Source organism: Lepisma saccharinum, chromosome 29 (genome assembly GCF_977018435.1).
Source record: "Lepisma saccharinum chromosome 29, izLepSacc3.1, whole genome shotgun sequence".
Taxonomy (NCBI): domain Eukaryota; kingdom Metazoa; phylum Arthropoda; class Insecta; order Zygentoma; family Lepismatidae; genus Lepisma; species Lepisma saccharinum.
In genome coordinates, this window is record NC_139257.1 from 2,283,101 (window position 1) to 2,355,189 (window position 72,089).

At 37.0% G+C, this 72,089-nt stretch overlaps 1 protein-coding gene across 1 annotated transcript; it reads left to right on the plus strand.

Moving 5' to 3' along the window:
- The first annotated feature begins 1,390 nt into the window (after positions 1 to 1,390).
- LOC145981247 (uncharacterized) lies at positions 1,391 to 44,878 on the plus strand. The gene is made up of 3 exons (XM_083114398.1): positions 1,391 to 1,406; positions 25,344 to 25,783; positions 43,230 to 44,878. Exons 2-3 carry the CDS (start codon positions 25,374 to 25,376, stop codon positions 44,581 to 44,583), a joined length of 1,764 nt encoding a protein of 587 aa, XP_082970524.1. The 5' UTR covers positions 1,391 to 1,406; positions 25,344 to 25,373; the 3' UTR covers positions 44,584 to 44,878.
- Positions 44,879 to 72,089: the final 27,211 nt, after the last annotated feature.

Genomic DNA, 72,089 nt, shown 5'->3' on the forward strand with positions numbered 1-72,089 from the left:
AGATTCCACGATGGAAGAAAATACCTCCACGAAATTTCAGAATGCTATAGAAACTCATTTCCGTTAAGTAGTTTCTTATGAAAAAATGAAGAAATCCGTTCGGCGGAGATCGCACTGTTACCATGAATTTATTTAAGTGAAGACTATCGTAACTTGGAAATATTCTACCTGCCTGGAAAATAATTGCCAGCAGTTTATGGTACAGGGAAAATATTACTGAACTATCCAGAAAGAGTCACAGAGTATATTCCTTTACTTCTCTGGATTATCCCTTATTTGGCAAGCCTACATTCTACATACAGAGGTAAGACCACTGTCTTTCCATAAAATTGTTCGGTAACAGTAGTATAAGCCGGAGACGGATTTCTTAAAATTTACAGGAGAAAAGATGAGAAAGTACTTACGGAATTGCATTCTTGAGGACTTTCTGAAGCCGGAGAAATTGTTTTTTAGAATCGTGCAACGTATTTTGCTTGTAAATAAGGAATTTTTCGTCAATCATGCATCTCCGTTGTACGATAGCTCGTGCCGCCATTACCGTCGACTACGTGAATCAAATGTTCCGTGCGTTCGGTTATGTAACCCCCTCACAGTGTAGCAACCACGCGGAAGTTTGACAAGATGACGTGTGAGCGGTTGTTTTTTTTCCCACTGTAAGGTAAGACTCTAGTTTACGTCCTTTTCCTAAGGAATACGTGTCATATATCGTTGGAAAGCTTATTTTATAAGGAATTCAACAACGTAAATCCCAAAGCGAGCAAAAATTTCCTGAAGGAGTAAATCGAGAAAACCGATGTTGTCCGGATATGCGCAATTGAACGTACTGAGGAATTTTTTAGATGATGAAGCACATATTTAGGGGTGAAATGAGTGCTAATGGAACTTAACCTAACAGGCCTAACCTAACCTCGTAGGCATACCTCGACCCCGTGAATGGATAGTGGGGCTATCGTGAACAGAAAGTGTAAAAAGAAAAAGGTACTTACCCGAATAGATGCCGGGTGCAGCACCACGATCGCGCACCGCGAACGCAAAGAAGCAATCACCATGCAGATAAGGACGTAAAGTAGAGTCTAGCCTCAATTTTTGCTTAAAAACCTTTTGTGAATAGTTTATGCGGCATTTATCGGTTCATAAGTTTTGAAACACTGCACATCAGCTGACGATAGACAACGTGAGTCAAAATTTGCCCGCCGAATTAGCAACGACGAATAAATGATTATAATGTTAAAAATAACGCTTTTTTCATGGAAAAATAAGTGATTTCCAGCTTGAAAAATCTTCCGCTATGCATATGAGGTAAGTAGCAATGATTTTTATTTGAAAACAAACGAGTTTAATGTGTCTCCGGCTTATACTACTGTTACCAATATTTTCTTGGAACGTCTATTTGTAGTCCAATTCAGGTACGTATGTACGAACTTGCCTTCTTTCACATCTCCATAATGTTCGGTAATTTTCCCTGCTTTTCTGAAGTTGCCTTCATATTAAGTTACCAACTTTCGTATCCCCAAAACGTATTTCTTCAATTTTACAGGAGAAAGTACTTACCAAAATGGCTTTATTTATACTTTAGGAAGGTCTTGGAAGTTTGTTTTCACCTCGTTGAAATTTTTTGCCGGTAAATCATGTAATTTTCGACATTAATGTCACTCCGATGAAAGCTCTTTCCCTTGATGTACGTCTACTACAGGGCTCAAGGAATATAGAAGTATTTTAGGAAGAGCATTCCGAGACACGGAGCTCTCCCATTGGCCAGAAGCCGCAACGAGCTCTGACGGGACCAAGGGGATCTGTCAAGGGGCGAGGCTCGCGTAGCAATGGAAGCTTACGGGAAATATTTTCATTTTTAATTGTCCATATCTTGGTTCTATTAACCATTTGCAGCAGAATAATAAGCAAAACGCAAGGAATACGACCTAGGCAATAATATGAAGAAGTTTACAGCACGCAATTACAATAAATGGCGTTATACAAATCAAACAAAAAGTAATCACGACTATCCTCTTATATCGCCCCTACATTGAAATCTGAAGTTGCGTATGGGTAAATAAATACCATTTTAAATTTAAATATTTCGCTACCACACCAATACTTATTATCCTTCATACCTTCAAATTTTCACAGATGTTTGTTATTAATAAATTGTTCATTATAATTTATATATCTAGTATACATAGGATGTCGCTGTCGCTGTTGTTATATGACGTCGCTTTTCTACGTATTTAGGGTAACCGCAACAATAACAATGAATGATGAAATGATAAATTTGATGGGCTAGATGAGTGTGGCAAGCACTGGTGTACGCAAAGGGGGCTTAAGGGGCTAAAGTCCGCCGAAATTTTTAGAAAATAAAAAAAATCAAATGAAGACAGTAATGAAGTAAAAAAAAAAACTTTAAAATGACCCCCAATAACTATTTTTGTGTTTGAATAACTTTTAAAACGAAGGATTAAAATGGTAATTGGAGCTCGTATCTAATGAAAATAGAACAGCGACAACGGGATATCAGCGAAATTGATTTTCGGCGATACATTCTATGAACCAATCTCATTCTGTTCAGTAAAGGTTAGATTCATGGCACTGAACCCGCGTACAATTTGAATTGAATTAACATAATCCTTGAGTGAGATGGAAATGGGTTTTGGATATTTTTTTTTGTAGATGTGAAAATCTTTAACTAGTGATGCAAACATGCTTTCGCTTACATTAAAGTTTACACTATGGTAAAATTGCAGAAATATTCTACCTAAACTGATTTGTGTTTAAAAAACCGTAACATTAAGATATGTTTTTTTTAGAAATTAATAAATAAATAATAAATGGATAAAATGCAATGTCGTGGGAAAGCGTAATCCCTTAATAAATTCAAGGAAACTCGTGCCAGCTCGATGGCGAATCTGGTCAACCGCGTGTTCGACTTTGAATCCCATCACTGAAGTTCCCGACTTGGAGTCACGTCGTGGGCATTGATGTTCTTTGTGCCTGCCCTTTCATCAATTTTATGTGATCAACACTCATCGCCGCGATTAACCAAAAGTGGTAAAAAAGCGACGTCAAATAACAAATACATGAACAATAGGCCTGGCCTCTGTCTTGGTTTAGCAATGTGATTTGTTAATCACTATACTGTGGAGGCCGAGGCGGAAATAAATATCAGTAAGAATAAAAATTCATTACAACTTACCCTTCCTGGAGACTTATGATTTTGAAGACGATGCTACCCACTGTCGTCTTTTTCTCGCTGCACTTGCTTCCATGGACTTGAGTTTCATTAGTTTATTCAAATGTCGAATTCTAATAAAAGTTCTTGTTCTGACATACAGGGAAATAATATTTTCGTTAACTTCAAGAAATTTTGACTGAAGTACTGTCTTTAGAGTGTCCATAACTTTATGTTGCTTGGAAACAGTTGACCCATGGAAGGATGCAAACACAATTTCAAATTGAATAACGTTTTCCATATCCGAACCACTACGTGCCTCCACCGGGTACCGAACCGGAATCCCTCGATTATAAGACGATGACGCCACCACTACGCCATCGGGGAGGCCCTCAAAATAGAAATAGATTTGGTGCCAGATTCCTTAAAGCCCCAATTGGTACACTCTGCAACAGCACAAGAATGTTTACCTTTGGCACGCTTATTCATGGTACAGACACCGAATACACGTAATACGACCTAAAATTACTCGCTTTAATATTCAAGACAAACAGCACAAGCACTTCTGTAAAGGAATACCTGATCGCTACTACTGGACGACATCTGGGAGAAATCTGTGCCTCGCAGTTGGCTTATACCGAACAATGAAAGCGGAAACTGGAAGCAATTACTTTCCATTTGAATGTTCCCAACTGCAGGTATGAACCCCCTCGGTGTACGTCAAATCGTCTATCGTATATCCCTTACCTGGAGGAATCGCTAGCGTAACGCTCTATGAACTCAGAAGCGAACCTTGGTTGAGGCATGGGTGTGTATCATTGTGTGTCTTATCTATTTCATCTTTCATTTTCATTTCATTGCCCTAGTTTGCTCTATTTGTCAAAAAGCGACGTCAAATAATAAAACAGATTGATTGAATTGGCGTTTTAAGTCCAGTTTATGTACATTGAGGCTAATTGTACCTACAGTTTAAAGTGGGATCCGAACCACTACGTGCCTCCACCGGGTACCGAACCCGGGATCCCTCGATTATAAGGCGATGACGCCACCACTACGCCATCCGGGAGACCCTCAAAATAGAAATAGATGAGAACGTTAATTGGTTCAGTAACGATCTCGCTACCCAGCGAAGGTTTAAGGCTCGAGTCCCGCCTGAACATTGTGTCCCTTTGCGGGTGTCCATCTATTTCATCTATTCATTACTCATCCTCGCCTTCTAATTAGGTAAAAGTTACAGGAAAGCAACCCAAAAATAAGAAAAAAATATTTGCCTCGTAATGACGCAATTTGACAAGGACGACCGCAAGATTTTTTCACAGGCGAGGCAGCAGTGCTCAAAGAGGGAAAGGTTTTGGAATGCTATCTCTCTAGTTAAGAATATCCTCTTAAAGAAAATTCCCCCACTAGGATAAATTGCATAGACATCCTCCACCCACTGCATTTTGTCTATGATTTTGCAATATACTCGTACTTATTATGTTATTAGTTTAGTTTAGTTTAGTTTAGTTTATTGCGTCCAAGGACTACCGGTGTGTACAAATTACAGTACATGGTAATATAGGACATGTCAATACTTACATTACAATACAATATTACATTAATAGATTTTACAAATATAAAATATATAGCCAAAAATTGTAAAAAAAAAAAAAATTGGGTCTTACTCTGGTATATCAAAATCACAAAAAAATATAACATGAGAAGATATAGAACATTGCAGCCTACTTCTAGGTGATACTAATTATCCACTTTCATTTGACATTTAATTTTACAAGAATAATATGTGATTATACTACATTATGTACATTTGTCTTATGTAAAAGTCGCTTCCATGTATTCAGCTATAGAATAAAAAATATTCTTCAGAAGCATTGATTTTATCTTGTGCTTGAATATCATCAATTTTGGTTCTTTCCTCACATCTTGTGGTAGTTTATTGTAGAGATCTATGGAATAGTTTAAGGGACCTTTCTTACATAAGTTAAGGCGGCAGTGTTTTATGTGAAGTTTGTCTTTATTTTTTGTGTTTAGGCCATGTATTTCCTCATTTGTGGCAAAGTTGGAAATATTTTGCTTAACATAAATTAAGCTTTCATAAATGTATATGCAGGGGAGAGTTAACACATTAAGTTTACGGAAAAGAGTTCTACATGAATAAGTTTTCTTTACTCCAGCTATGATTCTTATAGCTCTTTTTTGAAGCATAAAAAGGACATTGGAGTGGCCCTTGTTACCCCAAACCATAATACCGTATCTTAGTAAAGCATCAAAGTTTGCCATATAAAGGCACTTTACAGTTTGGGTGCTTGAGATGTCTACCATTTCTCGAAGGGCATAGCACACACTACTTAATTTTGATTGTAGCGTGTTTATGTGTTCTGTATAGCTAAGGTGTTCATCCAGAATGATACCCAGAAATTTTGAATTTTTTTTAGGCTCTAGTTGTGTATTTCCAGATATTAGATTGAGGCTTATTTGGTTTCTGGTTTGGATTGTAGAAAATGTAATGTAATTTGTTTTTTGCTGTTGAGGAGTAGATTATTATTTAAAAACCAGTCATCTAATTTGTTTAATACTTTATTAGTCTTAGATTGTAGAGCATCTTTGGAAGTGTCTGTTACTATAATATTTGTATCATCGGCATATAATATTGCATTTGCCTCGGGTATAACATTTGGTAAATCATTTATGTACATAAGAAACAAAAGAGGGAGAAAATACTTCCCTGAGGCACCACACATGTTACACTTTTCATGGTGGAGTGTTGATGTGTTACATATCCTTTTGCTGTGGTGTGAGCGATTTCTACAATTTGCTTTCTATTGGTAAGGTAAGATTGAAACCACTTTTGTGGTAGTCCACGAATACCAAGTTTTTGAAGCTTCCACAGCAATATCTCGTGATTTACAGAATCGAAAGCTTTTGATAGGTCACAAAAGACTCCTACCGTGTGATTACACTTATTCAGCGATTGTGTGACACATTCTACTAAGTCTGCTAATGCTGTTTTTGTGCTTCGTTCAGACCTAAAACCATGCTGCGACAATAAGATTGAGTGTTTACTACAGAAATTTTCTACTCTCATCATTATTGCATGTTCAATAATTTTTGAGAAGACTGAGAGTTGCGAAATGGGCCTGTAATTTTATAAATCCTTTGGGTCATTTTTCTTCAGTAATGGTTTAACAACAGCTATCTTTAGCCTGTCTGGAAAAATACCCTGTTCAATGGAATTGTTTATTATATGTAGTAATGGTTGACATACGGAACTATAACATTTCTTAATTAGGAAGTCTGGTATTTCATCAATGCCGAAAGATCGTTTGTTTTTTATACGCCTGCAGCACTAACTTCAATTATTTTTTGTCAACAATAAGTCGCCCCTGCAAAGAAGTTGCTGAAATTCTACTGCTGGAAATTTTTAAAATACAACACTAACTGAATATATGTACAATATATTGACATAATTTGATGCATGTTTCTTCCGTACCAAAAAAACACTACGTGTTAAATAAAAATTAAATAAGAAGGATACTGTTATAGACATTCGTATTATTGAAACTGATGGCAATATTTGCATTCATACGGCTTAGACGTTTATTATTGCGTAACTGTAACTTCATAATAATAATAGTTTTATTAACACGCACACAACACCGAAATTTTGGAACTTCCCGTGGATGCAACTCGACAGGACTCATACCACTGCATTTTACATACTAGTGACTAGCGAGGCTCTGGTGTCTGGACTCGTGACCATCATAATCCTTGGTGGGGCTCGTATTGTGTTGTCCTTACATGTTTATGATTGTCCCTTCATCCGCCTCATCTTATCACGATTCATCCTCATCTTCGCGATTAGCCAGAAGTAGCAGAAAAACGAAATAATAATAAATCAATATGTATGTATGTGTCGTTCATTTAAAGACGAATTTCTACTGGGTTGATCGCTACTATGAGGATGAATGATGAACTAATGAGTGGAGAATGAGACAAGCATTGCTATATGCCTTACTATTGTTCAAACTGGGGCCTCTGGCTTCCTAAAGCGTTATGCTGTCATGGAGACCCGTTATATACATGTAGATGGACTTACTTAATCCTTTCCGTTCAATCTTACTCTCTCGATCCTGTTGCAGTTATGTCCATGTTATAATTAATTAAGTTAGTAAACCATTTGCATGAAAATATGCGCACGAGACTCTACTCCCACCCCCTCCAGCACACACAGGCATTTCAAATTGTTTCACTTTACGATTTTTCGGGTGTTCTATCTATTGTGCTCGTCTCAAGATGAGACTCTCATCTAATAATCATTTAACTTGATTGCTGTGTCTCGTAATCAAGGGATCCCGTAATCAAGGGTCGATACCCGGTGAAGGTACATGGTGGTTCGGATTCCACTTTAACCTGTAGGTCCAGTCCCGATTAGCCTTACTGTGCATAAAGTGGACTTAAAACACCAAATCAACCAATCAACCAACCAACCAACTTTATTTTTTGCGTGTAGAAGTGTAGACAAATAGTGTTAAAGAACCAAAGACATTGATTCCCTTTTTGCTGAATTGAGCAAGAATTTGTTCGTTTGCCAACCTCAGTTAACTTGAGAAGGTACGGGAAAGCAGCGAAGAAGAACTACATGTTATAAACATTGCTTCCCAAGAGTTATAATCGCCTCTATGAGGCGATAAACTTGTATGATTTTACATGTTATTAAGCGGTCCGCAGCTGAGGGATCCCCTTTTTGACGTCACTCTAGCAGAAGACATTCACGTGCCGCCGTAGCGCGGGAAGCCGGAATAGCACCCCCTGTACAGGGCTGTTTCAGTCTTATCCTTATGGGAGATTGGTTGACCTGTTTTTCTACTGTTCCTCGCGAACCGGCTGAAGTCAAATTTGTGTCCATATTCACGAACCTTATCTTCTACTAAATTTTATTGCGAGAATGAGAGTAGAATACGTGTAATATTTACATATAGTACCAGCAATGTACGTATTCTACAACTCTTTCATTTACACAATATTTCGTTTTATTAAAATTTCGGTAACCACCAAACGTCTCTAATTCCCTTATTTTCGTATTTTTCACATTGATACTTACATATTCTGCATTCGTAAGGATTCTTCTATTTCGCGTTTCGTTTTTTGCACGCAAATAATCTCAATTTTCGAAATATGGAGTATTTTTATTTTCTTCGCTTTTGCTTGCGTTACACGCGATATGGCGGAGAAATCTTGACTAGCGTAGTCCATGATCAGTGGTTATGCAGTGTTGCGACCTTCTTCATAGCAAAATATCTAGGTACTAGTATGGAGAATACGTAAGTATGAATGTGGAAAATACGAAAATAAGGGAATTAGAGACGTTTGGTGGTTACTGAAATTTTAATGATATGGATAACAACATAGGCCTTTAGCCTAAAAATAAACTTCAGTCTGCTGACGTCAGAACGCAAGGTAGCAAGAGTGTTGTGCGATAAGTGATTGAAATAAAACAAAGCAACTGAAACCATTGGCGCGTGGATAGGTTAGTAGGGCCACGCAAAGGTTTCAATAGTGAAAAAGATAGCCCCACGAACCATTGGCGCTAGCCCCACGAACCATTGGCGCGTGGATAGGTTAGTAGGGCCACGCAAAGGTTTCAATAGTGAAAAAGATAGCCCCACGAACCATTGGCGCTAGCCCCACGAACCATTGGCGCGTGGATAGGTTAGTAGGGCCACGCAAAGGTTTCAATAGTGAAAAATATAGCCCCACGAACCATTGGCGCTAGCCCCACGAACCATTGGCGCTAGCCCCACAAACCACTGGCGCGTGGATAGGTTAGTAGGGCCACGCAAAGGTTTCAATAGTGAAAAAGATAGCCCCACGAACCATTGGCGCTAGCCCCACAAACCATTGGCGCGTGGATAGGTTAGTAGGGCCACGCAAAGGTTTCAATAGTTAAAAATTGGTTTCGAAAAAAATATTCGTAGCCCCACACACCATTCTCGGATAGCCCCACGAACCATTGGCGCTAGCCCCACGAACGATTCACGGATAGCCCCACGAACCATTCACGGATAGCCCCACGAACCATTCACGGATAGCCCCACGAACCATTCATAAATAGCCCCACAAACCATTCACGGATAGCCCCACGAACCATTCATGGATAGCCCCACGAACCATTCACGGATAGCCCCATGAACCATTCACAGATAGCCCCACGAACCATACATAAATAGCCCACGAACCATTCATAAATAGCCTTAGAGATACTGGGCGAAAGGGGGGGTTATAGCCCCCATCAACCTCACATTGAGCACGCCACTGATCCTGTGCACGTCATGTTGTCGCAAGTTCGTAATCAGAAATGATGAACAGTAACTCACGTTTATTTACGTTGTAGAACTGTTACACAGTTACAAAACCGCGCATTTGGAAACACTGACCGGTTGTTACGTCATGAAACGCTCGCAAATATTTGGTTCACGTAGTAGACGGACATCAAGGGAACAGCTTTCATGCATCGGAGCAACATTAATGTCGAAAATTACATGATTTATCGGCAAAAAAATTTCAACGAGTTGAAAGCAAACTTCCAAGACCTTCCTAAAGTATAAATAAACCCATTTCGGTAAGTACTTTCTCCTGTAAAATTGAAGAAATACGTTTTGGGGATACGAAAATTTTACCTTAGTTTTTAATTTGGATAAGTAGCTTCATCCGGCCGACCAGTCTGATTCTTGTCATTAGAATATTATTTTGGGGATTCCGTAAGTGTTGCCTAATGTAGTTAATGAAATCGTAAATTTAACATTGTATGAAATCACTGCGTAATACGTATCAAAGCTTTTTTCAAAAAGTGATAAAGAAGTATCGCCAAACACGAAGCAAATTCCGTTCATTTCATCTCTGTAGTACAGGTTTGCATTCAGTATCGAAATCGAACTTTCTGATTGTAATTGTGTATCATTTCTTGTTTAAAATAAAAACTCAGAAATTTTAATGAAATGGTAATAATATTATATACTGGGAACGAGTTTACAATACCGGACCACTCTCCAATTTCTATGAAATTTCGCCTAGTCACTAACTGCGAACTCCTAATCACGAATCTGCATGTAATAATTGGCGGTCAAGTATGGAAATCGAGAAAAAAAAACGAAATAAACTATGTTTTCTTAACGTAACGTAACCCTACCATAAGAACAATAGCTCCACGGAACATGCCATTTTCCCAACGAAGAAATCAACAAGGTATAGTTCTCTTAGCTAAAATATTAATTTTTCTTTGTATTTATGCTAATGGAACCTAACCTAACAGGCCTAATCTAACCTTGTAGGCATTCCTCGTCTGAAGTCAGCAAGATTGTTGTGCGTAAAGGAAGACCATTAACAAATTGCGAAAGAAAGATGGTTCCGAATTGCTGTGTATGGACAATCACCCTGGTAAATCGCAAGCTTATTTTACAAGTTCTACACGTAAATGTACAATTCTAACAAGTGACCGCCAAATATGAACTACAGATACGTCATCAGGATACCGAAATTAGTAAGTAGGCGAAAATTTATAGAAATTGGAGAGTGGTCCGGTTTTGTAAACTCATGCCTTTTTTAATTCCTCTCGTATTTGCTTGCTTGAATGTTTTAGGTGGACCAGGTTTGGTTCTCTTACTTTTATAATTATACACACGCGCGGAAATAATCAGATAATTAAACATAATGATCCTAACCTACTTAAGTTATGATTCTGGTAATTATTATGCTAGTGAAAATAGCCGTACATACTATTCTCACCACCTGGTGAAAATAGTCGTAGCCTTTTTTATTTGTATGTAGCTAATGCTTAAGGATCATTTGAGGTAAATGCAACTTTGTATTGAAAACAGCATATTTTCAGTTACTATTTTCACCAAGTGGTCAACCTCGTTTTTGTGCAATTTTCACCTAAACTCAGGATTCCTCACAATGTGGGAATTATTTTATAAAACATTCATGTTCTCTTGTAAGATTTTGTTTTGCATTCCTTGTTAGGTTCTATGTCTCAAAAAATAATCATCTATACCATCTCTCTAAAAAGTGGTAATAATAATCAATAATCATCATTTTTAATTTGTGTTAAGCTCTGTGGTTAGTTGAGTGATTTAACTTGCAAAAATAATGTGTGAAATATAATAGCATCTGTACTTAATAATAAAGATACCAGTTTAATAGATCCGAGACACATTAAAATCAGATATTTTGTGTTTTGCATGGTTCGTACTTACCAATTGTCTTACCAATTGTGTATTGTGGAACATAGTTCAAGGTGCCAATATGTTTTTTACAAGAAAACAAACACTTTTTCTACTAATTTATCTAAGTGCTACTGAACGCACGTAACGGTGCTATATCGCTTACTTTGTGAATGATATTGCTTCTTTTGTTTTCGAATATCAGTGTTTTCCAATCTTCTTCACCGAAAAATACCTACTATTGTGTTCATCACATGTGCAAATTGTACATTATGCACTGGTAGCTGACGGACAGCCCCACGAACCATTCCGATAAGGTTAGGTTTGGTTAGGTTAGGCAAGCATAGTTAAAAAAAGGGGGGTTGGAAACACTGACATGATTTCCCGGTCAAATAGATACCACGATGAAAGAAAATACCTCTACTAACGTTGGTAACCTTAGAGAAACTCATTTCTGTAAGTAGTTTCTTCTGTAAAAATGAAGCGTACAACGAGATGTCCCAAGAAAATATGTAACTGTCAGTCACTAATTGTAAGTGATATTATTAAATGTTAAGTATCCCCGAAACATCTGAAATTCCTTTATTTTCTTCTTTTTCACATTGGTACTTACGTATTTTGCATTCCTAAGGATTCTTGAAGGTGCCATTTTGTTTTTTCACGGAAATAATTATATTTTCGACGTATGAAGTAAGTTTTGTTCGTTTCTTTTTCCCTTCAGTAACACGCTAAATGGCGGTCACAGTTTCACTACCATAATCGGCATGCAGTGTTTCCACCCCACTCCACCCAAAAATACCTACGTAGCCCCACAAACAATTTCCAGTAACGTTAGGTTAGGTACGGTCACAATATAGGTTACAATAGTTAAAAATTGGTTTTGAAAAAATATGGGTAACACTTTACTATACCGGAGACGGATTTCTTCAAATTTACAGGAGAAAATACTTACGCAAATCATTTTCTGTAGCGTTGTTGATGTTCGGGAATGTAAGTTACGTTCCATTTTAATGCGAATGCATCTGGTTTTCTACGAAAATCTATTTCCGACTCGCTATTGCTGTTGCAGCAATTTGCTTTCTGCACGAGAGCACAATACACTCTCGTATTGTCCGTATGTGCTAAATTGAACGAAAGGAGTGCTAATGGAACCTAACCTAACCTAGTAGGCATACCTCGTCACCGTGATGGTTCGTGGGGCTATCGTGAATTTTTGGGCTAATGTCAATGGTTTTTGGGGCTACCCTTGGATGGTTTGTGGGAAATAAGGAACAACAGTAAGCACTCGTTAATGTAAGAAATAGACATTATTTCCGTTAGAAATTCATTATTTCACCTAAAGAAATATTCGCAATGCAGAATAGTACATTAGCAATGTAAAAATTGCGAAATAAATGATTGATAAGTGTCTCCGGTATAGTAAAGTAGTACCAAAATATGCGTAGCCCCACACACCATTCTCGCATAGCCCCACAAACCATTTGCGGAAACATACCTTCTTCAGTTACAAAAACATGTGTTTGGAAACACTGACCGGGATTACGTCATCACACACAGGCTACATCCACCTGTAAGTAAATGGATGCAAGAGCTTTCGTGCATCGGTCACACATTTATATTGAAAAATAGATGATTTACTGGCAAATTTGGATGAACGATGGGAGAAAACACTTCCCCGAACCATCTATGCCCAAACTTCCACAATTCTAAAGAAACTGCATTTGGCAAGTAATTTCTCCTGTAAATTTGAAGAAATGCATTTCGGGGATACTTGAATTTTACCGGTCGTTGCTAATTCGCTTTTGTTACACACAATATGGCGGGCAAATCTTGACTCACGTTGTCTATGGTCAGCTGATGTGCAGTGTTTCCAAACTTATGAACCGAAAAATGCTGCACAAACTATTCACAAAAGCTAAAATTGATAAACCATTCATGGAAGGTTAGGTTATGTTCAGTTAGGTTAGGCAAACAAAGAAAATTAAATTGGGAAAGAAAAAACTGCTCACATGGCATCTTGTAAAACTACCGCGTGGTTGCTACACTAACACTTATTAACCAAAAAATGATGGTTTTTAGGCTAAAATTGATTTACAAACCATTCACAGAAGGTTATGTTAGGTTCAGTTAGGTTAGGCAAACAGAAAATTAAATTGAAAAAAAAAAAAACACTAACACGTCATCTTGTAAAACTCCCGTGTGGTTGCTACACTGACAGGGGGTTACATAATCAAACGCACGGAACATTTGATTCACGTAGTCGACAGTAATAGTGGCACGAGCTATCGTGCAAGGGAGATACATTAATGTAGAAAATGACATTATTTACCGGCCAAATAAGTTCCATGAATGAAAAAAACACTATTCCCAGCTTCCAAAAGTCCAGAGGAAGTCAATTCCGTTAGTACTTTCCCGTCTTTTCTCCTGTAAGTTTGAAGAAATGTGTTTTCACTATATCTAACTGTTACCAAAGAAAATACCTCGCCGAACGTTGGATACCTTATAGAAACTCATTTCCGTAAGTAGTTTCTTCTGTAAAAATGAAGAAATGTGTTTCCCATGTATGAAACTGCCAAAATGTATATCCCCTGAGAGTACGTACATTCTGCTTCCATTTTCCGGTGTTATTTTTCTGATTACTATTATAATTTTCCACATAAAAAAGTTTTTCCTGTTACTAAAAGCAATGCATTTCTCCATTCGTTCACATCCATATTGTTTACGCACAGTTTCTTTCATTTTTCAGACGAGGAATGCCTACAAGGTGAGGTTAGGCTGGTTAGGTTAGGTTCCAATAGCATAAATGGTAAGATTTTACAATAACTGACCCATCTGTAATTTCTATCCTACTTCTTATACTCATGAAATACATGAAGTATCTGAGGTTAACATGTAGGGATGATGTGTTGAAATTGTTAATTGATGTGTAGAAGTTGTAAAATAAGCTTTTCAATTACCAAGATCGTTCTCCATATACAAGCATGGAAACCATGTTTGTTCAACGTAGCGTTCACTTGTTCAGTCATGTGCATGGTTTGAGGAAGATGTGGACTTTGAAGGTAGGAAATAAAGTTCTTTTTTCGAAAGTTTTTTTTTTAGTAACTTTTAGTTTGGTACGTATTAACAATACAGGGCATTCTTTCATATTTATCATAGTCAATAATTTGTACACTTGATCATGATTGTTTAGATAAAATTTGTCGCTCAAGTGCTACGAAACTGACATTTTTTTTACGGTGTCCCACAAACCATTCACGCATAGCCCCACAAAGCATTCATGGTAAGGTTACATTAGGTTAGGCAAACATAGTTAAAATTTCATTCTAAAACGTAAAATATTGAAATAACCATCGTGGATAAATCCAGGGTTTCTGTTCTGATCGCAGACCACTCAATTTTGAAAAAATAAATATGCTTACCAAGGCAGTAATTTATTTTATTAAAAAACATAAACTAAACGTAACGTTTCAACCTTCTAGAAGACCTTGCTAGAAGGTTGAAACGTTACATTTAGTTTATGTTTTTAATAACATAAATTACTGCCTTCGTCAGCATATTTATTTTTTCATAATCATGGAAACAAGACATAATGGTGTTACACTCAATTTTGCTTATTTTACAATTTCTACATGTGACCCCTACATTCTAACATAAAATTCGTGATTAGGAGGCTTCAGTTAGTGACTATGCGAAATATTACAAAAATCGGGGATGGGTCTGGTATTGTAAATTCGCTCCGCATAAATACAATGAGAAATTATTATTTAGGTTAACAGAACTAAACCTAGCTATCTAACAACATATGCATTTTTTGCTTTCAGTAGATCTGTGCAGGAATGTGTGGCACCATGTCACTTTGCTACGATTTCAAGAGCACCTAACATGATTGCGTATTTCTCATTTTTTTTACTTTATTTTTTTTATTTTTTTTAGAAAATGACACATTTCCGCACCTTGATAGTTTACTTTTCCCGATTACTAACTTCAAACCATTACCATAAAATTAGGAACCGCGTTCCTCCTAAGCAGCCAATATTCTGCAGTCTTACCATATGTTGGATGTAAGCTTGCCAAATTAATTTAGAAACCAAGGAAGTAAAGGAATATAGCTACATCCCATGAGTGAGTATGTCTGAATACTTGAACAATATTTTTCCTGCACCATATATATATATATATAATAATAATAATAACCCTTTGCGCAACAGCCCTGAAGGGCCTTGGCTGACCTACCTATATATATATATACTGCTGGTAAATATTTTCCAGTCAGGTAGAACATTTCCAACTTATAGTAGATTTCTCTTAAATAAATTAATTTCATCAAGATTTTGGATTCTCTGTTACAGTGTAACTTCTAACTGATGTTCTTGAATGATTATAATCAGCTGATTAAAATGGATATATACATATATATTATTTGTGTGGTGCGAGCCTCGTGTGTTGACAGTTCAGAACCACCGTTATTTTATTTCTTGTCATTACTGATTTCAAGATGGCTGACATTTTTTTATCATTTTTTTCCATTTGTATGAGCGGTAACTTTTTTTATCTCAACTCTAGTAAGTCCTAGGACAATGAAACAAAATCTGTGATGTTAAGCATGTGTTAAGAGTTCATTATATCGGAGACACATTTCTTCATTTTTACAGAAGAAACTACTTACAGAAATGAGTTTCTCCAAGCTTTCCAACGTTCGTGGAGGTATTTTCTTTCATCGTGGAATCTATTTGACAGGAAAATAATATATTTTTCAAGAGAAATATCCCACCGACGCACAATTGACATGCTTCCCGTACGTGAACTGCATGCTCCACACGTTCAATGATGTACGTAACCCACTGTCAGTGTTTCAAACTCCTTTTTTTTTTTATACTATGCATGCCTAATCCAACTAAACCTAACCTAACCTTATGGAAATTGTTTGTGGGGCTATCTGTGAATGGTTCGTGGGGCTATCCATCAGCTACCGTGAATAATGGTTCGTGGAGCTATCCGACAATGGTTCGTGGTGCTATCCATCAATGGTTCGTAGGGCTATTCATCAGCTACCCGGGCTATCATCACCTGTGCATAGTGTATAATTTCCACCAGTGACGAACATGATAGTAGGTATTTTTCAGTGAAAAAGGTTAAAACACTGCATACCCACAACATGAGTCAAGATGTGCCTGCCATATTGTGTTCCGGAACTAAAGAAAGGAATAAAAAAAATCATTCTGTATATGAAAAATTGTGTTTATTTTCATGTAAAAAGCATAATGGCACCTTGAACTATGTTCCGCAATACACAATTGGTAAGTACAAACCATGCGAAACACAATATATCCGATTTAAATGTGTCTCCGATATAACGAACTGTTACCAAGCATGTTATAGGCTACAATTATATTTGTGTGTAATATCCTAAAAAATATTCCTTCATAATAAATTCTAAGGTCAAAATCACTCAAAATGTAATTATTTGGGGGGAAAGCAGTTTGTTTAACACTTCATTATTTTTTGTTTTAACTGTGCACCAATAGTGTATGTCATAATTATTTGAAGCTTGAGATATGAGTAGTTTTTTCTCTACAGGATCATAAATACCCACTTTTTGTTAAAAAGTTCAAAATTCAGTGTTAAATATCTCTGGTGTCAACCATCTTGAAATCAGTGATGAAAAAAAAAAAATAACGTTGGTTCTAAACTGTCAACATATGGGGCTCACACCACAAAATATATGTATTTTTAAAAATGGAATGCTCAAACAACTAATATTTTTTTCTCTACCATTTGATATGGATTGACCCTAAGGTTATTCCTCTAAACTAACACACACACACACACACACACACTCTCTCTCTCTCTCTCTCTCTCTCTCACTCACTCACTCACTCACTCACTCACTCACTCACTCACTCACTCACACACACACACATATGTATACACACATTTTAAATAGAAAAATTGAAAAGTACTCAATAAATGTTATATTAATGATTCCTCTTAACTTGGAATTGATAATTATTGGTAGTAGAAAGTGAAAAATCTTCTGCAGACAGCAAAGTGAATGTATGTTGTTTTTTTCTATTGCCTTTCTATGAAGCTGAAATAGCATGACACTTCATGGCATGGCAAAAATGCATTATCGAGTATGTTACACAGGTTTGCTTAGAATGCCATCGGGTATTTTTTTTAATCAATTCAATTCAGTTTTTTTCTTCATAGTAGCAGGAGCACAAATGGTTCATGACATTTGTCTTCCAGAGCAAAGCTATATAGAAATTCCCGGAATTTTATTCTTTAATTAAAATGTAAAAAGAGGGTTAGAAAGGGTACATCTTATCTGTGTAGCTCAATAAAATCAGTGAGAATAAAATCTACTGGACAATTGAAGTTGACAAAACATGACTAGTTCAGTTCTCACAATTTATTCAAAATGAAATAAAAATGTTCAAATTTAATAAAATTAGGTTAATTTTTAAACATATTATTATTATTTACTTGGTACATGCTGGGTATTTTTACCCAGCATGCATCTTAACAATAACATTAAAGCAAATTGCAAAAAGAACAAATATGTCAATCAAAATTTCATCAAAATATGAGTGAATGCAGTTGACCACCACTTTGACCAACTATTGTAACACAGGCTAGTATTCATTATGCAATGTGAATATAATTGTCTGCATGCTAAAGATATGTGCGTAAACTTAAGCGGGACGTTATGCATATAAAATTCTGGTATCTGTGGCATGCCTCGCCGTCTGCAGTCATGTGCTGTCTCGACCCAGATCCAAACTGGACACACTGTTTAACGCTACCTTTTACCTTTATTGGGCACAACCTCATGCACATGTCTAGCCTCTCCCAATGGGAACATTTCAAGTGTGCAGTTTTCAAACATGCTGCAATGTACAAAAATAATGTAGCTCGGGAACTAATATTTGTAGAGATATTAAATATATATTTTTTTATCCCCAGAATGACAGTGTTTTAGGTAGAGGTGAAATTTGTACATTGTACATCCCAAGAATGAAAGAAAGTTAAAGGCAAAAGAAGAAGGATGTCCCCCATCAATATTCATTGTGAGATTGCAACACTATATTGCACATGAGTGCTTTTGTAGGTGAACGTTCTTTCTTCGTCTTTGTTCTTAGCACAGGTGCACAGTTCTGCTGCCCTTCTAAACCACGCAATATTACAATGCTAACATTAGTTGAGTGTTTGGTGTACAGTTGTCTCCCATGTGCCTAAGTATGTAAGAAGAAAAATATCAATGCATCGATAGACACTGCCAACACTGCAGATTCTGATCTTATGCGGAAGTGGGTTAGTGAGAGAAGGGAGGACACGTAACTATGTATTAGTTCTAAAAGTAAACATGCACTGCTTTGGTTAGTAGGAGCCATGTGGCACCAAGCATGCAACTGTTGTTAAGTTTATAACATTTCGTCATTTTGAAAGAGCAGCAGAAAACTGCATCATAGAAAAATTACGAAAAAATAACATGTGGCACACATGATCAGTAGAGACTGGATTTTAAAGGGAAAAATTTTGCTCTAAAAAGGACCAAAAAGGAAAGGAAAATTACTGCAAAAATAAAAAAGGACTACAGTTTATTTTTTGCAACACTAAAAATAGGTATTATTTGAAATGAAAGCACAATGCACATCATTCATATGTAAGAAGGGATACATTAAATTTCATATGAAGTAAAGTAAAAATGCAAGAAATTTCTGGTATCCCTTTAATGCTTCCATTTACAATAATATTTTTAGTGGAGTGCAAGAGTAAACTATAGTCATTTTTCATTTCCTTTTTTTAGGCAAATAATCTTACCATCTGTTTCAATGAAATCTTCCTTGCAACAGCTCACCACATCCCACAGCTTGCTGTCACTTGTACCTCCCTTCACCATTTCACTGACTCTCAATGCTATTGTCACTGTCCCACAGTAAAGTTAAAACTATTGTAAGAAACTTCACACTAAAAGTCCAAACCTAGCACATAAGTACGCTTTCAACTCAACAGCTGTGCCACTTATGATGTGTTTGTTACTGCTGATCACATTGTTGCAATAATCGCTGCAGCATTCTCCCAACAAGGTAAGATACAAGGCGCTTGTTCTTTCCAAATAGACAATTGTTGAATGTGTCCTTTAGGGATAAAACAGTTGTACAAAATATTTGATATCTTGTGAATAAAGGGACCAAGGAAGGTGCTTTTTAAAAAGGGGAATATAGGCGGAAAAACTAGTCAATTGAGGGACCAAAAAGAAAAATGTTTTTATAATAGTTAATGCGGGCTGGTTAAGGGGAAGGGAAGTCAAAACCATGTATTTTTGTTGGTGAAAGATAATGATCAACAATGTTGTTATGCCGCAATAGACCAAAGTGAATGAAAAGAATGTAGTAGTTAGAAGTATTTCATTCCCACAACCATGCAAAGTTTCATTGAAAATTGGCTCACACTGCATGGGGGAAATGAGCAGCAGTGTTGCTAGCTTACAAGAAAAGATTCCAAAATTTCACTTTTGGCATCGGCCCTATGAAATCTGGATGGACCAAATTTGCAGGAAAGCATGACAAGAACACTATTTGAGGATATGTAATGTCCAGCTCCAATTTTGAAAAAAAAAATGGGAAATCCTGCAACATTTTTAAGTCGTGGTGTTCTAGTCAGTGGGATGCGTGACTGCCACATAGGAGACCCTGATTCGATTCCTGGTGAGATTGATCTATGGTCAGAATTTTCCTAGCCATGTCCCAGAATAAAGTGGCTCTGGGGCTTGCTCAGTCTCAAGTCAATGGGTACCGGGGGTGGGGCATGGTTCTGATCACTTCAGCTCTAACATTGTCGAGATCGAGAATGTGTGGGACCCTACCCCCACATCCTCTAAATGTGCCATCATGGCATGGTGCTCTACATTTTACTGTACACAAACTCAACTTGATAACATTAACATAATCTTAGAAACTACATCCACTTTAGAAGGATGTGAATTTTTTTTTGGGAATAGATATTACATCATCCATATTATTTCTAAATTACAATACAAAGCATTTACAATGATCCAGGCCAGGGGTTGACAGATACCTGGAAATTTTCACCTGACACTTGAATTTCCAAGTACAGTTCATTTTTTTGAATAACTCAATTTCACTCTGGAAAGTTTCTTTACCTTTTTATAAAAAAAAAATATCAAGTGCAGCATATGCTTTGTCATGTTTTTGTGTTTTCTGTATCACGTGTATCATTAAATCAAAATAATAAACATGCCATTATATTTTTTTGTACTGTTGGTAGCCAAATTTTAAAAGCTGCATTGATGTGGTAGAATCACCACATATTATAATGTGCTGCATAGTTACTCATACTGTTACCGGTAGAGCCATCTCTAGGAAATCCACTCTGGCACAAGAATTGATTATTGTTATACCAGTTTTGTATTAAGTGATAAAAAGTAAGGAAAGTGCTTCCCTGTGCCCTGAAGGCATGTAGTTGTGTGGAGTTAGGCCCCCACACATTCTTGATTATGGCCAAAGGTGAAGGTGATGTGATCAGCACCACCCTTTACTCCCCAGAGTTTCCTCCAAGTACCCACTTTAGAAGATGCTGGGTGGGCGCCGGAGCTGCTTGAATAGGTAAAAACTTGCAGTTCTTCCCTGCAACCTGGGTCTTTTGCATGGTAGACAGATGCCCTAACGACTGAAAAATGTAATATTCTCCTTAAGTTCTTTCTAAGCCTAAATCTGGCCATGTATGCTATACTTTTGTTTTATGATTTTCTTCCATCATTTTGAAGTGAGTTGGCAAAATATGCACCTGTAACTTTACTATCTATTGGCAGGTAATCATTATTACCTAAAAGGCTAATACACTGACACTAGGGCAATTCTCTGAAAAGTTAAACCAGAATATCAAATATAACGAAGTTGGAACGTTAATTTCATATTCATGGTATTTATGTAGAGTACAAACCAAACCATCATCAAAAATAAAAAAACAGGTAAATCATTTGAAAATTTTAAAAAATAAACATTTTTAGTTGAAGGTCAATTTACAAGTGAAAAATTCTAAAACTTTACCTCAGGTACGGATATATTTTTATAGATATATATAATTAACATATTTGAATTATTTTTATTTATCAAATAAAGGGTTACTTAGCTGCATGTTGAATATGGAAATAAACGAATTAGTCTTTTAATCCGCTGCAAAACTGGCATTTTTAAAGTACTCCGTGGCCTTGGCCCGTGCATCATGCAAATATTAAATATTTCTTGTGGAGAAAGAATTTTTTGTAGAAAAACATTTTGAAACTAAAATATACTTTCAATACACAGCATGAAGTACTGAAAATGCAATTATTACAATGTCATTCAAGCCACTGAGACACCAGTGAAAATAGTTTTTGTGTCCCATGAATCACACTGGAAAGCATAACGTCTTGAAACTTGTACTGTCCTAATGAATTAACTATGAGAGGAGGCCTTTTTTTGCTTGGTTGGGTACAGTAACTTATTAGTCTTCAAAGGCCACTTCCAGTAGTCGGTTTGATTTAATTTGGTTTGGTTTATTTTATTTCGTTTTTCTGTCACTTTTGGCTAATTGCGAAGATAGGGATCGGTGATGATATCATGAAATTTATGAATGGACACTCACAAACACCCATGCCCAAGATGGGATTGGAACGTGGGACCCCTGGTGTGGTAGCGTGATGTGCTAACCACTTTGCCACACGAGACGGCCAAGTGGTTAGTATCACCAGCCTTCACCATTATGGATATATCAAAATAACTTTAGTTTTGGGCATGAGATTTCTAATTACTTCTGAAAAATCTGAAGTAGTCTGTACAGTTGGTGCAGATTTTATTTTTGCTCATTACATGAGTACGAATAAGTGATTTTGCTTGTCCGCTGATTCCATCTACTGCTCCCTTCCCATGTGAAGTTGCAAAATTCTTCCCCATTAATGTTTTTTGCATTTTCAACCAAGTTCTTGCAAAAACAAGTCCTTTTACTTTTGAATTCTGAAGATGTTCGTTCATTCGATCATATAACTTCATCAATATTGGTGATGGTCTCTGATTTAGGATCAATTGCTTCATACAAAGTACCAACAAAGCATGTAACAGTATTTTTTTTTATCTTAAAGCATAAGCTAATCGGGACTGGACCTACAGTTTAAAGTGGGATCCAAACCATATACCTGCACCGGATATCGAACCCGGAGCCCCTTGATTAGGCGACGATGCTACCACTGCGCTATTGGAAAGGCCCTTAGGATACAGGAGTATTGTCCTACACTGTTATCTGCCAATCTGCAATACCATTATGAAGAATTAAATAACATATAGTTGAATATATTTATGAGGTAATTTTTCTTAAAGGCTTAATATACCAAATCTTTTGTCCTTGAGATACTTTAAAAATAGTGTTGCCACCTTTTGAGAGAGTTTATGAAGACAGACATCACCTGCAGTGGAGTGACAACATAAAGGAGAGAAATGTCCCGTGCATCACATATTAAATGTCCCGTGTGTTATACAAGGAAAGAAAATATTAAAAATATGTTTTTTTAAATATAAAAATTTTGTTTATCGCATATTGTAGTACAAAGTCTTTAGCAAACGGTGTCTAAATATGGTACCCTGAAACTTCTTCAAATCACAGAAATAATCAATCGAAAACAGCTATGTGCTTCTCACATGTTTTTACTGAGTCCCGTGCATCACACAGCTTTTTTATTTAATTTTGCATTGTTAATTTGAGAAAGGATTTTATTTCTTGGCATATGGTAAGCAACCACCCAGTATTAAAAACAGTGAATATGAAAGATAAGTGCAATATCAATTAACCAGCATACCAGACTCATTTAACCATGTGCGAATGTCCCATTCGTCATATAGAGAATCGCCCACTAGAACATTTCCTTTTGCTGTTTGGACACTTTCCTCCCTGGGTAGAGAGTCATGTCGTCACCATGATTTGGCTACCTTTTACTTTCAGTTTCAATATTCAGCCAGCTTTCTATGTGTGTACTTAGATGAAAGTAAAATTCTTTCAATAATTTTTGGACAGAGTTAGCAGATCTTGTGATTTCAGTTTTCTGGAAAACTCACTAATCTGGGACTTTATCTGGAATTTTATTTCTGTATATGGAAATAATCATGAATGATTCCACTGAACACACACTAATTTTCACCCTTTCTTGGGCAATTGATGCACAGGTATTCTGTGATCTTCCACGATAAAGACTCCATCTTTCTATTGTCTGTTATCAATGACTGAAAGAAAGATGGTCTAGTGGCAGCGTCATGATTGAACCCAGGTTCAGTACCCAGTGGAGGCACCTAGTGTTTCGGATCCCACTTTAAACTGTAGGTCCAGTCCATTTTTGCCTTACGGTGCATAAGGTGGACTTAAAACACCAACACAATCATTCAGTCAATGACTGAAGGAATGACCTGGAATGTGCTCCGACTTAGCCAGGATTTTGATCACATCTGAAATATCTTATGCCTGAACTTTACGATGGCATAGGATGTGTCTTTATGCTTATACATAACAAGCATCTCCTTGCAAATTTATTTTGGAGAATTCCCCTTCAAGAACAACTCTGACTTTATCTTTCTCCATCATACTGCTTCCATGTACATTCACCTATCTAACAGAAAATATAGATCCACAGGGCTTCAATTTCCATATATAGTACACAGATATGCATCACCCTTCATCACATCACATATCACAAAATATATCATGTCTTTGAAATGTGTGAAATGGGTTGAGGCTAATCTTTATTGAATAACCAACATACTAACCCAAATTGATGTGTAATTTTTAGAATAGCTATTTGCAGGGCAGACGTTCAGAACATAATCCTGAATTGAACCCAAATCTAAAAGATTGCAAGCATTACTTCCTTCTATTCATTTTTGTATTCTTTAAATTTTGATTGGAATATTAAAAATGGTGTCTCAGATAGTTTTATTTTCCATTCTTCTGTGAAATCAGAAAGTAAAATTAATATTGAAGTAGATGGTACAGACTTAGCAATCCATGAATGTGGTGCATAATTCTAAAATCCTTGGTTCGATCGCCAGTACACATCTTCTGTTTCAAAAGCATGTGTGTGTGTGTGTGCTGTATTGTATTTTGTCTTTAATTATAACATCAAGGTGGAAAAAAATGATTTTTATTTTAGAAAAAATACTTTATATATTTTTTTAATTAAACCATTTTTTTTTTCATTTTTGAAATATACATGCATAAAATTGCATGGTTTTTTGCATCATACATATAGATATATGTTTTTTTATATAGAGAGGCTTTTTCTAGTAATTATTACAACAGTTTGATTAAAGCAAATAAATTACATGTAAATATACATTTTTCTGTTTCTGATACTGCACATATGAGCTTACTATGGAAATGTTTGTTGAGTGTGTTAATGAACATATAATAATTTCAGTAACTTTTCTTACAGTGAAAATAAAATATTCTGGATGTGCTCTATAATTGTAACTTAAAATATTTGTATAGTCTTTGTTGCTAAATTTGCATTTTTAAATGATATAGTTTGAAAGATATTAGCTGATAGATATTTACAGTTTAATGATGGCACTATTTACAGTTTTACATGATTAGTATTTTGTAAATTTTCTACACAAAATGTTTGCTATTTTTGTCTGTAATAATTATTGAATTTTAAATCAAGATAAATTTAAGTATGTTTACAGTTTACATATTACATTTCCTTTTGTATGAGTTTCACCCCATTAGTACATATATTTTTTTTGTTTCTTTTCTTAGAGCCTAAAAAACACCATTAAATGGTTATGAGATTAGTGTACTTTCACCAAAAGTGAATCTGGTATCTACAAAATCCTTCTATAAATTATTTCTTTCTTTAAAGCAATTTAAATCAAACCAAACACCATCTAAAGTTTGTGTGTAAAATGTATTTTCAGATTTCAAGTGCCTCACGCTCATCATCACAAATGGAGTCTGTCCCTTTGACCCCACTACTGAAATTAGATCCTGACCTCATGAGTTGTTCAATAAAGAGTGAGACCCAAGATAGTCCTCTTCCTGAAGAGTCAATTGAAGACACGTGGCATTCAGCATCATTATCATCAGTTAATAAATCTGAACCAAAGGAGGAACAAAAGAAAGTCGAAGAGCCAGGTAATGTTGCTGGTAGCTACTTTCACGTATATTTGCACTCTGGTGCTGAGATGAGTGATTTTTTGCCAGAGGATAGTGAAGATTTGGATACGAGTGAAGACTTTGCTCGATTTGGTGCTGTTGCATGCAAAAGGGATGAGGGATACAATGTTAATGTGAAGTCTGAAGATGTGAAGAGTGAATTCACAGTTGAAGATGAATATCCAGCTGCAGAGACACAAAGGTGAGTGCATGAATTATTTTGAAGTGAGTACCACAATACTTTAATTGGTAAAGGTATTTTTTTTTCAATATTTCGAGTTCCCTTACGGAAATTTCCATTACTTTTTTTTTTAAATGACTAGTACAGTAAGTGTTATTTTTATATTTATGTCTTCCTTGTATCACATATAAAATTAAACCAGAATCATGAACATGCCATTATAAATGTTTACTGTTGCTCGAATGTAGAGTCAGTCATATATTAGATTGTATGGTTTAGTTATTCTTGCTGTTACCTGTAGAACCTTCTTTAGGAAGAACAATCTGGCAAAAAAATTATTACTTTCAATCCAATGTATTAATTAATAAAATGTTTTAGATCATATTTAAAAATGTATAGCTTTATCTTAGTAGGATTCATGGCTTTCTTAAACTGCATTTGAAAGAAAAAATCAGCTCCTGAGAAAAGGGGGCTAGCAACTGAATTGCTTATGGTTTTTCTACCCCTGACTTTCATCATTCTCCCTGAAGAATTTGTTCACCTTGAATATTTAGGTGTATTCAAAATTGCTGCTTATGTATGGGAAGAGGCATCGTGTTTCCTGCAAACAGCTATTAAACAATCAAATATGGATTCCAAGTCCCCCTTTGAAAACAAAATATGGAAGCCTTTGGAAATAGTAGTATGATTGTGGTGACCATCCATACCTTTGCAAGAAACTGTAAAATTTTCTTTTGAACAATGTATTATTTTTTACATTATACATTATAAGACAGTGAATGGTATTATTTGGTAATATTTGTCATGTCATGACATCTTTTGGCAACTCCATGTGGTATGTTATGCATGTCGTGAATTATTTATTATATGTTGTAATTTAGATTGTTGTTCTCGGATCAGTGACCTTACTATGGTATGAGCCAGCCTCCATGGTGGAGTGGTTACCACATCACGTTAAAACGTCAGGGACCTGGGTTCGAATCCCAGCCTGGGCATGGATGTTTGTGAGTGTCCATTCATCAATTTCATCACATCATCACTCATCCCCCCTATCTTTGCAAATTAGCCAAAAGTGGAAAAAGAAACGAAGTAAAGAAAAGCAAATCAATCAATCAATCAATCTTACAGTGGTACGAATTTCATGCATCAAAGTGTCTGCATTGCTGATAGTAATTTTATGTGTGTTAAAAGTTTTAGCTTCAATACTCTTAAAATTTCCTCTTTTTTTCTTGTGTGCACATGCCAGGATATTTTGTTTAAAAGAAATGTGAAAGTTCTCTAGGATACAATGAATTGGGCAAGGGCTTGTTACATAAATACTGACACATGTTGATGGAATTCCTTCAACATATCACTGAAAAATACCCTGATCACTGGAGAACGGATTTATATGTAGTAAAAATGTGCTAAATATGTAAATACACATTTAGTTATTTTCACCAAAATATAGACATAAAATTGTAACAAATGCCTCTTTAACTGGTAGCATCATTGCCTTGTAATCAAGCAGTCCCGGGTTTCAATACCCGGTGCAGATCATAGTGGTTCGGATCCCACTTTAAACTGTAAATCCAGTCCTGATTAGCCTTACTGTGCATAAAGTGGACCTAAAACACCAACTCAATCAATCAATAACTCTTTAACAATATATGACACTCTGTATGTAACTCTCCAGTTTTAAACAATTGATTATGCTTCTATCGACATTGTAACTCTTATTGTAACTGTCTTGAAGAAAGAGCAGATGCAAATCCCGTACGTGTGCCACAAAATCATTGCTTCTGGTGCTGCTGTCAGTCACTCAACTATAGTGAGGGTGGGGTTAGCAAAGGGCTGCTCGACTTGGGACTATCTTCCATTGTTGCCAAAATAATGTTTGTAACAACCAGGAGCGAATGCTTAAGCCCTCATTGCCTATTGTTTAAAAAACAGGAATTTCAATTTGTTTTTGTTCAGGTGACAAAAAACTGAACAGTGACATCATCAGAACGTAGCCCCAAAACTTTGCTTCCATATTTATTCTAGCAGAACAAACTTTTATTTTCTTTTTGGGCAATGTCTGAATCAAAATAATTTCACTATTAAGTTAGGGAGTGCCATCTATAGATTGTATTGTGACTTGCATGATTCTCTTTGTTCAACTCACACACGTATTTTCCTAATTAATATTATGTGAGGCTCAAAATGTAGGACATTTATGATATTTTTGAAATTCCTCCTAGACGATGGACATAGGACTAAAATGTAGGACATGTCCAGGAAAAATTGGACGTCTGGTGACCCTATGTAAAGGTGAAGCAGGTGACAAGCAGTAGTAAGCCATCTAATGAGATAATTTTCCGGGCTTCTTGTTTCCTAAACGTGTGTCGCACTTGCCACTGATTACACCTTGACATATTTGCAGAAGGTACTGCTGATCTGAGCTCAAATCTTGTATATCTAAGACTGGCATTTCGGCAGGTATAGCCTCGGAAGTTCGTAACTGGCCTGTCCTCACAATTATGGAGCATTTTTCCTACAGGGAACGAAAATGTATAAGGTCCTGTTGTGTGTCCAGCAATTGTCTTCAGCACGTGTAAAAGTGGTAATTCATTGAAATCCAGGAGGCAAATTAACCACTACAAAGGTCTTTGAACGTGGTTCTCGAGAAATTTTATGAGTCCCCCCCCCACTCTGATGTTAATATTAGTTTCACAGCAACCAACTGCCCTCAGATCTATCAAGTCCACATTATTATCTTTCAGCTTCTGAATTATCGAACTTCCAATGTTATTAACAGTGGATGATCCTGACACCGATGCATGGCCAAGGTATCGACTGTTTGGTTCTTCAGCTAACACATAGTGTTCCTCATTTGCAATTTTTTGATGGTTTTGATCGCCAATCTTCTGTAACATAACTGTATCATCCTTTTTACCATCAAAATATAAACTTTGAGGTTTAATGCCCTCATTAAGTTCTCTTTTTTGCACAAAACTATGGTTTTTTTCAACCTCTCTTTATTTTCTTAGCTTTTTCACATTTGCACGAACTGAAATCTGCACATTTGCAACTAGCAATATCAAAAAGTTTTGGGAATCTTCTTTAATTTCTCTAGTTTTTCTGATTGCTTATTTTTTCAAATTTTTCAAAATAGCCCTGACACTTTTGTGATATTCATCTATCATACTAGTAATCCTATAAAAGGAAACTGGGGGATCTTAGAGGATCGCAACCACACTTCTCCCAACTTTCTTGCCATTTCTTCACAAATGGAACGAATTGCTTGTTCTTCACTCCTCTCCCCTTTCAATTCTAGACGAGTAAGTCCAATAGCATCTTATCACATCACTGTATGAAGGTCACATCCTGGAATTGAAAGTACAAGGAGTTCCGAATAGAGATTCATAACTCGTACTTATGTGCTTCTTGTACGAGCAGATGATTTAGTGGTAGCCATGCTCACCACACACACACACATCCAAATCTGTTCTAATGAATTCTGAAACTTCGGTGTCGAAACTACAATGCAGGGCTGAAATTACATGTGCGTGAAAACTTTTAGCACAACCGCGTGAATCACTTTGGCAGCAACTCTTTGCCCATGCAGTAGCATATGGTGACGATGGTCTCTGGCTTCTGCTCCACCTTCCTCTTCCCATTCCCAACCCTATAGACCCAAAATTTTCTATTCTCGCTGGTTCATTGTACTGTGTAGATAAACACAAAGCTATTTTAATCTCCTTTTCTCGTGAATTTAATTACACAATACATTGTAATTCCACCAAGTGCAATCTTAATGATATCACTGAATAACTAAAGGTTCAAGTCCAAAGAGGTGAAGCTAGAAATCTTTCAATGTGGATATATATTTTTTGTGTGATATATTGGGACAATAATGCAACTTTTGCGCACTGTATTTTTTAATTTCGAAAAAAAAGTTATTTTGATACACCCTAGTGTATCGTGCTTGTCAGCTCTATTCCTTTATATGATTGTTTATGTTCTCTGCGTGGACTCAAGTGTTTCTCTTTGCACTACTGGAAATTATATCAAACAGTTTTCCTTGACTGATGTGTTAACGTCAAAGTAAGTTTGTATACCCATGATTCACGAACATCCAAAACTTCACAAGAAGGCAACATGTAAGTACCCGAATTTCCTTATGTCATCCTCATTTCAACTTGCTTCTACCTAGTCTTACCATAAATACTGTCCCAAAGTTGTAAGTAAATAGACACAAAATGGTGAGAGATATTGTAATATCAGAATAACATGAGATGCATGGATGCATTATGAACCAAAATCACAAATAATTATTCGAAATGGCCACCTTTAGCACTGACACACTTCTGAAGTCTTCGTGGCCACTCATCAATGGAATTATGCAACACATCAAGTGGAAACTCCGCAGCTGCCTTCTGAAGAGACCGCTTTAAACTGTCAATATTGGGATGTCTCTTCTTGCAAGCCATCTCCTGAAGCTTGGACCACAATTTGTAGTCCGAAGGGTTTAAGTCTGGACTGGCAGAGGGCCAATCTGACGTGGAAATGAAGTCAGGAACATTTGCCTCCAACCACTGCTGGGTAGTGCGTGCTTTGTGTGCTGGGGCTGAGTCCTGCTGGAAGCTCCAGTTCTCTCCATGGAAGATGGTGTCGGTAAGCTTCTTGCATAGTTTCTCAAGCACTGTCTGCTGGTACACTTTGGCTGATGTTTTTACCCCTTTTTCGTAAGAAATGGAGCGTGCCCTCATAGCAAATGTTCCAGACTTCATTTCCACTTCAGATTGGCCTTCTGCAAGTCCGGACCTATACCCTTTGGACTACAAATTGTGGTCCAAGCTTCAGGAGATGGCTTGGAAGAAGAGTCATCCCAATATTGAAAGTTTAAAGCAGTCGGTCTCTTCTGAAGGCAGTTGCTTATTTTCCAGTCGATGTGTTGCGTAATTCAATTGATGCGTGGCCACGAAGACTTCAGAAGTGTGTCAGTGCTAAAGGTGGCCATTTCGAATAATTATTTGTGATTTTGGTTCATAATGCATCCATGCACCTCATGTTATTCTGATATTACAATATCTCTCACCATTTTGTGTCTATTTACTTATAACTTTGGGACAGTATTTATGGTAAGACTAGGTACATTCATATTTGAAACAATACTAAAATACGCTAGGATTATGGAAGGTAAGGTTTGATTTCCCTCAAGTTCACAACAAATGGTCTTTACTTTTTACCCTGATGTCGTCTCCACCACATGAAAATCCTACAAGTACTGGTTTCCTGCCTCCCAGTCATCACCCCCCCCCCCCCCAAGGCCACCCTTCCTAACCTTCGCTCAGGCAAACGTTAAGTCCTTTCCTTCGCCAAAATTAGATGAGCTGCATGAGTTGGCTTTTGATATCTTCCTGGCCACCAAAAGCTGATCTTACCATGAAGCCTTTGCCTCGACCTTCTCCATACCAGGTTACGCAGCAATAAAGAAAGGTAGAAGCACAATGGGTGGGGAGGGCCTAATTCCATATCACTGTAAAGATCTAAATGTCAAGATCATCCCCTCTTGCAACAATCAGGAAAATGACGGATGAAGTCGAAATTATTAGTGTATCAGTGAAGCTCGAACCTCTGAGAATAATTGGTGTGTTCAAAGCTCCTAATATATCGTATACAAAATTATCGTGCCTAGAAACCACAATCTCGGAAGTTTTCCTGCTCGTTCACAAATTACTTATTCTAGGAGATGTAAACACAGATTTCCTTTCTGTCCATAAACCAGAAACAGTATATTTCCAATCAATACTTGACTCTTTCAGCTTAGTCCAGATCATTAACCGACAGACCAGAATAACGGCAACCACTCAAAATCACTCCTGGATCTAGTAATAACGAATGACCAAGATCTTGTACCCTCATTTAACGTAACCTCACCCATCGGAACGTCTGACCACTGTCTAGTATAGGCGACATTTGCCATTGAAAGACCAAAATTAGTTAAACAGTTTATCACATATCGAAATTTCTCTATCTTCGATAAAGATATATTCGATAGGGATGCTGCAGCAATTGAATGGAGCATATAGATAGCTTCGACAACATTGATAATAATGTGCACTTCGTTACTAAAAATGTAATAATCTCTTTGACAAACATGCGCCCCTTGAAAGTAAACTAATACAACCAACAAACTCTCCCTTGATATCAGAAAATACAAAACTACTTATGAAACCATGACAATGCCTTAATAAAATATAAATGCACAAAAACCCAGGTAAACTGTGACTATTACAAAGAACTGAGAAACTTGACTACCTCAGTTCAGTGGCAGGAAAGGAAACTCTATTTTAATCACCACCTCTGCTGGAACAATATCAGCAAAGAGTTGTGAAAAATGAAAACGTGGGGTGTATATAGTAAGAATATCAACAATGAGATACCTCCCAACTTGAGAAACATGGATTCAATTTTAACGAAAGTGCTCAAACTTTCCACCTGCAAGAGATAAGCGAAACCAAAATAATGAAAGTGATAATTGAAATATCATCCAATGCCTGTGGTAATGATGGAATATCCATAAAAATGGTTGAACTATTACTACCACACATCTTACGTCCCCTGAAGCACATCGTAAATTTCTCATTCCAAACTGGACAATATCCAGCCATCCTGGAAAAAGCACGTGTTGTTCAAACAACAAAGTAATAATGTGCCTGAATGACCTTCAACCAATAAGTCTCTTACCTATATTTTCCAAAATCACTGAAAAAATTGTTTACAAGAAATCTGTAAGCATGTTAATGACCTGGATCTTCTACTGAAATGCCAATCTGGTTTCCGTCCTTCACACGGCATGGCAACGGCTTTTCTTAAAATCACTGACGACTTACTCCGATCAATAGACAAGAGAATGGCATTAGCGTTAGTATTACTGGATCTCACTAAATCCTTTGACATAATGTATGGACCAAATCTATCCGTTCGAAACAAACCAAAATTCAGAAAGTCCAAAAATCATGTTTCAGTTTCGTGTACCATATAAGAAAATATGATCATATCCTCCCAACATTAAACGCAAACAAAATGTTGAACATGGCCCAACACCAAAAATTACATCTGTGTTGCTTTATTCATAATCCTTTAAAAACAAAAATTCCTGGAAAAACTGTTCCATCAATTAAAATTCAGAAGAAAATAGATTTGGTGTTTTAAGTCCACTGTATGCACATTAAGGCTAATCGGGACTGGACCTGCAGTTTAAAGTGGAATCCGAACCACTATGTGCCTTCACCGGGAATCGAACCCAGGACCCCTTGATTACAAGGCTACGATGCTACCACTATGCCATAGGGGAGGCCTTAAAATTCAGAAGGAAAATACATGATTATAGAACAAGGAGAGAATCAAAACTTGAGCTTCCAAAGCACACACTAGTGTTTTTCCAATCTGCTTTTACACATTCAGCTGCAAGAGCATGGAATGTGCTTCTTCCTTCCATAATGTCCCGTCACTAATTGCAATGCTACAACTTCAAAGACAAACTCAAAAATCTATTGTTAATTGAACATTATCTGTGTTCCAGCACTCACGAATAGTAGCTCTCACTTCTGAACCAACTTCCTAAAAAAAAAAACTAAGTATTTTCATTTTTCATTTTGCTATTACTTTCTACCTTGCACATTGCCAACCCTTGATTATATTTTGTTTTTTTGTGGGGCAATAAATATAATATATAATTTGTATTTGACTTGCATATATGACATCAAGCACAATCATGTTGATTAATGTGTGTATCCTTCGTGTATTTTTTTTTGTGTGTAAGGGAGCCTTTATTCTCACTTTTGTATTTGTTCTTTTTGTGTGTCTTCCTTTTTCTTCTCTTCTTTTCTTGTTAATTGTATTTAGTATGTAGTGTATGTATCCACTCGCCCTTTAATAAAGGAAAATTGAAATTGAAATGGAAGTACATGAAGAACATACATAATGGAGGGCTTACTCTTCATGTTACATTTGTAATTTGATATTTCATGTCACGTTTGTGCTACTTCTGACTTATTGCTATGATATAGATAAGAAAGACATGATTGAATGAAATTTATGATGGGACCCTCGCAGAGAACAATGATGCACATGATGGTATTCGAACCCCATGGCAATATTGAAGGATATCACTCAATGCACTCTGCCACTGAGCTGGCCATTTTCATTTATCTTGAGCACCTAGTTTTTTTTACTGAATAAATCATAATAAACATTATTATAAAACTCAGTTACATTTCTTCTTTGTCTCCCTGATGTCATAGTGGTTACGTCATCACCTTGTAATCAAGGGGTCCTGGGTTCGGTATCCAGTGGAGGCACATGGTGGTTTAGATCCCACTCTAAACTGTAGGTCCAGCCCCAATTAGCCTATCTGTGCATAAAAGTGGACTTTAATCAAAAACTCAAACTCAATTTCTTGTTTGTTTTTGCGACTAGTATCTGCTATATGTTTAGCAAAAAAACGAATGACGTCTATTTACACACTGGATTAGACATTTTAACATGCACATTGAAACTTATTGAAATTCAAAATAGCAAAAACTGACTGATTGCTCCTGGACCGTACACTAAGTTAAAGATAGAAACATTTACCTTAATATACGTGGACACAATTTGAGAGAGAGAGAGAACAGAGTGGTAACACTGTTAGATACTGATGAAAGTCATAACACACTACCCCACTTTTAAAAGCCAGAACCCCTTCCCCATTGGAAATAGGATAGAGGATACAGAAGGGGACTGTGAAGTAGGAGTGTGACCTTGACATGGTCAGTCATGGAGCCTTCCACTTGCAAAATTGTATCCAAAAATCCATGTAGCCAGCTGGTATCCTCAACTGTGCAGTGAGGCTTCACTAGGCGACACTTCTCTCAGGGTAGAAAGCACCGCCAAAGCATAACCCCCTCGGAGCCAAACATAACTTTTTTTTTCAATTGTCATCAAATCATGTTTCTAGAATTTAAGATCTTACAAAGTTTATTTTGTATTGTTTGTTCTTGAATATTCAGTTATTGAAAAACATCATGCATCATGTGGGACACTGGGTCTCAGACTCCTTAAAATCCCCCATAAAACATGAATACATTTAAATTCCTTTGGAACACACCGAAGTATTTAATTATTAAACATTATTGATGTCGACAATAAATTGTGAAATATGCATAAACATCGAGACTGTAATGTTGACATCACACATGATGCCATTCGTAATGATACCACAATTGGTTTCGGAGATAAAAATGGAATAAAAACATAAACAATATTTTAGGGAACAATAAAATGTAACTACAAAGAATTTGTACTACTAAGAAATTTTATGTTATGTATGCATTATGTTATAGCTATTCCATGTGAATTGCACTTTGCCATGATGGCACAAATATTTTTTGGAGCTAGGGCTTGACACATTTTCAATATTAGCCAATGCCCATAGTTAAAATCATGAAGTCAGCAACATCCTTCAGTTGCCTTTATCACTCCCTCCTCATTGCTCCTAGATATTCATTGGTGAGAGTCTGAATGCAGTGTGTAACGTTCTACTCGCTTTAGTTCACTGGATATTTACAAGCTACCATAAAATTAAATAAATGGGAGAGGCCGTAGATTAAGTAAGCGTTTGTCAGTAGAACGTACAAATTACTGGGTGGGAGGCTTTTGCCACGTTTTTCGCGACGCCTCAAATAATACTGGAAGTTGATCGGTACTGGGCCAAAAATCGTCACAATAAAGTTTACTGTATGAATAGTTACTTCACATCTAATATAATTTCAGAAAGAAACACCTTTCCCAAAATGCGTCACACAATAACAAATCCATTCTTACAATCTGCTCCCCTCTACCATCACTAAATACGTACTACCTGCAGAAATACTAGACACTTTTTTGAATGTTATAATCAATTTCAAGTTTTTGGCAAATGTCAATAAATATTCATAGTTGCATTTTATTTTTTGATAACATATCTTTTATTGTGCGTATACTTGTCTACAATTGTATCAAACGATAACGCAAACAATTATAAATTTGCGATGCTACGCAAGTCGGCAATTCAACAAATCGCCCTGTATATATGTATATCCCACTCAACAATTCAAAATTTAAATATTCGTAAATTTATACGTTAACAATTTATTTGGTTTATGGTATCTTACATACATGTATAAATATCACAGAAAGTATGAGATACCAATGTATCTAAAGAACATTTCTTTGGTTGTTTTTTTTTATTATTCAACAGACTCGTTCATACCATCACTAACACGTCAATTAAGCTGACGTGTAACTAATTCTTCACTTGACTACAATGTACAATCCAAAGTTACTTCTTTCGTTTTGACCAGCAAAAGTACTACAATCTTGTACTACATCAATTATACTTATTGTGACAATTACGATTTTAACAACTTCGTGTAATTTTCAATGTTCGTAATCAACCGGTGCATGGCTTCAAATTTAGATTTACAATGATAATATTTTATAAGTTGCTCGTAAAAAGGGGAAGCAAATTGATAAGCTAGGTAAAGATTGGGAGTCTCACTACAAGACTGTCGCGATTTTCCAGATTTACATTTTTATAACCAATAACGTGTTTTTGCATTCATATCAAAAGCATGAGATGCATGTCATTGATTTAACACGTGCCGTTTCTAATCATAAAGTACATATCCTAATACCCAGCGGTCACTCGTAATCTCCTTACGTAACACAATGCAAAAATTATCGGCAAATTACAAACCATCAAATTGTTCCGATTAATTTTTTTTGTCACGTAATCTAACACTCAAAAGTACGGCTGCAAACCAAGTTACGCTTACTTGTACTATTTCGGCATTCGACGCAATTTCAAAGGGTAAAAATGGGTACTTGTCAAAACCACGCACGTTGCACTATAAAGTTCACTACTCATACCTGTATAGTAATGTAACGTGTCCGAGGCACGAGACTTCCAATTTTCCATGTATCGGCAAACACGGTCCCAAATTATGTCTTCCCATCGTAATTTATCCTGGCTTCTATCCGGAGGAGCTCTTCCCAATTCTCCTTTGCTTTCTTCACCTAGCGTCATCTAAGTGCTTTCTTCACCAAGCACCACCTCCATGCTTTCTTCTCCAAGCATCGTCTACTTTGGGCAGGCGAAGAAACCATTCCTGTTGATGCAGGCAACCTTCGCAGTTTTCGTGGGGGTATAGAAGAAACATAGCACTTCACTGCGTGTACTCCTGTAATCAAAGTCTGCAGGGGAAGTACATTCCGCAATGTTCCCAGTCTCGTAGTGCACATGTTGACTCGTTGCGTGATGGAAGGGCGAGTGAGATTACGAGCTGCCGTAACCCACTGGGAAATCGTCCATCAGGTGACGCTGTTACGTCATACCTACTCTAAGTAGCCCTAGCAATCGGGCGACAAGCGCCAGCGACAAACTTGTAACGTAATTTACGTAATAATAAATGCGGAAATACGTTACAAGTGAACCGAGAATTTTGGGTGAATTCTGCTTGAATTTTTCTCTCTAGACGTGAAAAATTGCAACTTTTATTAATCCAGATCCCATTCAATTTATTCATATTTTTTTAATGCCCTGAGGAAAGTGTTTCACAATTTAGCTCTCAATCCGTTTGGTTTGTTAGTGTCCTTTGCAGAACAATCAATCTGGCATATGGAAGATTACTGCAAGTTACACTGTCTTGAAGTTGAATAGGTATATTTGAAATTTTTATGCAATTAACAATTTTATATACATTAATATATCCCGTAACATTTGTGACTTTTCTTTGTAGATACATTTCTTGTCTGTGCATGTGAAATGGCAAAAGTATCCTCTGTACCTTGTACCGTTTAATTGAATTGAATTAGCATTTTTGGATACATTGGAATCACACTGACCTGTTATAGTTTTAATATAGTTGTGTGTGTTTGTGTTTGTGTGTGTGTGTGTGTAGGTGTAATTGGCTGGTGATAGGCGGTAATACATAAGGTTGAAATAGAGAAAACTGCTTGTATCCTTCAAATTTTTGAAAGTTCGCCTTGTAAACAGGGAACTCTTCTTGAATTTTATCATGGTCCTAGAGTGGCCACCCTGAGTGCCAAAGACAATTTTTCTGGGGGAAAAGGGATCTGCTCAAGGGACAATCATATTGCTTAAAACCCTGAAATACTAAAAGTGAAGTACATTGAATTATTGACTGATTCTTTTTTTTTGGGGGGGGGGGCAGGAGATGGAATATGGTCATTCTGGTTTACTGATGATGCATCACCCCACTGTGGCATCCTCTGTGGGATAGTTCCACAACCACTTTGATCAGCATCATTGTTGGTAAGATTAGTACATCGGATCAGATATCATCCTATGGATGACCATTCTGAATCTCCTGTTCAATTTTTAATTATTTATTTTTAAGTGTAAACTTCTCTGAAATTGTTACATTTTTATTCTAGAAATGCAAAAACAATCACTTGGAGAAAATAGTATGTATAATTCGAGATTTTCACAGTGTCTGGAAATTTCAAACATTTCCCGACCCAAATGTTTGGATTAAAAATATTTTCCATGCCAATCTCATACTGACAAAAAATCTCTGTACCACACACCCCTAGCTGCCTGAAGGAAGCATGAGACCCATTGTGTCGTATGGGATATGTGAATGTAAACAATGGAAATTTGCAAACCATTAATAATATCATTGAATTTTTGAATCACTTACACTAATGTCTAGGTCTTCCTAATACAGATAATAATAGGTATGTGGGAAAAACTTAAATTACTAGAGCAATTATCATATTTTCTAGGACCTTATCATCACTTATCATGACCGAAGTGCACAAGTATTTGAAGGAATCACACAGAACAAATCTTTTGCACTACTCCTTTTAGTCTCAGATGACATTCTGATGTGTTGTCAATTTCAGCAGATCTAAACCAAGAAGCAATGCATGTTTTGTGTGTCTTATAGAACACACGAGGACCTAGGTGGATAAAAACTCAACTTTCAAAATAGAAACCTTACACCCTTTGACTTGAAAATGCAATTCTATATCATTGTTTTTATGTTTAGCTATAGCTCTAAAATGTACCTATCAGAAATATTTGATTTGTATCATGTGTTTATTATTGGATAACAATTAATATTATTTATAATTTATGAAAATCATTAGACCAGTGCAAAAATAGAAGGGCCAGGTTGAAAGATCCTATATGGCAGGGATACAGAAAGTATGAACAGTTTTCAGTCAGCAACGTTCATGTATTCTACTAACGGATTAAAAACTATAGATACTCGAGTTTACACTGCAATTAAAAATTAACCAGTAGACCTACGAAAAAATGAGTTATGAGAACAAAAAGGGCTGTTTTTTTGGAGTTCTTTAAACTATCACTTTCCGAAATTCTATAAATCAAAAACGGGTTGTCAAATCGTGATGAAATTTTAGTATGGCGCAGGCACAAAAGTTTTAAACACAAATCTTGATCTTCAAATTTTTATAATTTTTTTTTTAAAAAGTTATCAATTTTGCGAAAGAACTTTTTCTTCGTTTTGGGTAGTCCCACAAATACAATATTGGTCTTGTTTTGAAGCTCTTAGCATCTGTTATTAATATCCATTATTGTTGTCAATTCACATTGACAAACCGATTTTATACAGATTTTTATTCAGCAGAGTAAAGCTGTGCATGGAACGTGGCACACAGCAATGTCCGTTGATCTGTGGAAACTGCGGGCTGAGACTAGCGAGTCTGTGCTTGCGGTGCAGCCACATTTTACGTACATCTTTACTCCGCTGAATAATAATCTCTATAAAATCGATTTTGCAATGTGAATTCACAAAAATAATGAATTTTAATAACAGTTTCAAAGAGAAAAACTTCAAAAAACAGCCCCTTTTTGTTCTCACGACAATAAAAATATATAACACACCCAAAAAAAATGGTTATCATAGATTAAAGCAGAATTAAATAAGATAAATTTTGATGTCTCGTTTTTATGTAGGTCTACTGCTTAATTTTGAACTGGTGTCCAAACTCTTTTTCGTCTTCTTCTTCTTTACCATCCCCTTCTGCTATTAAGCATCTGGTTCCATCCCCTTCTGCTATTAAGCATCTGGTTCCATCATCCACTTCCTGACTTCCTGTACACTTTTCGGTCCAAGACTAGTTTTCGGACTTCCGGCATTGTTTTCCCTTTCTTCTTTCCTATCTTTTCCACATACTCTTCCCATTATACTATTGGTCGTCCTCTTCCCCTCTTGCCTTCTGGTCTGGCCTCCAGCACCTGTCTAGGCTTGCTATCCTTCTCCATTGTTGTAACATGTCCAATCCATTGCAGTTCCTTTATCTCTATTGTTTCCAATAAAGTTTTTTGCTGTAACTGGTCTCTAATGGCGGTATTTCTAATCCTATCTCTTCTAGTCTTTCCTACTACTTTTTGTAGGTATCTCATCTCCGCTGCTTGAAATCTGCTATTCTGTTTTGGTAATAATGTCAAGCTCTCTGTTCCATACAGCAATGTGGGAATGTTGATTGTATTGTAAATCATTATCTTTGTTTGTTCACGTATTTCATTTTTACCAATTAATGTGTTGTTGAGTTGATAGTTCACTTGGTTTGCCTTTTGTACCCTATTTTTCACTCCTTCATCCATTCTTCCATCTGATGTTATGACTGTTCCGAGGTATGTGTATCTGTTTACTTGTTCCAGCTGGTTCTATTTCCACTGTATATTTAGGGGTACAGTTTCTCTTTCTTTTGTCACCACCATCACTTTACTCTTACCCACATTCATGCTCATTCCTTTGTCTTATTTTGTACTTGCCCATTCAATTACCACCTTCTGTAACTCCTCTCTATTCCTAGCCACCAGGGCAATGCCATCAGCATATACCTAGATACAAATGCCTGTACTTGTACTGGTCTAATCTTTCGGTTTCCTACTTTGTATCTCTCAGTTCTTGGTTTACATTGTTTTATGATCTGGTTCATGAGGATAATAAAGAGAAGGGGACTCAGGCTGTCTCCCTGTTTTACTCCTATTTTTATCTTAAATTCATGTGAGCATTTCCCTGCTAATCTGACTGTTCCTTTCACTCTCTTGTATACAATTTGCATTCTCTGTACAAGTGCACAATTTTCACCACTGCATCCTATAGTTGTTCTCTTGGTACCATATCAAAAGCTACTTTCGGATCTAGGAAGGCCACACACGCTTCTCTTTCCTTATTTAATGCCTTCTCAATGACTTTCCGCAGTGTAAATATATTATCTTGTGTCTGATGATTCTTTCTAAATGCAGATTGCTTTTCTTCTAGTCTGTTTTCCACTTCATTTCGTAATTCCATTTCCAGAATTCTTGTGTTGACCTTGAAATCTTGACCTTGAAATCTTGACCTTGAAATCTTGACCTTGAAATCTTGACCTTGAAATCTTGACCTTGAAATCTTGACCTTCATAAGCTACTGAGGACAGGCATGTGGTTCTGTAATTCTTGCACTTGATTGTACTACCCTTCTTGTAAATTGGTATTATTATATTTTTCTCGCAGTCTTTTGGTACATTGATGTTCTCCATGCTTCTTTACATATTCTTCACATCCACCTTATAACCTCCTTTCCTCCATATTTTATAAGCTCTGGGGATATTTCATCTGCACCTGCTGATTTTCCAAGCTTTATCTTTTCTATTGCCAGCTCTATTTCAAAGAATTCTATTCCATTTCTATCTTGTTGCTCACCCTGTACTCTTGCTAAAGCAATTCCTCTCTCTTCCATTTCTTGATTCTGTTTGAACATTTCTCCATAGTATTCACTCCATACTTTTAGTACTTCCTCTTTTTCTGTTTTGATGATCCATTCTCTATCTTCCATATTCCTTATTGTCTTTCCATATTTCCCTTTAAGGTTTTTAACTGTTTGCCAGAATTGTTTAACATTTCTTTGATAGTTCTCTTCAGTTTCTCTTCCAAAATCCCCAAGCTTCCAACTTTGCTTGTTTTACTGCCTGCTTGGCACTATTTCTCTTTTGTACATATTCATTCCAGTTATCTTCTGATTTATTTCTGGTATACTTTTCCCAACCTTCTTTCTTCTTTTTAACTTCCTCTGTAAGAGCATGGCTCCACCATTTTGTTCTTTTCTATTGTGGTAAGTCCGCACACCTCTTCTGCTTTTTTAAGCAGAGTTGTTCTTAACACATTCCATCTCTTTTGCAACATATCTTCCCCATTAATTTCTTCTTCTCTTATGCTCAATTCTTCAGTCACTCTTCTTTCAAATTCTGATCTTTTCTCTGGGATTCGTAGTTGGGCTACTTTTATTTTTGTGTATCTTTCTGTTTTCTTCTTTCTTGGTTCTTTAAATCCTGTCTTCATGATGAGTAGTCTATGTTCAGTGATTACCCTAACATCCTATACTGCATATCTCATTGTCCTAGCATATGTAAACTTATCTATTGTATTTCTTGCTCCTCTATTTCCAGCTTCAAAAGTTATTTTATGAATCTTCTTGCGGGGGGAAAATGTGTTACCTATGAGCAAGTTGTTATCTATACAAAAGTTTATTATTCACTCTCCATTTGTATTTACTGTTCTTTCAACTCCATGTCTTCCCATACTCCCATGTCCTCTTTCTTGTTCATTTCCTATCCTACCATTACAATCTCCCATTATCACAATATGCCTTGTAATATCTCTGGCTTTATCCACTGTCTCTTGGAAATTTGTGTAAAACTGGTCTTTTTCAAATTCTTCTGCATCTTGGGTTGGGGCATATACTTGTATAAGTGCTACTTCTTCTTCTAGATCTAAATTTACTCTTATTATTCTGGAGCTCACTGACCCTGGCAACGGGTCCTTACAAGGTACTACCATCCAGAGTCAGATGGACCAAGGTTTTATAAAGAGGTATTACTCTAGGTTCCTCCGCCTCCTCAGTCGTTGAGATGACCATCCATCTTCCTCTGCCTTTGAAGCTGCTGACCGTTAGGTTGCTTCTTAGTCTGGCTCTTTATCTGCTAGCCTGCCCAGCATGGGAGACTCTGCCAGTAGCTATGCTACCACCGGTATAGCCTAGAGGATCATCAGAGCTCGTAAGACCCACCACCAACTACTAGGTTCTGCAACCACTAGGTGGGGTGTCCAAACTCGAGTGTCTATATTTTTTTATCTGACAGTAGTGTAATGCATCTAGCTGAAATTCCAAATATCACACAAGAATACAAAAACATATGAAGATATAGGTAAAAAATATTTATAAAATACTCATCTTGTCGCCTACTGAAGGAGCACCTTTTCTTTTGTGATATCGTGGTGTGTTACTACTATAGGTTACAAGTACACATTATGAGAAGTTACTTTTATTGTTTCACAAGAAGTATTATTACTTGGAATTCATGTTTTATTCTTCAGTATTGTAGCATATCGTGAAATATTCCTGTGTAAGATTTCTTAAACATGTCTATCTTCTTCCAGGTTATCATTGAAATACACATCTATTAGAAGTGAATTTATACAGGAAGAAAAGGATAGTGAAAAAGATTCATGTCTTAGGGAGACTGACTTTGTTGCAAATAAGAACTCTGGATCCCAATCACTACCAATGAAATCTCCTATCTGCAGCTCAGCACTGCTGACAACACTCTGCTCTGGGACAAGCAATAGTGAAACTAATTTAGAATCTACAAGGGATGCAGAATATACAAAATCTTCAAACTCAAAGGGTTGTACTATTTGCAACGATGGCAGCAATTTGTTTGATCACAAATGTGAACATGTGATTCACATGCAAAATCATAGTAGTGAAAAATGTTTTGTGTGTTCAACGTGTAACAAATCATTTTCACAGAAACAACACCTTAGAAAACATTCAATTATTCATACTGGAAATAAACCCCATGTGTGTTCAACTTGTAATAAATCACTTTCATCGAAAAGAATTCTTAGACGACATTCATTAATTCACACTGGAGATAAGCCCTATGTGTGTTCAACGTGTAACAAATCATTTTCACAGAAACAATACCTTAGAAAACATTCAATTATGCATACTGATGATAAGCCCTATGTGTGTTCAACATGTAACAAATCATTTTCACGGAAACAAAACCTTAGACGACATTTAGTAATTCATACTGAAGATAGACATTATGTGTGTTCAACTTGTAACAAATCATTTTCATGGAAACAAGACCTTAACAAACATTCAATTATTCATACTGGTACACCCCATGTGTGTTCAACTTGTAATAAATCATTTGCATCACAAGGAGTTCTTAGAGAACATTCATTAATTCACGCTGGAGAAAAGCCCTATGTGTGTTCAACGTGTAACAAATCATTTTCACAGAAACAATACCTTAGAAAACATTCAATTATTCATACTGGAGATAAGCCCTATGTGTGTTCAACTTGTAACAAATCATTTTCACGGAAACAATACCTTAGTGAACATTCAATTATTCATACTGGAGATAAACCCTGTGTGTGTTCAACTTGTAACAAATCGTTTTCATGGAAACAACACCTTAGACGACATTTAGTAATTCATACTGCAGATAAACCCTATGTGTGTTCAACGTGTAACAAATCATTTTCATGGAAACAAGACCTTATACGACATTTAGTAATTCATACTGCTGATAAGCCCTATGTGTGTTCAACGTGTAACAAATCATTTTCACGGAAAGGAGTTCTTAGACGACATTCATTAATTCACACTGAAGATAAGCCCTATGTGTGTTCAATGTGTAAAAAATCATTTTCACAAAAACGACACCTTAGGCAACATTCATTAATTCATACTGGAGATATACCCTACCTGTGTTGAATATGTAACATATCATATTTAAAAATGTGTGGAATGTTGAGGAACATTTAAGAATTCAAAGTGTTTAAAAGCCCTTCCTATGTTCAACTTGTAACAAATCATTTGCACAAAAGGGATATCTGAGACAACGTTGCACAATTCATACAAGAGAGAAACCATATTTGTACTAAGCATGTAACAAATCATTCACAACAAGAGTCAGTTCTTCCAAGACATTCAAGGAATCATACTACGGACACACTGTGTGTGTTTTAGCATGTATCTGACTTGCTGTAAATACATTTTTTATGAAGTATTTCTAAGTCCAGAAATTGTTAATATGGCAACCTAACACTTTAGCATGAGCTGAGAATAGCACCTTTAGAAAATGCTGTGCTGAGATATTTTCCTTCTCAAATATATTGTGAAGTTTTTTTTTTTTTTTTTTCAAGATGGCGCCGAGTGCAGGCCGTGCGAAATTTGTAGCTCTGCTCTTTATCTGTTTTACGCTTGTGCTAGTACGAATCTGCGTAGTGAAAAAATGTTTTCCGCCTTGTGAAATTGCAGTTAACGATGAGAACATATGTGAAGATCTGTTCTATGACAGTTATTTGAAAACTCTGAGTGCTTTCCCAATGCTTTGTGCTGTTCGAGAGGCGAGCGCGTGCAAGGGCGCTTCGAGGAAAACCTCGCCCGGGACCTCCGCCAGGAAAGTGCGTGCTCCAGCACCTCTTCCTCTTGCTATTGCTCCATGGAGACGTCGTACTTCAACCTGGACCAGGGACGTCTACAGGGATAACAACATCAAGTGATAGTGCATTTCACCTTTACTATCAAAACGTGCAGTGCCTAAAAAATAAGTTTTTGGACTGTGAACTAATGACGGCTGAGTTCTCGGAATACGACTGTGTGTGCTTTAGTGAGTCATGGCTCAATTCTGATATCTCGTGTGCTGAAATTCCGCTATATGAGCAGTTCAATGTGTATCGCAAAGATCGTGAAATGCGTGGGGGTGGTGGTGTTATGGTGTGTGTGAACAAGAAGTGGCCCAGCAAGATACGACTGGATTTACAACGAGACTGCGAATTACTCTGGGTAGAAGTAAGTACAAACCACCATAAAAAAATGCTTGTAGGTTGTTTCTATCGGCCTCATAGGCGGAGTCCCAAAGAACTCTTAGAGTGTTGCTATGAATCTACTCTGGCAGCTCTATCCAGCCACGAAGTTATTTTGTGTGGGGATTTTAATATGCATATAAAGTGGAATAATCCTGTAAATGGCATACCAACCACTGGAGACGAAGACTGGTTCATAGACAATTTTATTCATGGACTAGGTCTTCTTCAGCACAATATGCACAACACCAGAAAGGACAAAAACCTTGATTACATTCTCTCCTGTTTTGAAAACTGTGAGGTCACACCCTCGTTGAATCTCGTTCAGTCAGACCACGAGTCGCTTTGTGCTATTTTCGAAATTCCAGTGAAAGCGCGAAGCTCCCCTTCTGCACCCCCCAGGCATAAGACTCCTTTGTGGAAGAAAACGCCATGGGACACCGTCTGTCGAGCCATTGACCTTTTCAATTGGAACCTGCTCTCCGAAGGGACCGTGACCGAGGCTGTTGAACTGTTTACGGACGTGATGCATGCCCTAATTCAGGACTATGTGCCACATAAAACAATGAAAAGTAAAAAGTTCCCCCCTTGGTTTGATAAAGAGTTGCAGCATCTGTTACTTAACAAAAAGAGAGCATGGCAACTGTGGAAACGTTTCCCCAATCCCCACACACACAACACTTTCAAAGCACTTCGAAAGCATAGTAAAGACCTTATGAAACAGAAATACACCGAATATGTCAACACAGTCACAAACGAACTCCGTACTAATTCAAAGAGATTCTGGACATTAATAAATTCATGAAGACAAGCCAAGCGCATCCCTTTAGAAGTAACGCACAATGACATTTCAGCTGTTGGTAATGATAGAGCTGAACTATTCAATCTAACATTTCAAAATAATTTTGTTTCAAATGATGTTTTAGATCACCCGCCTATCAAATCTATCTGCTCTCACTCTCTTTCTACCGTCTTTACAGAACCAGGAGAAGTCTTGCACTTCCTTACCTCCTTTTCTTCTCACCGAGCATCTGGACCAGACAATATTCCTACCATTTTCCTACAAAAAACAGCTCACTCACTAGCTACTCCTCTTGCAATGTTATACAATAGGTGCTTCTCTGAAGGCTGCTTTCCCACTCAATGGAAGAAAGCAAATATCATTCCTATTTTTAAATCTGGAAATGCTAACGATACTACATGTTATAGGCCCATTTCTCTCCTTTCCACACTTGCTATTGTCTGTGAAAAAATTCTAAAAAAAAGACTTCTGAAATTCACATCCCCTTACATTAACCCAGCACAACACGGCTTTCTTCCAAATTCTTCATGCCTTACCAATCTGTCTTGTATGCAATCCTGTGCCATAAACGCAATTACTAATCGTAATCAGTTAGATGTTGTTTACTTTGATCTGTCCAAAGCTTTTGATTCAGTGGATCACCACTATTTACTGCATAAATTAGCTAACAGATTTAACATCACTGGAAACACGTTAAAATTAGTGAAAGACTATCTAAGAAATAGACAACAACGCGTTATACTTTCTGGAACTCATTCTAACTGGCTTCCTGTTATATCTGGTGTGCCGCAAGGAAGCGTTCTTGGCCCTCTGTTATTTGTATTATATCTGGATGATCTCACAGACCTCTTTAATTCCCCCATCTCAAGCACAATTCTAATGTTTGCCGATGATTGCAAGATTATGAGAGAAATAAAACAGCCATCAGACATGCAAATTCTCCAAAATGACATTAACAGATTCTCTGAATGGTGTAAGCGATGGAAACTGTCCACAAACCCTTCTAAATGCTCATACATAACAATTTCATTGAAACAAAACATTCTTGAAGGCAATTATACACTCACCGACCTCCCTCTAGCAAAAGAAGTGCAACACCGAGATCTAGGTATCCTCATAGATTCAAAACTAAATTTCGATAATCACATATCAACCATCACAAAAAAGGCAATGCGTATGCTAGGCCTACTTTACAGATTCACCGAAATCAATAACCCGAAAGCACTTTCCATTTACTTCAAGATATTTGTGTCCCCCATTCTAGAATATTGTTCACCAATCTGGAACATGGCTGCCCATTCTCATACCTCCAAGATCGACAGTGTTCTCAGCTTTTTCCTCTCCATCGTTCGATATAGAGTGCCTGCCCTAAGACACCTGCCTAAGAGAGATCTTCTTGTAAAACTGCATATTAATACTCCAGAAACTCGTAGATACATTGCAGATATGAAATTGCTATATAAGATTATAAATGGAAACTTAAGATGCAGTATCCCACTCCACGAACTCTCCCTCAGAGTGCCTACACATAAAACACGGAGCAAGGAAACTTTTCACACTACAACTCCCAGGCTCTCACTCATACAACGATCACTATTCCATAGGCTACCGAATCAGTTCAATATAATCTCAAACCAAATAGATATATTCACTTCATATTCATTTTTTATCAGCAACATAGAAAAAATTGTACATAAGTAATGCTTTTGTGAAACTGATCTTTTTACCTTGGTCCTTTTTTTGGCTTGTTTTATTTTTGTTTATTTTATGTTATCTGTTCTTTTGTTTTTAATCTTAGTCTATTGTTTTATTGTTGTTTCTTTCTGGTTTAAAATGGCTTCTGCTGTACTGGATATTTCAATAAATAAATAAATAAATAACTATGAACCACCATTATAATGCAGAATAAAGAGAAATCTTTATTTGGAGTAATGGTGTTATATGTTTATCTGCACATTGCATATTTCAATGACGACTTAAACAAAAGTGCAATATCCTTCTTTATTTCATCAATGGAATCCATCAGGATCTGTCACGGTTCACCACTTTCACCGCGCACAGTCAAGGACGTATTTAGGGGGGTCCAGGGGGTCCAGAACCCCCCGGCCCCCAAGACTTACCAAGTACTAACATAAATCAATGAAAATATACTTGTTTAGCATTTGCTGTATAATCGAGGGTTATTCATTTCCACCGAACTTTGAATGACAGTACCAAAGATGTTAATCTGAAACTTTAATTTTTGCAACAGGATCTAACATTATTTCTTGCTATTTAATAAATATTCCATTCTTTATCTATTTGACACTCTTTTCCTTGCCAGTGCAGTTGCTTTCATACAAATTTTAGGAATGTTAACTACATGCTAGATAATGAATACATGCTTTTACATCTCTATTCTTACACAGTTTTTTGCATATTAATGCAATAATAGCAATACAATATTAATTTAATATTTATTAATGATTATTATTTTAATTTAATGGAATTATAATATAATTGTTTTAATTAAACGTTTATATTAATTATTATTATTATTTCTAAATACATGCCTGCACACAGGTGATGGATTATTTTTTTTTTAGTTGAGGGGAAATTGACCAAAAAATTAAATTTAGTGTCTAAAGAACATGAATCTCCCACATATATGTTGAAGTGCTTGTGATTAATTTATATTGTTTTGGAATACCATGGTTTTTTTGTACACTGTCAGCCACTTTAATAACCATAAGCTAATTATTGAGAAGTATCCCTGATTGAAAAGTGTTTGTGAAGTTTAGTAAATTGGAGAAGGGATTTGGGGAAAATCCAGAACATTTTCCACTCGAGTGCCCCTCTCTCCCTCGTGATGCCTTACAGCCTCCACCATAGCCATTCTCATGCCAGACATCCCCTACACCCCAACTTTTTACCTACTGCCCAAAATTCACAAATCTGGCAACCCTGACAGACCCACCATGTCTAGCTACAACTCACCCATGAAAAGAATTTCAGTCTTTGTAGTGAATGCTCTGCCCCCTACCTCAGTGATACCAACCACTTCCTTTAGAAAATCAACATCCTCCCACTACTGCCTCCAAACACCATCCTTGCCACTATCGACGTAACTTCCCTCTACACCAACATGTTGATTGGAGATTCATCTGTTTTCCAGTGGGTTTTCAAGCATTTGAGACCTGTTGGGTAGTCATTCAGAACTGCAGATAGTTCATCAAAATCTTCAGCGTGGAACAATTGACTGCTGAACCAATGGTCAGCCCATGAGTAGGAAATGAATGAACAAATTTTACGCAGCCTGTTCCGGGTTTCAGGCATCAGAATAAACGCAAGAAGGGTTAGAATGGCACGAGAGTTCCATCGTGCATTGCTGATGTTTGGGATCTCTTGAAACTTCATGAAGGTGATCTCATTTCTGTCAGTGAAGTGACTGAAGACACGAGTGAGGTGGTAGAGAAACTTCATGTCGTCTCTCCAACCGCCCGTTTCTTTAATCTCAGTTTTACCTTTGCTAAAGGCTGCTTTCAATTTATCATAATTGCTCATCAAATCCTGCACAAAGAAGTACTCGATGTTTGGTGATTTAGTCTAACCATGGAGCTCATCGGCCATGACAACGCAAAGAACGCGATCCAGCACATGGTGCTGGCAACTGATGAACTTGGGTTTGGGGTGACCTTTCTTTTTGAACATTTGCTGAAGCCGAACAACAATGCCTGTCTTCTTTCCAGTATCCACGCTTGTGTCGGAAACAATCATCACAATTGATCCCCATAGGTTGAACTCCTCTAACACATCCTGGAGTCCTTCTGCGATTGTTTGAGCTTTCCCATCTTTCAATTTGAGTACAGACAACTTAATTTCTTTTGCTTCATTCTTGAGGACCACGGCCTGATATTCAAAGCCATCAATGTGTTGGCCGTCAAAGTGGATGCTCCACTTATCCAGATGAAGCGTGCTCATCAAATGCTTCTTCATCTGAGCAGCTCTCGTGTAGTTAGCCTTGTGGATTGCTGGCTGACATGGGGTTGGGATTTCAATGCCCTCACCAGAAAGCTGGCGGCACACGTTTGCTGCTCCGTGGGACGACAGCTTTGAGCTTGTAACAAGTTGTCTTCCAATGCTTGTTGGGTTATGCTTCCTTGTTCTCATTGATGCTTCATTCTCATCCTCCCAAGGACTGTCTTTGCTGTTGTCGGACGAGTCCGTGTAACTGCTGGAACAATCAGGTTGCGCTGAGCTGGTAAGTGTTGACACAGTCGCTTCCATTGCCTTCTTTCGCTTGGATGGGTGGATGGTCTTTGCACTATCACGTTTGCAACTGGAATAACGAACCTGGCCCTTGCTCTCAATTTGCAGTTTGTCGAGGTTCTCATCCTCTTTGCACATCCATTTGCCTTTCACCTTCGTCACGTCAAACAGTTCATTCAATGAATCAAAGTTTTGTTTCTTTCTGCATCACTCATAGTCTTTCAGAAGGTTTGCTAGTTTTGCACAAATGGCTTGATCAGATACATGCGGGAAGTTCAATGTTTTGCTCCATAGGGCTTTAAGCTTCACAGCAATTATTAGACTGATCCTCTCTCTCCATTCTTTGGCAGTTGATTCAAGAAATTTGAAGCATCCAATAACGTGGCTTTTCTGGGGCATGCGACTCCGTTCACTCAAGGGTGCTTCATAAATTGCCACGTTGCCTCTTCTTGATGGCGCTTGAAACTGAACTAAGTTCTTTGTCCAGGTTTCCTTGTTCTTCTCCATGTTAGAAGAGCTCTTCTTGAACGACATGTTGTCTTCTACTCAGCAACTGAAATAGAAAAGGCCTTAATGTAAATATTAAATACGTAACACATTAAAGAAACTGTTATTGAGTTTCCATATATTTTATTTAAAAACAAGCAAAAAAACAATTATAGAAAATAAAAAAAAGATAGACACTAATAATATATTAGATGCTCAATTATAATTAGGGAGAGAGTTCAATGTAGATCACCAAATAATACAAGGATTTGTTTATAATATACTCTGGATAATGCGCAATTGTGCATTGTGCAATAGTTATAATAAGGCAATAATAATGTTGACACCAAATTAATCTAATTAAAACTCAACTACCTGCTTTGAACACCTCGCTTATATAGCAGTTTATACCACACTGTGAAACAGCTGAAGAAAATTTCAGTACTGTACAGAAGCTTCCCGAGTAATTACGTCACCGTGATGTTTCAGTCTGGCTGGACGGTGCACAGCGTTCTATGATTTTCTGGAATATTCCATACAATTCTCTGGTGCATAAATTATTGCACAACTCCATTTGCTGAATTATATATAAATATTGTTAATACAATTTTATGAAATGGTAAAATGGCATACATAAAATTTAAAAATGATTTGTGCATGACCTTTTTCAATATTTCAATGGAATATACCTAATTTTAGTCATTAATAAGCAAAAGTTCTTACTTTTGTGCTACAGGAAATAATTTTTGAGAAAAAAATGAAAAAGTCATCACCGTAGTGTACATCATGGAAGGTCATTTGGAAACTTCTATATGCAATACTTACACGTCTCAATCCCACATCCATTCCACACCAAGAAAGCCTGTCCCTCAAGGGTCAATGCCTCAACACCTCACCCATCTCCTGACAGAACTACAACCTCTGCCTAGACCAAGCCTTGGTTCAACCGTGGATATCCTTCCACCATGGTCACCAAACAAGTGTTCTGCTGCTTCATACACCTCCACCAAGAAACCTGCCACCAATCCCCATGTACTTGTCACCCAATATCACCCCCAACTCAACAAAATCAGACACATTCTACATTTCCTCCTTCCCATCCTCCACAGTGATCCTCGCACCAAAAACATCTTTCCTGAAGGATAGGTCAAAGTTCATCATCACACCGTGGGACAGCATATTCACAAGAACAACTACAAGGATATCCCAAAAGATGGCCATTCTAATTGCAATTACTATTGAGTGAATCACTTCCCTAGACAGAACACAATCTCTTGTGAATATTACCACACTTTCATTTCTCGCCAATAAAAATTAAATGACAACTTGCTTTCTCTGACAGGGGTATCTGACTTCTGTCTCTTTAGCTGACTGCTTCAGTGGTACATATATGCTGAAGATGTCTAATTTGCTGGATACAAATACCTCCTTTGGTATCTTGTATCAGGAGCGAGGGGAAAAATATGCACATTACTTATAGACAACGTGTGTGTGTGAATGGGGAAATAAATAACTCATAAGATATTAAAACAAGCGTACACACCTGGACACAAAAATATTGTCCGTTCACAATGTGCATATGGTATTCTCGTTTTCAAAATTTGGCCATGCTGCGAGAGCGAAACGGGGAAAGTGGATATCTCCAGTCACCATCCCCCCTTCCATTATGCAATCCCGTTTCTCTCATTGTTCATTGGTGCTGCTGTCTCACGTCCCTACTTGTACAGAGTCTTGTTCTCGTTCGCCTGCTCCACAGATAGCTGGGACAGGGTATAGTGTATCCTTCCTCGTGTAATGTGTTGAGTGTAATAACTTCTAATATTTTGTTAAGTGAACCAGAATACTTTAAAAATTGCATTCTTGTTATAAAGCTAGATTCATGTTGACGAATAATGAGTAAAAATTTTAATATTTAATGGGTCACAATACTAATCTGCTTGACCAGGGACAAGTATTGTTTCTGCTTGACCACTGCAGTTTCAAAATTAAAAACAGCAAATGAGTTTGTTCCTTACCAACAGTAGAGCCAAGTGATATGTGTTCAATTTGAGAAGCTATGACATTGAACACTTCTTGGTGGAAAAAAGAGAAGAAAACTACTAATGCTGAGCAAAGCAGTCTGTAGTTCAGTAAAACACAATCAAAAATGTTACATTTCAAGCCTAGTTTGGTGTCTAGTCTGAGGAAGACCCTGATAAAGGATTGAAATGTAACGTGTTTTTTTTCATCTGAAATATAGACAGCATATGGGTATTTTTTTACTTGCATGTGAATTTTTGAGAGGTTTGTTTGCTTGCTTTTTCTTTTACATCAAAAGATAATATGAATTTTGGAACTGCATTGTATAAACTTTGTAACTTTTGAAATTTCTTTGCACTGAAAGTTTAATTTTGGCATTTTCATGCAACAAGGTATACAATTCATTGTTTTATTTTCATCATTGTGCATTGTTGATTAGTTCAAAATATGATTGCATGGCAACTCGTATTCCTTGAGTTTTCCTTGTTGATTATGTAAATTGCAATGTGACACTTACTTTAACTTGCTTGAAATAATTGACTGAAGTGTGGAAAATATGATTGGAGAGTGTGGTTGTTTTCTGAATTTAATTTTCTTCCTGATTGGAAAGTTGGAAAATAATTATTGGCAGTGTTGGCGTTAGTATCTTTCTCATCTCATGCAAATTGTTGTCGTTTCTTGTTTCTAATGGCATATTTGAAATTAAAAACTTAAAAAAGACAGGACTTGATAGTAAATTTGTTTATGTAAAGTAGATAGTTTTTTAAGTGTGTTAACATTAACAATTTGTTAGTCACATTGCATACCTTAGAAACATGTGCTGTTCAAGAATTTTTACAACTCCCTTCATTTACGTTCTCTTGCTGCATAAGATTTCATTTTCCCTTATTTCCATACTAATTTTAAAATAATGTAACATATATTAAAAATGTGTAAAGGTTTGACATTTGAGCCGCGGTAGCTGAGTCGTTAGGGCTTCTGACTACCATGCGAGTAACTCAGGTTCGATCCCGGCAGGGGAAAACTGGGATTTCTTCCGCCTGTTCAAGCAGCTCCGGCGCCCACTCAGCATTGTATAAAGTGGGTACCTGGAAGAAACTCTGGGGAGTAAAGGCAGCCAGGGGCATGGTGCTGATGACATCATCCCCACATTCAGCCGGAACAAGAAAGTGTGAAGCCCAAAGTCCACACCCCCTATACAGCTTCATGGCGTGGTGCTAAGCACAGGGGAACACTTTTACTTTTTTAAAGGTTTGACTGGATCCATTACATCCACACCCTTGAAAGTGTGTAAAATGACATATTGCATAGCCATGATACTTCATGAAATGTTCACAAATGCTGTGTCCTAAATTATGGGAACACACACACTCTCTCTCACTCTCTCTCTCTCTCTCTCTCTCTCTCTCTCTCTCTCTCGTCGCCTTTTAATCAAGGGGTCCCGGGTTCGATACCCGGTGGAGGCACATAGTGGTTCGGATCCCACTTTAAACTGGGCCTCCCCCATGGCGCAGTGGTAGCGTCTTTGCCTTGTAATCAAGGGGTTCCGGGTTTGATACCCGGTGGAGGCACAAGTGGTTCGGATCCCACTTTAAACTGTAGGTCCAGTCCCGATTAGCCTTACTGTGCATAAAGTGGACTTAAAACAGCAACTCAAACTCAAACCCACTTTAAACTGTAGGTCCAGTCTCAATTAGCCTTTCTGTGCATAAAGTGGACTTAAAATACCAAATCAATCAATCAATAATAATTACACCTCATTTCCCACTTCAATGTAAATATAATAAAAGTTTGTTGTCATTTATTGGAAAACGAAAGGACTCCAACCAAACATTCAAACCTCCTTGAATTAAAATTTAACACATAACTTATGAATTTTTCCAACATGTTTGCTCTGTGTGCATAGCCCAGTGATCTTGAAAGTAACTATTTTCATTTGCTCAGATTATTATCAGTTCCAAAATGAACACCACACAGAGTGAAATGATAAGAAGTAAACATTAAAGCACAAATTGTCTCTCTAGGAAACTCTGCGTGCAAAAGGATATTTTTATGGAGTGTAAAATTAGTGCAACACTGAAATGAAAGTAAATTAAATGTTTGTGCCCAATTTTAAAGAATACATGGTCCTCATTAGATGTGAAAACTTTGCAATGGACATTTCCACTCTAACCTAAAATATGATTTTAACTGTATCACTGCATGCCATTCATTTTATATTAACGTTGTGCGAGATAGTTTGAGTTAATTTGAAATAGTTTGCAAAAAATTGGCCTTAGAAGTAGTGCTAAATTGAAGCTATACGTCACGAAAACCGAACGGCCCCTGATTGCATATTCCAGTTATGACGTTCTCGTTCAGCAGTGAACTTGTTCGTCTGCTTAGCGCTCTAAAAATCCATACACGAAGGCGTTCGTTGCTCCTAGTGTTTGTAACGCTGCATATTGAATATTGAAGATTCTCTGCGATTTTCAAAATTAAAGTTTTGATTATGACATGCGAGAGATGTACAAAAGCCAATTCCAGCAATCTAACATGTGCAGATGCTTTCACGGTAGCTTCATATTTTGCACAACTGATATTGGATGGAGCAGAGATAAGAGGAGCGAAAGTATCAATATAAGTTTTGCAAGGGAAATTTGGCATGGTGTTTACTTTCATCGACAGCTTATTCAAGATCATTTAATATTATTCTGTTGAAAGATTTTTCTAAGTAGTAATCATTCCTAATTTTCAGTTATTATTAGTAGTGCTGGTATTACTGCAGTGCAAATAGGTTTACCAGGAGAATAATGTCAGTGTATTTTTGCACAACGGTATAAACCAGCGTTTTTATTCTTCTTTGTTGCATAGCTGAAAATAAATGTAGCTATGTAATGCAAATGAGCATTGGGAAGGGTGGGCATTCAAACCGGTCCGTTGTTAGATATTATTCCAACAGTAGATAGTAAATATGCCTTCCACTGCAACCCTGATTTTTTGACCTCTAAGAAAATTGCACCAAAACCTCAAAAACTCACTTTCTCTCCACGTACCACGTCTCATTTATTGCGCTGACGATGTTTCACAGCGCAGAAAAGCTGGTACGAGAAAATACACTTTCTCATCCTTGAAGTACGAATGTACCTTATCGTAATTTTCCAAGTCCGGGGTCATGTTTATGTATCGTGACCTTTGTAAACCTCTCGGGAACGATGTGATCTCTTTCTGCCACACACACACACACACACGCGCGCCTCTCGTTATTTCTGTATTGTGACACAAGAAAACAAACAAAATAATTGTTTTTTTTTTTTATAGGATTCCTGGCCCCTAACCCCGCCAGGGTGCGTGGTGCCCAACCCAAAAAAGGTTCTAACGGCTGCGGTTAGATAACCACACCTCTGTAGAGTTTCACGTGTTTTTTTTTTTTTTCTCAAAACTTCATGAAACTCTACAGAGGACCTCCGTAATGCATGCAACGTGTACTAACGACTCTAGTGTTATTTGATGTTGTATTTTTGATATAGAGTTTTATTTGTGAGATAGGTAAAAAAAATATGTTTATTATAATATTTTCTTGATGAAGATGGAGAATGTGTGTGTGTTACAAAAAAAAGTTGCATGCTTTTTTTTTCTAGTGTGTTCAACAGCATCTGAAACGATAAAGTAAAAAAAAGAATTTCATTGTTAATTTTCTCATGTAAAAACAACAAATTTTGTGCAAATTCTGATTGTCTCGTGCTATAGTGCAAAAAAACTGATGAAAAAAAAACATTGTAAGTGATAAACTGATGAAATTGATATTGTAACTGATAACTGGTGAAATTCGTATTGTGCATATTATCATTGTGCTAGTACAAATTCTTATTGTAACTGATTGTGCAACTTCTTATCTACGTTGTGCAAGAAAAAAAAATGTTGAACTTGTTAAAACTGCTCCGTGACCCTCTCGTTCTTCACGTCATGGATGAAGAACTTCTCGGCGACCAGGATGACGCTGCACACGGTATCCTCGGGCAGCGCGTCGTGGAACTCGCAGACGATCTTGATGTTGGTTCGATCGTTGACCACCACCTGCTTCCGTTTCGTCGTGTTGATGACGAACATGGGCCTGTGGGTTTTGAATTCGCTGGGCGTGTGGTACATGTCCACGCTTCCCTCGGCCACGCGCTTGTAAGCAGAGTACACTTCGTAAAGTTTGAGGTAATCATTTTTGGTCATGTCGACCTCTGTTTGTCAAAAATTCGAGATATTTGCAATTTAACGCAGGACTTGGAAAAAATTTTTGATTGATGAAAAATTGGTTCCCTGACGACCTATGTTTATTTTGGTATGGAAGGACAGAGGACACCGAGACTCGACCGACACACTAAACCCGACCTTTCTACGACTATTCGTTCAAACGTTATGACTGATCAAATTTTTGGGAGGTGGGTTAACTTCTTACCCCTTGACCTCAGAACCACCAAAATTTGGTACACGTATTCTACACCTCCAAAATCGACAGGGGGTATCTAACGATACCGGATGGGGGTGTTTTTCGATAACTCTTACCATTTTCGAGATATTTGCAAATTTAAGATTTTTTTAACGCAGGACTCGGAAAATTTTCGATTTATGAAAAAAATTGGTTCTATGACGACCTATGTTTATTTTGGTATGGGAGGACAGAGGACACCGAGACTCGTCCAACGCACTAAACCCGACCTCTCTACGACTATTTGTTCAAAAGTTACGAGTGATCAAAAGTTTTGGAGGGTGGGTTAACTTCTTACCCCTTGACCCCAGGACCACCAAAACTTGGTATACGTATTCTACACCTCCAAAATCGACAGGGGGACTCGACCGACACACTAAACCTGACAGGTGGGATGCTTCGTTTTGGCGCAGCCCTTTGACCTACTTTTGAAATGACTTACAACATTTTCCTATAAGGCTGTCTCCCCTTACGATGTTTTCCTGTAAGGCAGAGATCGTCTGTCAATGGGCCCTCAGTGTAATCTACTACGACCTAATACTAACTTTCTTTTTACGTTTCATTGCAGTGACGAACTAAAAGAGCGGGAAAAAAGGCTCTGAAAGGTAAGTGTAAAAAAAAAACGTACTTTCAAGTACGCATGCTCCAGTAATGTAACTTTCTAAAAACGTGTGCCGTCCATGTTTCTATATCGTGAGGCGTTTCTGCGATGATGGCCTTTATATGCGGCTGTGAATGAAGTTCTACTCTTAGAAGCAATAACGCGGAAGAAAGGATATAGGATTCTTGCAGTGATATGGCTGCATCAAAACAACTGCTTTTTTATTCACCAGTTCCATTTTGTTTCTGCGGTGATGTGATCGTTAAGTCATCCAACAACAGCTCTTAATAATGGCCGCGGGTTGCTGTATCCAGATTGTCGATGCATCTGCGGAAATATATAGATACTCAATCTCTCGTAAACATTCTGTACAACTAAAATTACGTTCAATTCGTCCTCTTCATTTCTCAAAATTAAATTTCTGTATGCATCTCGTAAGGAAATGTGAGTCCATATAAAAAATGTTCAATTTGATCCATCCATCTAATTGGTAAATAACCTCTGGATATTTATTCTTCTTCCATTCCTTGGAGAATGGATTCCCAGGACCAGTTTCAAAACGACGTGCTACATGCTCAAAGTATTGTAAAATCTGATGACAGCAAACTGTCTAGAAACTTTCTTGAAAACACAATTCATTTCCAATCGTTCGTCAGTTCTTTCAAACGTCTAATAGATTCGTAGCATTCGCAACCAGCACCACCTTTCGAAGGCACCGATTTTTTGGTCTGATGCCTTTATTGTCCATGATTCAACACCGTGCATGAGAGGGCATCCCCAATTGCCTTGTAATCAAGGGGTCCTGGGTTCGATACCCGGTGGAGGCACTTAGTTGTTCGGATCCTACTTTAAATTGTAGTCCCGATTAGCTTTTCTGTACCAGTCGACCTCGTGACGTAGTGGTTAGCACCAATTAATTGATTTAGTTTATTTTACTTTTTTTCCGCCACTTTTGGCTAAACGCGAAGATGAGTATGTGATGATGATGAAATTAATGAAGGGACACCACAAATAGTCCAGGCCAGGATTTGAACCTGGGACCCCTGCCTCAACGCTGTTGATTTCCGGTTCAGTGGTTAGCACATGATAACAACTTATTTGAACCAGTTTAAAAAATTCAAATACTTAGGAGTAATATTAACAAATGAAAATTATATTAAAGAGGATATAAAATAAAAAAGTAGGCTTAATTTAGGAAATGCATGTTACTTCTCTCTAAGAAACTTATAGTTAAAATATACAAAACAGTAATTTTGCCTGTTGTATTATATGGATGTGAAACTTGGTCTGTCATATTGAAAGAGGAACATAAATTGAGAGTATTTGAAAATAAGAATTGTTAGGAAAATATTTGGATCTAAAAAGGGGTGAGAAGATAGGTGAGTGGAGAAGGTTACATAATTTAGAACTACATAAATTTATATTCATGTCCAGATATTATTAGATTAATTAAATCAAGAAGACTTAGGTGGACAGGCCATGTGTGGCATGAATGGGAGAGGAAAAAAAAGGAGTTTACAGGATTCTTGTTGGGAGACCTGATGGTAAGAGACCTGTAGGAAAACTAAGACGAAGATGGAACGACAATATTTGGGATGGACCTAACGGAAAATTTTGGTAGGGATGGAAAAGAGTATATAGATCTTTCTCAAAATAGGGACAGATGGAAGGTCTGTGTTGATGCAGCCATGAACTTTTTGGGTTTGAGAAGGCTAGAGAGTTAGTTATGAAAGCACATGCCACTATAAAAAAAATACAATCCCTGGCAAAAAAATGAATTTAAAAAAAATGAAATTTATTTCCATATAATGAACTTCAACCTATACAATTGTACATTTTTTTTTTAATTTTGCATGATTTAAATGAAACAGACGTAAATAAGAATTGGGAACACGTACGTAATGCAATAGAATCAGCAGTTAAATAAAGTATAAATCAAGAAAAAGTAAGCCATGGTTCGCATAACCTAGTAGAAATAGATTGATTGATTTAAGTCCACTTTATGCACAGTAAGGCTAATCGGGCCTGGACCTGCAGTTTAAAGTGGGATCCCAACCACTACATGCCTCCACCAGGGATCGAACCCGGGATCACCTTGATTACAAGGCGACGACGCTACTACTGCGCCATCTGAGAGGCACTAATAGAAAAAAGACTTAGGCGGTTAAAGAACAACAGCATGTTTAGAAGATTACTTGAAAAGTAAAATTAACGAAATTGAAATAAAAGTATCAGAGGTGCAAATGAATTGAGAAAGGGGTGGCAACCTAAAAAGTAAACTTGATATAAAATGGCTGACTATTTTAAATAGATGGAAGAACTTCTTTAATGACGTTTTAAATGTTCATGTAGGAGATAAATCAGAAATAAATTAAATACGCACAGCAGAACCTAACTTGATTGAAGTCAAAGATGCCAAAGAGATAAATTAGTTGAGAAGAAACTTGTTAATATGTCTGACAAATGTACAATTCATGATGGATTAAAAAAAAAAAAGATGCATTATATCCATTGCTCTTTTAATTTTGCCTTACAATATGCTTTTAGGAAGCTAAAAGAAACTAACGAAGTAGTTTTAGCATATGCAGATGATGTAGACTTACTGGGGAATGATGTAAATACAAATTAAGAATAATGCTAAAATATTTTTTTCAAAGCAGCTAGAGAGAGATAGGTTTTAGAAGTTAGCAATGTGAACTCTAAAGATATGTGCTTACAGGCCGAAACCAAGTGATAACAACTTGTTTGAACCAGTTTTTTCCAAAATCCAAAATACTTGGGAGTAATACTAACAAATGAAAATGATATTAAAGAGGAAATGAAAAGAAGTCTTAATTCGTGTTACTTTTCTCTGTCTCCTCGTTTCATATCTAAGGAACTAAAAAAAATAAAAAATATACAAATAGATCTTGCTTAGGATAAGGACAAATCGAACTGCAAGCATGAACTTTTGGGTTCAAGAAAGGTAGAGAATTAATTAATTAGTTAATATTCAATGTAATATGGTTTCACGTATTAAACAAAAAACAAAGTTAGTAATATGATGTTCATATTGACAAGGGAATTCTTACAATTTCATTCCCCTCGTAAATTTTGCCAATAGCATTTTCATCATCATGTGTTATTTCAAATCTTCAATTAAGCAATACAAAAAAGAAGAAGAATTTCCATGTCATGATAACATGAATTTGTACGTTGAGAGAAAAATGGAAACTAAGAGCTGTGAAAAAAAAAGCTTGACTGACGAGCGGGAAACATAATAGAAATCAAGGAAGGAAAGTATGAACAGAGGAAAGGAGATATTCAAAGGAAGGTGGCTCTTCCATGATAATTTTTACTTTCTCAATCCAAACAAATTCATAAACATTATCATCATTGAATGTTGTTGTTTGTTTTTTAAGTCCACTTTATGCACAGTATGGCTAATCGAGCCTGGACCTACAGTTTAAAGTGGGATCCGAACCACTTGTGCCTCCACCGGGTATCGAACCCTGGACCCCTTGATTACAAGGCAACGACGCTACCACTGTGCCATGGGGGAGGCCCCATCATTGAATGGTTGGTTACGTTGCCCCTCCGAACGAAAGACGGAATGCATACAAGCCTGTGCCTCCTAAGTTCATCGTGGCTTGCGAAATGAAAACTTCCGATGATTTTTTATTTTTTAGAACATGCTTCGCTAGGGAGGTCAAATTACAAGTTCCGTAATTCGAATAACTTGTTGATTTCATTACGAACGAAGAAGAAATGCATGGCACTTAAAATGCTGTAGTATTATTACATCAGATCATCTTTTGTCTTGCTCGCGTCGATTAGTCTCCTTGCGTTTCTTCTTCTCCTTGTCGTTTTCGTCCAGAATTGCTTCCATTTCTCCTGTTATTACATTCGCAACTTCTAGATTATCACTTTTTCTCCCTGTAATTTTATAAATATAGTTTTTTTTTCATGATCATCTAGAGAACGCCAGATAATATTTCTTCAATATCGATCACTCAAATGGATATCATCATCTTCGTCCAATACAATTCTTGAAAAATTTTATATAGTACTTCCAGGAGTAGGTCGGTTAAAAAAAAAAAAACGCGAGCCCGAAGATTCCACTTTTATCTTGTTCTGTCTTGTTTAACCGATTTTGAATTTGAGATTTTTTATTTTTATTTTGCCATTCACAACACGTTCAACTATTCGTGACAATACGTTTCAACCTTTCTGTATAAACGTTTCAACGTTCCGGTAAACGTAAGGAGACTAATCGACGCGAGCAAGACAAAAGATGATCTGATGTAATAATACTACAGCATTTTAAGCATTGTCCTTATCCTGAGCAAGATCAATTTGTATATTTTTTATTTTTTTTAGTTCCTTAGATATGAAACGAGGAGACAGAGAAAAGTAACACGAATTAAGCCTTCTTTTCATTTCCTCTTGAATATCATTTTCATTTGTTAGTATTACTCCCAAGTATTTTGGATTTTGGAAAAAAAAACTGGTTCAAACAAATTGTTATCACTTGGTTTCGGCCTGTAAGCACATATCTTTAGATTTCACATTGCTAACTTCTAAAACCTATCTCTCTTTAGCTGCTTTGAAAAAAATATTTTAGCATTATTCTTAATTTGTATTTACATCATTCCCCAGTAAGTCTACATCATCTGCATATGCTAAAGCTACTTCGTTAGTTTCTTTTAGCGTCCTAAAAGCATATTGTAAGGCAAAATTAAAAGAGCAATGGATATAATGCATCTTTTTTTTTTAATCCATCATGAATTGTACATTTGTCAGACATATTAACAAGTTTCTTCTCAACTAATTTATCTCTTTGGCATCTTTGACTTCAATCAAGTTAGGTTCTGCTGTGCGTATTTAATTTATTTCTGATTTATCTCCTACATGAACATTTAAAACGTCATTAAAGTAGTTTTTCCATCTATTTAAAATAGTCAGCCATTTTATATCAAGTTTACTTTTTAGGTTGCCACCCCTTTCTCAATTCATTTGCACCTCTGATACTTTTATTTCAATTTCGTTAAATTTTACTTTTCAAGTAATCTTCTAAACATGCTGTTGTTCTTTAACCGCCTAATGGCCGGTTCGCTCAACGCGCGTTCAATTTTAAAGAAGCGTTAAATCAAGTTAACGCTACATTAGCACATTGAGGCATTTCTCCAAACTTCGTTAAGGCTAACAGACCTCTAATGTCGTCGTTAAATCTAAAGGCACTCTTTTGCTTCATTAAAGTGCTTAACAGCGCGTTGTGTTGTGTCGGAAATAAGTTGGCGAAATTCCGTATGCCAGCTGTTGTGTTGAAATGTTATCCCAAACCGATTTGAACACATTATTTCCATACCATGTCTTTCTACAGCAAAAATAATTTTCCCATTTCGTATTTCATATTATAAATTCGTACTGCAAATCAGAAATCACATGTAAGTTAAATGAGAAATATTGTATCAATATAATTACTTTTTAAAGTTTTGTCAATAATGGCATCGTGATCATCACACATTATTCAGATTTTATTAATTTTGCCTGTCGAACCAAAAATATATGCTTATAGTTAATTATACGAACTTGATGTTTTTAAAATGCGTATTGGGCTTCCACCTTTAATGCACTGGAACCATAAACACAAATTATCGCATGACTATTTAAAATAATGTAACCTCCTTTTACATATTTCAATTTCTATAAGGTGAAGTTATTCACCAAAATATTCGGTGTCGTCGTCCACGGTGTTTTCCAGTGGATCACATAGAAACTGGAGAAAGTCGTGAGTAGTGTATATTGATTGTTTCTACGCCACACTTTGTAGGTATGCATTTGTAGCCTCTTTTTTTTTACCAATCGAATATCAGTTTTTGGCATATTTTGACAATTTTTTGTCGATGTTTTAGCGTTTAGCGATGTTTTAGTAAAATTTCCCTTTTTTCCCACTCACACTTAGTAGGTATGCATTTGTAGCCTCTTTTTTTACCAATCGAATATCAGTTTTTGACATATTTTGACAATTTTTTGTCGATGTTTTAGCGTTTAGCGATGTTTTAGTAAAATTTCCCTTTTTTCCCACTCATACTTGGTAGGTATATCACGATCTTACGTGATATAACTTAACCTATTCATTTTTTTTTCGTGCTAAACTACACGAGAGCCTCTACGTGCTTTGACCTACTTTAGAGTAGACCCAAATAGAGAGTTCAGCAACCGTAAGTGAGGCTCGAAGTGAGGATCGGTGAGGCTCGCCTTAATGGTTTTCTCTTGTAAGGCATAAGCCTCATTTTCTCGCAGTGTTGCCAACACCTTACTCGATCACGATCTTACGTGATATAACTTAACCTATTCATTTTTATTTTTTTTGCTAAACTACACGAGAGCCTCTACGTGCTTTGACCTACTTTAAGTAGTAAGTATGCAACGTTCTGGAAGGGTCCTTTGACCTACTTTTTATTTTACGACGTTTTACGGACTAAACTAACCTACAATGAGAGAAAAGTGGACAGAAAAAGCTCTGGCATCACTTTTTAAGCTATTTTTTACCTCCTGCAAATTTTACTCTTATGCTAACTCGTCCTTTGACCTACTTTTGAAATGACTTACGATATTTTCCTATAAGGCAGCTGTCTACTCTTACGGTAAGGTCCCTCAGTGTAATCTACTACGACCTTGCTCCCAGCGTAATCTGCCACGACCTAATACGATGTTTTTTAAAACTCATGTGTGATCTTCTACAATGTGGTCCCCTGCTACGACCTAACGGGACCTCTCCTACGATGGTTTTGCCCCCCTCTGCTACGATGTTTTTCTCCTCATGATGCAAAAAAAAATGGTATTGTAGCGGTATTTGCAATTTAACGCAGGACTTGGAAAATTTTCGATTGATGAAAAAAATTGGTTCCATGACGACCTATGTTTATTTTGGTATGGGAGGACAGAGGACACCGAGACTCGACCGACGCACTACACCCGACCTTTCTACGACTATTCGTTCAAAAGTTACGAGTGATCAAAGTTTTGGAGGGTGGGCTAACTTCTTACCCCTTGACCCCAGGACCACCAAAACTTGGTACACTTATTCTACACCTCCAAAATCGACAGGGGGGGTATCTAACGATACCAGGATGGGGGTGTTTTTCGATATATTTTTTCGATAACTCTTACCATTTTCGAGATATTTGTAATTTAACGCAGGACTTAGAAAATTTTCGATTGATGAAAAAAATTGGTTCCATGACGACCTATGTTTATTTTGGTATGGGAGGACAGAGGACACCGAGACTCGACCGACGCACTAAACCCGACCTCTCTACGCGTACTCTACGTCACCAAAAAAAATCGACAAGGGGAGATTTTTCGATAACTCTCACTGTTTCCAAGGTACTTAGGTTTTTGATAGACGACAACGACGGAGTCATCAATGAGTAAACATCTGAACTCGGTGATAGAACCATGTAGAGTAAACTATTACACAACATGTTGCAACAAGTTATGACGTAATGTGATGAGTCATATCTAACGTGGCGTCTTCTGATTGGTTAATTATTACAGGTGTTTTCAATACGCTCCGCGCTTTTATTATATATAAGACGGCATACACTGCAGATCAGTCAGTCTCGTGAGAGCAGCCGAAGAGTACGGACGTCCTGTCGCAGCGCTCCTCGTTTTTGTAAAAAAAATAGGTATCTAACTTTCTTTGAAGCTACATACCATCTATTATTTCAAGTTTAAAGGTGTTCCACGTGGTTTTTCATAGTAATTTCGACCAGATTGAATTTTGACGTGATCGTGCGTTTTCTATTTCGCCTCGTAAAATTCTATATAAAATAACATAGCTGAAAATTCTATCGTAATTACAACTATTGTCTTTTAACATTTTTAAGCTATATTCTATAAATTATCTTCAGTTTGAAAGTATTTTAAGTACTTTTCCTAGTAAATAGAATCTCATTGAATTTTGGGTTGATCGTGCGTTTTCTATTTCACCCCAAGAAATTCTATATAAAATAACATACCTGAAAATTTGTATCGCTATATACTAGACTTTTTGATTTCTGTGATTTTGGAGAAAGCAATGGCATCCACCACCAGTTTCAAGCGTAAAAATGATAAAACTGAATGTATTACTTGTGGAAAGCTAATCTCAAGGAACAATTTATCGGTACACAGGGCAAGATGTAGCGAAACAGGTTCGAGAATTAATCGTTCGTTACCTTCTAAGCCTTGTGCTCGATGCGGAAAGATGATCAGCATTGCACATTTAAGTAAACACCTGAAAATTTGCAAACCATCGACCGAACAAGGAACATTGAAAAGAAAAATTGATGATCCAGGAACCGAAGCTTCCACTTCCAAACAAGTTAAATTATCGGATGAACGCAAACCAATTAGATCTGCATTTAACCGTCATATTCAGGATTTCTCTTTTACTTCGGAACCAGGCTGTGACATTCTTAGTTTCTTGCGTGAAACGAAAACATCCGTGATAAATATTCTAAAAAATCAATTGGAAAATAATTCCATAAAAGTATACGTTGATCTATTTTCCGAATACGAAAAAGTCGATGGTACAACAAGAGTTTTTTATCATCGAACAAAAAACCAGGCTCTTCATTTGGCGGACGTCGATAATTTGGACGAATTTTATTCTGATCTTTCAAATGAACTGGTTAAGAAACACGACGATTTCGAGGCTAAAGGGTCGGGATGGTCTCTGTGTGGAAGTCCTCACACGTTAATTGTTTACGTAAACCAATTCTCGCCTCTTCGCGCTTCCAGCTACGTTCCTCTTCCAGTGGATATTAAAAATAAAAAAGCCGTGCTGAACATTCAAAATATAGATGATAAATGTTTTCTTTGGTGTGTGTTGGCGGAACTTCACCCGATTCATTGGTCAAATCATCCAGAACGGGTTTATCATTACAAGCAGCATGAACCTGAACTGGAAAATGCAATGGCTGGCATCGAATACCCGGTGACCATTTCTGATATATCAAAATTCGAAACACGAGCACGAGATGCAGAAGGAAAACGCTTAATCATCAACGTGTATTCCTATACGTTGGATAAACATGTCGTGCATCCCGTCAGGATAAGCGATGTCGACGATGACGATGCTCGTGTGATTAATCTTCTTCTTATTTCCAACGAGGATGTTCATCACTACACGCTAATTCGTTCTCTACCAGGTTTGGTCAGAAGTCAAACTACCAAGTATGCAAACAACATCGAAGTTTGCCCGAGATGCCTAACCACGTTCGACGATCGAAAACAATCCAATTATCGAAAATACATCGGACGTCAGATTGCTATCGAGAAACTTGCCGAACATAAAATTTATTGTGGTGACAACAGACCGACTCGCATGTTGATGCCGAAATCAAAAGAGGTCGAAGAATTTAGGATGCATAAGGCATTGTTGGAGCATCCCGCAATCATCATTGCTGATTTTGAGTCTTTTCTCAAACCGTTGTCGTACTGCGAACCAGACCCCGAACTTTCTTCCACAACACCGTATCAGTTGCACGAAGCCTCGAGTTTCGGATATGTTGTTGTGCGACAGGATAGGATAGATGAACCGTATGTTTACCGAGGACCAGACGTAATCAAACATTTTTTTGAAAAGATGGTTGAAGAGGTTGAGACCATTGGCAGCCTCTTACGCGAATCGAAACCAATGCTTCCATTATCCAGCGATGAACTTCAATCTCACAATAACATTGAAACGTGTCCGGTGTGCGATCAACGTTTCACCGACGAGAACCGGAAAGTATTTCACCATAATCACTTCACCGGAAACTACATCGGTGGAATCTGTAACACGTGTAATCTAAAGATCCAAAATCCTACCTTTGTCCCCATATACCTTCATAATGGCAGCGGTTACGACTTCCATCTCTTAATTCGGAATCTTGGATATGATAGACAAAAAATAAATATTCTAGCAGAGAATGAAGAAAGGTACATCAGTGTCAGCAAGCGAGTATTGATTCCGAGAACAAACGAAACTGTGGAGATGAGATTTTTAGATTCTTACAGATTTTTATCTGCGAGCTTGGACGCTCTTGCCAGCAAACTTTCGGCTGAACAATTTAGAATAACGAGAACTAATTTTCCCACCGTAGACATAGAAATGATTAGACGTAAAGGTATTTATCCATATGAATATGTTAGTGATAATTCTAAATTTAACGACGACACTCTTCCACCTCAAAAAGAATTTTACAGTCGACTCAGAGAGAAAGGAATCACGGATGATGAATACGAACACGCGCAACGGATGTGGGACAAATTAGGATGTAGGACACTCGGCGATTATCACGATGCCTACTTAAAACTGGACGTGACGATACTCGCGGATGTTTTTCAAGCATTCAGGAAAACGTCGGCGATTATTTACAAATTAGATCCTGCATATTTTTACGGTCTCTCGGGCTTAGCGTGGTCTGCCATGTTATTACAGACAAAAATAAAACTCGAATTGATACCGGACGTGGACATGTTATATTTTATCGAGAGGGGGATACGAGGTGGAATGGTGCAATGCGTACAGAGACATGCAAAAGCAAATAACGTTCACATGACAGAAGAATACGATCCTAACGAACAATCGAAATACATATTTTATGTGGATGCAAATAATTTATACGGACATGATATGATACAAAAACTTCCTTACGGCGGGTTCGAATGGGCGGATACCACTTCCATTAACATTAATAATTTCAACGACTTTGAATTTGGCTTGTTTATAGAGGTGGACCTCGAATTTCCCGACCATCTACACGATTACTTCAAAGATCTACCTCCTGCACCCGAACTAAAATGTTCGCCTGATTCAAATCAACGTAAGCTTCTGTTAAAATTGGATAGGAAAGAGAGATACGTTCTCCATTACAAAAATCTTCAATTCTTAATTGAGAAGGGAATTCAAGTAATAAATGTGAGAAGAATAATGAAATTCAAACATTCCGAGTGGTTAAAACGTTACATTGAAAAAAATACGTATCATAGAACACGCGCCACGTCAGATTTAGATAAAGATTTTTTTAAACTCATGAATAATGCTGTTTACGGAAAAACAATGGAGAATGTCAGGAAGCACGTGGACGTGAGATTAGTTCCCGATTCAAATAAATGTAGAAAATTGATAGCATCGCCGACATTCAAATCACGAAATATATATGATGAAAACCTGGCCCTGTTTGTGATGGATAAAAAAATAATCAAGTTCAACAAACCAATCTACGTGGGGGCTACGGTTTTGGATTTATCTAAACTGCATATGTTTGAATTTCATTATAATGTCATGAAACCCTTCTATAATGAAAATATAACACTTTTGTACACGGACACGGACAGTTTTATTTATTCCGTACAGACATCTGACCTCTACAACAATTTGAAACAACCGAAAATGATTGATCATTTCGACACATCTTCCTTCCCTCAACCAAACAGATTTGATCTCCCTTCTCGCAATAAAAAAGTGCTTGGTAAAATGAAGGATGAATGCAACGGAGAAATCATTCTGGAGTTCGCCGGCTTACGTTCCAAAATGTATGTGGTGAAAACAGAAACCAGCATCACCAAAAAAGCCAAAGGTGTTGGTAAAAATACCGTGAAAAACAAGCTTGTGTTCGAGGATTACATCAATTGCCTCTATTCACAGTCGAGGATTCTACGTTTGGAGACAAGGATACAAAGCGTAGACCACGTGCTTACCACAAACAAAGTTAGGAAAGTAGCATTAGATCCGCATGACGATAAAAGATGTATTTTGTCTTGTGGAATCCACACGTTGCCTTGGGGACACTATCGTTTAGAAATTAGTAAAAATTGTAGGCAATGCAAATGAAAAAAAAAACAACTTAAATAACTATAACTAAAAAAAAAACCTTTAACTGTCTCAAATTATCACATACACAATAAATAACTAGCAAGGACAATGAATCTCTTTGGTTTCCGAAAGCAAACAATGGAGGCTGTACACCGCACGGCAGATCATGAATTTCTACCTTCCATGTTATCTAAACTCAACGGCCTGTGGATCAATCAATTTTCGGAACGTTGCTCTTCTTGCTGGAGCAGTGACGATTTCGGATTCGCGACGATCGACATGACGAGGAAACCCAACGACGGAAAATACAGAAACAAAATCAACGACTTTCTAAACGTTGAAACGTTGTGTACTAATTTCCAAACGATAGTGTCCCCAAGGCAACGTGTGGATTCCACAAGACAAAATACATCTTTTATCGTCATGCGGATCTAATGCTACTTTCCTAACTTTGTTTGTGGTAAGCACGTGGTCTACGCTTTGTATCCTTGTCTCCAAACGTAGAATCCTCGACTGTGAATAGAGGCAATTGATGTAATCCTCGAACACAAGCTTGTTTTTCACGGTATTTTTACCAACACCTTTGGCTTTTTTGGTGATGCTGGTTTCTGTTTTCACCACATACATTTTGGAACGTAAGCCGGCGAACTCCAGAATGATTTCTCCGTTGCATTCATCCTTCATTTTACCAAGCACTTTTTTATTGCGAGAAGGGAGATCAAATCTGTTTGGTTGAGGGAAGGAAGATGTGTCGAAATGATCAATCATTTTCGGTTGTTTCAAATTGTTGTAGAGGTCAGATGTCTGTACGGAATAAATAAAACTGTCCGTGTCCGTGTACAAAAGTGTTATATTTTCATTATAGAAGGGTTTCATGACATTATAATGAAATTCAAACATATGCAGTTTAGATAAATCCAAAACCGTAGCCCCCACGTAGATTGGTTTGTTGAACTTGATTATTTTTTTATCCATCACAAACAGGGCCAGGTTTTCATCATATATATTTCGTGATTTGAATGTCGGCGATGCTATCAATTTTCTACATTTATTTGAATCGGGAACTAATCTCACGTCCACGTGCTTCCTGACATTCTCCATTGTTTTTCCGTAAACAGCATTATTCATGAGTTTAAAAAAATCTTTATCTAAATCTGACGTGGCGCGTGTTCTATGATACGTATTTTTTTCAATGTAAGGTTTTAACCACTCGGAATGTTTGAATTTCATTATTCTTCTCACATTTATTACTTGAATTCCCTTCTCAATTAAGAATTGAAGATTTTTGTAATGGAGAACGTATCTCTCTTTCCTATCCAATGTTAACAGAAGCTTACGTTGATTTGAATCAGGCGAACATTTTAGTTCGGGTGCAGGAGGTAGATCTTTGATGTAATCGTGTAGATGGTCGGGAAATTCGAGGTCCACCTCTATAAACAAGCCAAATTCAAAGTCGTTGAAATTATTAATGTTAATGGAAGTGGTATCCGCCCATTCGAACCCGCCGTAAGGAAGTTTTTGTATCATATCATGTCCGTATAAATTATTTGCATCCACATAAAATATGTATTTCGATTGTTCGTTAGGATCGTATTCTTCTGTCATGTGAACGTTATTTGCTTTTGCATGTCTCTGTACGCATTGCACCATTCCACCTCGTATCCCCCTCTCGATAAAATATAACATGTCCACGTCCGGTATCAATTCGAGTTTTATTTTTGTCTGTAATAACATGGCAGACCACGCTAAGCCCGAGAGACCGTAAAAATATGCAGGATCTAATTTGTAAATAATCGCCGACGTTTTCCTGAATGCTTGAAAAACATCCGCGAGTATCGTCACGTCCAGTTTTAAGTAGGCATCGTGATAATCGCCGAGTGTCCTACATCCTAATTTGTCCCACATCCGTTGCGCGTGTTCGTATTCATCATCCGTGATTCCTTTCTCTCTGAGTCGACTGTAAAATT

Excerpts from the sequence above, each read along its gene's own strand:
- LOC145981247 (XM_083114398.1), top strand. The coding sequence starts at position 25,374 with ATGGAGTCTGTCCCTTTGACCCCACTACTGAAATTAGATCCTGACCTC. Across the intron at positions 25,784-43,229 it reads CCAGCTGCAGAGACACAAAG|GTTATCATTGAAATACACAT; the intron begins GTGAGTGCATGA and ends ATCTTCTTCCAG.